At 43.2% G+C, this 71841-nt stretch overlaps 5 protein-coding genes across 11 annotated transcripts in view; 3 read left to right on the forward strand and 2 right to left on the reverse strand.

Annotated features, from left to right (window-relative positions):
* The first annotated feature begins 21148 nt into the window (after positions 1-21148).
* On the forward strand, positions 21149-30057 carry rnaseh2b (ribonuclease H2, subunit B). Of its 2 annotated transcripts, XM_010880585.5 has the most exons (11): positions 21213-21620; positions 21876-21947; positions 22141-22248; positions 22339-22415; positions 22969-23083; positions 23294-23358; positions 24267-24372; positions 24737-24818; positions 25540-25585; positions 25860-25937; positions 29879-30057. In XM_010880585.5, exons 1-11 carry the CDS (start codon positions 21557-21559, stop codon positions 29987-29989), a joined length of 924 nt encoding a protein of 307 aa, XP_010878887.2. In that variant the 5' UTR covers positions 21213-21556; the 3' UTR covers positions 29990-30057. The 2 variants fall into 2 exon arrangements, with proteins under 2 accessions (XP_010878888.2, XP_010878887.2); XM_010880586.5 differs by lacking the exon at positions 25860-25937 and having other exon boundaries at positions 21149-21620.
* On the reverse strand, positions 29788-33575 carry LOC105016630 (uncharacterized protein C13orf42). Its single transcript, XM_010880587.4, has 3 exons — positions 32517-33575; positions 31197-31341; positions 29788-30978 (listed from the first exon to the last, which is right to left on the reverse strand). The coding sequence occupies exons 1-3, from the start codon at positions 32922-32924 to the stop codon at positions 30722-30724; spliced, it is 810 nt and encodes a 269-aa protein (XP_010878889.1). The 5' UTR covers positions 32925-33575; the 3' UTR covers positions 29788-30721.
* A 105-nt stretch (positions 33576-33680) lies between these two features.
* LOC105016637 (protein CXorf21 homolog) lies at positions 33681-37070 on the forward strand. The gene is made up of 3 exons (XM_034286937.1): positions 33681-33723; positions 33850-35039; positions 35199-37070. The coding sequence occupies exon 3, from the start codon at positions 35201-35203 to the stop codon at positions 36407-36409; it is 1209 nt and encodes a 402-aa protein (XP_034142828.1). The 5' UTR covers positions 33681-33723; positions 33850-35039; positions 35199-35200; the 3' UTR covers positions 36410-37070.
* A 22691-nt stretch (positions 37071-59761) lies between these two features.
* On the forward strand, positions 59762-62171 carry nr0b1 (nuclear receptor subfamily 0, group B, member 1). Its single transcript, XM_010880589.4, has 2 exons — positions 59762-60623; positions 61176-62171. The coding sequence occupies exons 1-2, from the start codon at positions 59933-59935 to the stop codon at positions 61415-61417; spliced, it is 933 nt and encodes a 310-aa protein (XP_010878891.1). The 5' UTR covers positions 59762-59932; the 3' UTR covers positions 61418-62171.
* Positions 62172-65060: 2889 nt separating this feature from the next.
* il1rapl1a (interleukin 1 receptor accessory protein-like 1a) overlaps positions 65061-71841 on the reverse strand; it is a 244764-nt gene continuing 237983 nt past the window's right edge. For 4 of the 6 annotated variants that reach the window (XM_013137829.4, XM_013137828.4, XM_020054753.3 and 1 more), the window contains 3 exons: positions 70607-70777; positions 68045-68089; positions 65061-67138 (listed from right to left, as the gene is read on the reverse strand). In XM_013137829.4, the coding sequence (XP_012993283.1) occupies positions 66414-67138; positions 68045-68089; positions 70607-70777 (941 nt within the window). In that variant the 3' untranslated portion in view covers positions 65061-66413. The remainder of the gene's footprint in view (positions 67139-68044; positions 68090-70606; positions 70778-71841) is intronic. The other 2 variants (XM_013137830.4, XM_020054754.3) reach the window with 1 other exon arrangement.

Raw genomic sequence — 71841 nt, forward strand, 5'->3', positions numbered from 1 at the left:
TCCTTCTCCCGCTCGTTTAGAGGGTAGGTGCTGCTTGACACCAGCTGCCAGAATCCCAAACGATTGGCCTCTGCTGTCTACTTAGAATGACTACTTAGGAGGAAGGAAGGAGCGAGAGAAATGAGTAGGGAGTGAAGAGGAAAAGGGGGAGGATTGAGGGGGAGGATGGGAGGAACGAGGGTGAACAGGAGTGAGGGAGTGAGAGATGTGGAAGAGGTAGAGAGAGGTTAGGGGGGTATGACAGAGTGGATGGGTGGAGACAGAAGGAAAGAGAGGTGGTATAGGAGTGATATAGAAGGGAATAAAGGAGTGATAGAGACGGGAATAAAGGAGTGATAAAGAAGGGAATAAAGGAGTGATAGAGACGGGAATAAAAGGAGTGATATAGAAGGGAATAAAGGAGTGATAGAGACGGGAATAAAGGAGTGATATAGAAGGGAATAAAGGAGTGATAGAGAAGGGAATAAAGGAGTGATAGAGAAGGGAATAAAGGAGTGATAGAGAAGGGAATAAAGGGGTGATAGAGAAGGGAATAAAGGAGTGAGAGAAGGGAATAAAGGAGTGATAGAGACGGGAATAAAGGAGTGATAGAGACGGGAATAAAGGAGTAATAGAGAAGGGAATAAAGGGGTGATAGAGAAGGGAATAAAGGAGTGATAGAGAAGGGAATAAAGGGGTGATAGAGAAGGGAATAAAGGAGTGATAGAGAAGGGAATAAAGGAGTGATAGGGTGAGAGGAACAAAGAGGAGTGATAAAGAGGGACAGAACAGAGTGATAGAGAGCAAGGAACAGACTGATGAAAGAGAAGAGGTAAAGCATAATATGAAAGAGAAAAGAGAGACAACGGTGAGTAAAAAGAGGGCGAGAGGAGTGAAATAAAGGAAGAGAGGAGCAGGCTAGATTAATTACATTTCTTTGCTGACACCACTGACTGACTGATTGACTGACTGACTGTCAGACTGACTGACTGATTGACTGGCTGACTGACTGCCTGGCTGACTGGCTGACAGACTGGCTAACTGACTGACTGGCTGACTGACTGCCTGGCTGACTGACTGGCTGACAGACTGCCTGGCTGACAGACTGGCTAACTGACTGTCTGGCTGACTGACTGCCTGGCTGACTGACTGGCTGACTTACTGGCTGACAGACTGGCTGACTGGCTGACTGACATACTGGCTGAATGATTGACTGATTGATTGACTGGCTGCCTTCAGTTGTTGGCTCTAGTTCATGTTTTTTCTACTTCAAATAATCTCATAAAGTCCCTCATACTCATTAGTTAAAGGTAATATACTACCCAGGTATTAATCAGGTATTAATCAACCTAATACCATCACTGTCATGACATTTGAGTTGCAAGTTGGACTAGCTGCTATATGGTGCTTTTTTCTGTTATGTTCAATAGAGACTAATTCTGTATTATTAAAATAATATTATTTTATGTGCCATACCTCATGTGTTCTCCAACCTCTCCTTGGTGAACAGCAGATGTCCCACTATTTTGTTATAGCAATGGAACTAAGAACCCTGATCCACTAATCTGGGGTTCCTTGAGAAGAGGTTTGTGAAAACCTGAGTAATGTGCTAATTGAACCTCAAACCCTGAGAAGGTTGAGCCTCAACACGTTCTTTAGTTCAGTATCTCCATGGTGTAACGCTACTAATAGACCTCTACTCATCTAACAGCCCAAAACCACTTTTGTAATCTGGGAAAAAATTGAATCTTGGCTGCAACCCCCACTGCAAGGATAGTCACTGCAAGGCTAGTCACTGCAAGGCAAGTCCTTGTAAGACTTCTCATGGTCAAAACATGTACTGTGGTGCCAAATGACTTTGCCAGATGCTGTGCAAGCACTTCACTGGATTTCCTTCAGTCCCTCAAGGAAGTGACCTTTACGGAAGTGACCTTTAAGGAAGTGACCTTTAAGGAAGTGACCTTTAAGTACTGTTAATCAGATGCAGACAGCTTTTTGTGTCTTCCACTGCATTTTCTTTTTTCAGCCCTGTTTCTTACATTTTGTACAACACAATAATTCTTTATTTTTTATTGTGCCAAAGAGTATCTGTATATATTCTACAAATAAACCTTACTACATTAGTACTTAATTGCCAGGAAGGAGAAGAATGGACTGAGGGAATGGGCTCTCCCTTCACCAGTCAATGGTGATGGAAGGAAGGAACGGAACGCAGGAGGGAGGTAGAGAGGGAGGGAGGAAATAGGGAAGAGCGATGGAGTGAAGGAGGGAGTGAGAGTTAAGGATACTGGAAGGAAGAGAGGGTGCGAAAGAGAGAGAAGGAAGAAAGGAGAGAAATGTAGTGCTGGGGCAGAATAGGGATGGGTCTTGTGGGTGAGTTGGAGAGAGAAACCCAGAGAGTTGGATCGAAAGGTAAGGGTAGGCAGAGAAAGGACCCTGTCTGTAAATGTCTATGGGGTCCATAATACAGGACCCTGTCTGTAAATGTCTATGGGGTCCATAATACAGGACCCTGTCTGTAAATGTCTATGGGGCCCATAATACAGGACCCTGTCTGTAAATGTCTATGGGGTCCATAATACAGGACCCTGTCTGTGAATGTCTATGGGGTCCATAATACAGGACCCTGTCTGTAAATATCTATGGGGTCCATAATGCAGGACCCTGTCTGTAAATGTCTATGGGGTCCATATTACAGGACCCTGTCTGTGAATGTCTATGGGGTCCATAATGCAGGACCCTGTCTGTAAATGTTTATGGGGTCCCATAATGCAGGACCCTGTCTGTAAATGTCTATGGGGTCCATAATACAGGACCCTGTCTGTAAATGTCTATGGGGTCCCATAATGCAGGACCCGGTCTGTAAATGTCTATGGGGCCCATAATACAGGACCCTGTCTGTAAATGTTTATGGGGTCCATAATGCAGGACCATGTCTGTAAATGTCTATGGGGTCCCATAATGCCGGAACCTGTCTGTAAATGTCTATGGGATCCATAATGCAGGACCCTCTCTGTAAATTTCTATGGGGTCCATAATGCAGGACCATGTCTGTAAATGTCTATGGGGTGCCATAATGCAGGACCCTGTCTGTGAATGTCTATGGGGTCCCATAATGCAGGACCCTGTCTGTTAATGTCTATGGGGTCCATAATGCAGGACCATGTCTGTAAATGTCTATGGGGTCCCATAATGCAGGACCCTGTCTGTAAATGTCTATTGGGTCCATAATGCAGGGCCCGGTCTATAAATGTCTATGGGCCCATCATGCAGAACAATGTCTGTAAGTATCTATGGAGCCCCATAATGCAGGACCCTGTCAATGTCTATGGGGCCCCACCATGCTGGACCCAATGAATAAAATGTAAAAAGTAGTAGGCTCCCATACAAAAGTGGTTAGATATCTGTGTTGTCGTTGTCTTGGTGTGGCGAGTTTGGCATTTACATTTGGCTGTTTGACACATGAAGATGACGCATCTTGTACTATTCACAGTGTTAGGATGGTGCTGGTGGAGCTGGACGGATGAGTGTATTCTGACGGCGACATGAACAGTGTGTGTGTGACACGAAGGGGCGTCACCACAGTGGATCTCATTATGAGTTCTATAATTAGCGTGTGAGGTCAGGGGTTCTGGTCGTGCCGTTCACCCGTCTGTCCCCTGAGTCATGGCCAGATCTCTCGTCACCTCCACCTGCTCCAGCCCCAGGGGTAACGCTCCTGAACTCAGCCCAGAGAGGAGGCTCCGTCTTAGGGTGTAAGGATACAACAAGGGCCTCCAGATTGTTGGAGGAGTGAGTGAGAGTGAGTGAATGACTGTGGGTGTGAGTGAGTGAGTGTGTGAGTGTGGGTGAGTGATTGTGTGAGTGAGTTTGGGTGTGTGTGAGTGTGGGTGAGTGAGTGTGTGAGTGAGTATGTGTGGGTGAGTGAGTGAGTGAGTCAATGTGAGAGTGAGTGAATGAGTGGGCGGCTGAGTGAGTGTGGGTGAGTGTGTGTGAGTGTGTGTGAGTGAGTGTGGTTGTTTGTGTGAGTGTGTGAGTGAGTGTGGTTGTTTGTGTGTGTGTGTGTGGGTGAGTGAGTGTGTGAGTGAGTGTGGTTGTTTGTGTGAGTGTGTGAGTGAGTGTGGTTGTTTGTGTGTGTGTGTGTGTGTGAGTGTGGTTGTTTGTGTGTGTGTGTGAGTGAGTGTGGTTGTTTGTGTGTGTGTGTGTGTGTGAGTGTGGTTGTGTGTGTGAGTGAGTGAGTGAGTGTGGTTGTGTGTGTGAGTGTGGTTGTTTGTGTGAGTGTGTGAGTGAGTGTGGTTGTGTGTGTGAGTGAGTGAGTGAGTGTGGTTGTGTGTGTGAGTGTGGTTGTTTGTGTGAGTGTGTGAGTGAGTGTGGTTGTGTGTGTGAGTGAGTGAGTGAGTGAGTGTGGTTGTGTGTGTGAGTGTGGTTGTTTGTGTGAGTGTGTGAGTGAGTGTGGTTGTTTGTGTGAGTGTGTGAGTGAGTGTGGTTGTTTGTGTGTGTGTGTGGTTGGTTGGGGGATGAGGGAAGGAGAGTGTGTGTTATTGAGTGTATTTGTGGAGGTGGTCAAAGGATGAGAAGGGTGTGTGTTTGTGAGAAGGTAGATGAAGGATGAGGGTGGGTAGAGATTGATGTTTATTACCTGCCAGCTCTGAGGACATCCCTGAAATTAAGGTGCCACATCCACATGTGCACACAAAACCATGCACACACACACACACACACACACACACACACAATCACACACAACCACACACAACCATACACAGACACACACATACACGCATATGCTGCCTGCACCTGTTGTAATGAATTCTCTGTGGAAAAAGAAGCATAAGAACTTCCACCTGTGTGTGTGTGTGTGTGTGTGTGTGTGTGTGTGTGTAAAACTGAGTACTTAATCCAACTCCCAGAAAAAACATCCCTCCTTTTCCTAAAAGAATAAAGCTTTGCCACTTCCTGTACCCCTCTTATGTCCCTCTGTCCCCCCTCCCCCTACCTGTTTTCCACCTTCTCCTTGTCCTCCCCCTGTCCCCTTGTCCCCCCACCCATCCCCCTGTCTATTTGTCCCCCTGACCCCTCTCCCCCGTCTCTCTGTACCCCCTTCTCACTGTTGCCCATCTCTCCCCCCCCCCCCCTTCCACAACACTGACATGTTTTGGGTCAGTGCAGCCGATTGGATCTCCAGGGAGGAATTAGCTAGCATGTGAAAACGAAAAGTCCACAGTTTTAAAAGCTCTATGTTTCCAATTTGCCGCCATATGTTTCAAATTAGCCACATATTTACAAAGGTCAGGGAGTGGGCACTGCTCCCTTAAGGGAGTCCAAGTACAGGGTCTGGTGTGTGTGTGTGTGTGTGTGTGTGTGGAGGGGGGGTTAGTTTTTGTTTCACAGATTGAATTAAGTCCTCACAAAGATAGTAAAACATAAACATGGTTGCCCATCCCCACGAGGACTCAGTCAGCACTCAGTTTAGGGGTTACCTCTAGGCTGAAACTTACAATTGGGGTTACTGTTATGTTTAGGCTTTATCAGTTTAAGGTTAGGCTTAGGCATTATCAGTTTAAGGTTATGTTTAGGCTTTATCAGTTTAAGGTTAGGCTTAGGCTTTATCAGTTTAAGGTTATGTTTAGGCTTTATCAGTTTAAGGTTAGGCTTAGGCATTATCAGTTTAAGGTTATGTTTAGGCTTTATCAGTTTAAGGTTAGGCTTAGGCATTATCAGTTTAAGGTTATGTTTAGGCTTTATCAGTTTAAGGTTAGGCTTAGGCATTATCAGTTTAAGGTTATGTTTAGGCATTATCAGTTTAAGGTTATGTTTAGGCATTATCAGTTTAAGGTTAGGCTTAGGCATTATCAGTTTAAGGTTATGTTTAGGCTTTATCAGTTTAAGGTTAGGCTTAGGCATTATCAGTTTAAGGTTATGTTTAGGCTTTATCAGTTTAAGGTTATGTTTAGGCTTTATCAGTTTAAGGTTATGTTTAGGCTTTATCAGTTTAAGGTTATGTTTAGGCTTTAGCAGTTTAAGGTTATGTTTAGGCTTTATCAGTTTAAGGTTAGGCTTAGGCATTATCAGTTTAAGGTTATGTTTAGGCTTTATCAGTTTAAGGTTATGCTTAGGCTTTAGAGCAGTTTAAGTTTACGCATTGGGGTCAGGGGGTTTAGGTTTGTGTGTGAGTAGATTTGTTGCAAATCGACATTTTAATGTAGTTGTATTGGAATCAACCCTAAAACCCATTACCTAACTAGATGTTAGCCATGGATAGGTGCTAATATACAAAGCAGAGTTGCGTTTTCATAATAATTTTAAAACGTTGGCATAAACAAATTTTTTCAAGTAAACAAAAGAAAAAAATTTACACAGCGTTGTGTTTTCAATCCCTTAAGAACCAAGATTTAGAAAAAAGCCATAGCTAGCTGGCATAACTTAGTTAAGGAGAAAACTAACAATTTGTACCACTATAATATTATAATTGATTATTTAGTATCTTTCCCATTAGCTAAGATGTCCACACTTGACACTTCAATAGTCCTTGTAAGGTTTGAACTACCTATTTGCTTGCTGTGGAATATTCAGTAAAACATGAGATATTACAAAACAGTTCAGGAACTCAAAAGCATGCAGAGAAACGTTAACATTTTGTTGTTATGCCACAAACAATGTAAAGAGTACAACATTCCATCTAGCTCACAATGTCTCACAACAGTAGCTTCCTTCTTTCATGAACACACAGACAAATGAGTGGATCCACACGCAGAGTGCTGTGTTGTTTTAATACCAACCCAATCCAAAATCCCAAATCCAGAAACACAGGGCAAGCCAAAAGTCGGCACACGAGAATGTGTGATCAGGCAGAGGCAAAGGACTAAGGCAGAGTCGTGGTCAAAACACTAATTGGAAGGAAATGGTACACTGGTAAACACTAGAATTGACAAGAAAAAAAGGCTCAGTAGAGTGGCACATAAACAAAATACCTCCCAAAGAAGCTGCGAACAGAACTGATAGAGGGCAGGTGAACAGAAACACTGGTGAAACTCAGGACAATCATAGGGAAGAAGGCTACGTTCAAAACCACAATGAAACAACGTTACAAAAACAAAACCAAAAACATAAGACAAGACAAGATATAGGCAAACCCAGCCCTCAGACCTACTTGCCTGGCAGTCTACCAACTAGGAAGTCATTTAAAGCATTTTTCCTCTGCTGAGCAGAGTGGTTTTACATTAAAATCAGCTAAATCCAATATTTTATGAAAGATGTTTTTTAAAACCACACAATGTGTACACACACTATAACCTGGTGTAAAGAGAAAAGCAGGGTTAGCTAGTGGAAATTATTTTTTTGTTGTATAATGTTACTTTCAACTTATAGCCAACACTATTAACTATTAAATGTGGTGATTAGCTGGCATGCTAGCAATAGAGGGTGGTTGAAAAACCTGATATCTATAATTGAAATATGCATATGATGTGGCATATTTATAATATGAGTATTATCTTGCAAGTTTTATCAACCTATTTGTCTTATTATAATGAATAGCAAGCTGTTCACATTGGTAAACCAACATGGTTGACAAGCTCACTCTTGCACAAGCGCTCATGACACTGGAAAGTTAGGTTAAACCTAAATAATCAGTAGTAGTACACACCATTGGGGGGAGAGGGAGAGAGAGAGAGAGAGAGTCGGTCTGTTTTATTTCTGGTTGGGATTCGTAGCTCTGCAGGCGTTCTGTATACAAGCTCTAGAAAATTAACACAGTGGTGCAAGGATACTATTTCTGTCCATTTTAAAGTAGTCCCAATGTGATTAGGCTCAAAAAAGGGAAAAGGGGAGCTTTTTCCTGGCAGGGCAGAATATGAGAAACTGTGGTCTGGCTCCTGTCAGAAAGTTAAAATGCTAGCAGCTTATTATTAGACCTGTTTTGTTGGAGGCTTGCTTGATTTGTTCTGTAGACATTGCACTGCTATGTTCTGTTGTTTTCTGTTGTGTGTTTTGTTCTGTTGTGTTCTGTAGTGTGTTACATTCTATTGTGTTCTATTGTATTTTATTGTGAGTTGTATTCTGTTGTGTGTTGTGTTCTGTTGTGTGTTGTGTTCTGTTGTGTTCTGTTCACACCACTATTGACACTGTACAGTGGCTCCTGGAAATGTTGAGTGTGTCTGTGTCTGAGTGTTGGTGTGTGTGTTTGTGGGCGTGTGTTATTTGTCTGTGTGTGTATGCACGTGTGTTTACTTACTAATCCTGTCGGCATAAGCGGGAATGGGAGAGGGTCTGGAATTCTAGGATGACATCATTATCCATGATGTCATCGCTGTGGGTGGGGGTGACTTTGGCATGTGGTGGTTGTCTGCGCTGAGATCACACTTTCACTTTTAACTGCAGATAATCGACAACCCGAAATGAGGATCATTCACATGTGGTGTTGAGAGGCTGGTGGATCAGAATCAAGATTCTGAATGCCATCAATTTGATGAATGCACACTGCCCAAAAACAGGAAGTAGGAGGTTGTTCTGGTAAAGGTTTCTTTCACAATTAAATGTTGTCAAAGATAGATGGTAAAAGGTTTTTACCAGGATAATGCAGTTTCACTGCATAGGCCTTTTTTAGGTTCCTCAATACCTCATCATCCCCTGTGCAGCATCTAATTTCAGAAAAATAATGATTGGGGATGGCAGGTAGCATAGCAGTTAGAACTCAGAAAAGCTCTGAAAGGTCGCTAGGTCTAATCCCTGAAAGGTTGCTAGATTAAATCCCGGAACTGGCACTGTGAAACTGTGAAAACGTGTCCCTTATTATTGCAGTTTACCCTAATTTCTTCCAGGTTGTCGTTGCTGTAATTGGGAATTTATTTTCAGTCAACAGACTATACCTGGATATTAGCCATGTTTCCAGGTTCAAACTAACTGCAATGTAATTTTTTTTATATGAAATAGTATCTGAGGTGATTGTTGTCCTGAACATCTAACATTGTGCTGAAACCCAGGTGGCACTTACAGGATGCGGAACAAACTAGAAACGGTCAAAATTAATGTGTGGGATTTTAACGGCAACATGAGAAAGGTCATTCCTAAATTCTGTCAACATGACAAGATGGTTAATTACCTTGTCATGGCCACTATGGAGCCCCTCCCATCCACTGTTCAGTCAATCAGACAACTACTTCATTCTGGTGCTTTTTGCTTCTGGACAGAAAGAAAATGCCAGAAAATACTTATATCCATTGCTTTGGAGGAACTCAGAAAGGTTTACCAGACTAGCGTAGCAGGTTTTAGGATGGGCTGGAAAACATTGATTTAAACATCACAGTGTCTTGATGTATAGCACACACTTCTAACCAAACAGAATTGGTTTTTCCTCCCTACTTTCTAAAATGTTCTGCAGGGTCACATCTGGATAAAACCCAGTCTGAAAACAGAGGCAATCATGAACCAACGTGTGATGGGAAGGTTTGTGAAATGTAACATCTCATAATAATTAGTTCACTGCGACCCATCGATTCAAACCGTTTGGGAACATGTACAGTTCCCCAGACCTTCAAGCGAGGAATAATAACAATGTGATTTTGGAGGAGTGGCTATAAGAAGCTTGTCATCCAATCCCTTCATCACTGCAGGTTGGTTTACACACCACCTTTCCACACATACACCACCTCTCCCCACAACACCACCTCTCCCCACAACACCACCTCTCCCCACACACACCACCTCTCCCCACAACACCACCTCTCCCTACACACATCACCTCTCCCCACAACACCACCTCTCCCCACAACACCACCTCTCCCCACAACACAACCTCTCCCCACACACACCACCTCTCCCCACAACACCACCTCTCCCCACAACACAACCTCTCCCCACAACACCACCTCTCCCCACAACACCACCTCTCCCCACAACACCACCTCTCCCCACACACTTATTTTACTCTACTTGTGAGAACTGTTTAGGATCACTACAGATTTACATTAAAACTAGGTATTTCCAACCCTCCAACCTAACCTTACCCTAAACTTAACTACTAAAACCTGATTACAACCCCAAGCCTAAAAATATATTTATATAACTGAAGACCAGCAAAATGTCCTCACTACTTTACCATGTTACTATACTAGTGATGATTGCTAGATCTAAGAAGTATGGTTATACACACACACACAGACACACACAGACACACAAAAACACACAGACACACACAAACACAGACACACACAAACACAGACACACAGACACACACAGACACACACAGAGACACAGACACAAACACACACACACAGACACACACAAAAACACACAAACACACAGACACACACAAACACAGACACACACAGAGACACAGACACAAACACACACAGACTCACAGACACACACAGACACACAGACACACAGAGACACAGACACACAGACACAAACACACACAGCGTCTCACAGCAGGCAACAGCCCATCCATCGTCATTAGTGTTGTGCGGAGGCCCAGCTACTTGAACACGTGCCAAACCCATAAACCCAAATACTCCCACTTGGCTCCCGCCATTACCTAATCATCATGATGTCACACCACTGTTTCATGATGATGACATCACAGAACCATATTGCCCGTTCCTCCTCTGAAAGCTTATTAGATTTCACCGGTCCTAACCAGCCCTGTACTCAGCAGGAAAAGACGGAAAGCTGAGTCTTGAGTTTGTGAAACTTTGTAAAACTATTTTGGCAATGTTCTGTGACTGGTGACTGACATGTGCATAAGGAATACTGATCTGCACCTGTATAAGGTTTTGCACCATGAGCAAAAGCAGATGTTGGCCCAGTGGCTTTAGGAAGAGTTTCTTGTCCAAGATATAGTTTAGCTAATTGGCATTACTGGAGTTATGAATAGCACACAATGGATAGGAAATGTACTGTACATAAGAGCAGAGGAAGCGACTTAAGGCCTTTATGATAAACCCATAGGGCTGGTTTCACCGCACAGATTTAGCCTATCTTGAAAGGTCCAGGGCGAGGCTGTCTGCAAAACTGGCCCATAGTGTTCATTGCTAACTATGCACATCACCACTTCCTATAGCACTTAATTGATCCAACTGCTCATATTTCAAGTTTCAAGTTTTACTTCTTGTATATGAGGCCAACCGCACAACTAAATTCCTACTTGCAGCTTCATATTACACAATACTAGAAAAGTAAACACAAATTGTTTGAAAATGATAAAGAACATAATAATGACAATAAAAGTATTTGAAATAACAACAGATCACATGGTTATACAGTCGTGTTCGTCTCTGTAGATAGAAAGTGTCTCTGAGCCTCTTAGCATGACACCGCTTCACCACAGACCTTCTGACTGGCGGAAGGCAAATCAAGGAAAGCTGAATCAAGTTTTTGTCTTTCTAGGCACGAAAAATGATGTCACTATTTTTACACAGTCTGTCTCAGGTCTGTCTTTCTGGTAATGTATGCTGACATAAACCATCTCATACACTTCTTAGACCCAAATTTGCTTAAAATGTCAATCTGTTTATCGATCGTGTGTGCTGGGTCAAAGTGTCATTGGACTTTGCTTTGACCATGTCAGACAAGTGGAACTGTGGGTTGGCCAGATGTCTGAGTGCGATCTTGGGTTGAGGAACGCATGGAAAGATGATGAGTGTCATTAGACTTGGGAATAAAAATGACAGTTTCGTTTGGCATAAATGCACAGATCCATCATATAAACAATTTCACTAAGAGACTTACTGGCTGTTTTACACTAACACAGGCTCCATCCATCTTCTGAGGTAAGACCCAAATGAGGACATACTTCTGATCTTGAATCTCAGGGCATACACTCTATTTGATCTATTTAAATTATCTCCCTGCTTCTCTATATCTTCATCTGTTTGTCAGTCTGTGTCCATCCATCAACCAATTATCCACTCATTTACCACCCATCGAATGAGCTCTTATGTTAAACTCTTGAGGAGGAGGATTATGGTTTTAGACCACTCTATGGAAGTAATATACTGTGGACAGATTTATTCCACCATCTCCGGAGTTATGTTTAATGTCTTCCTTTTGACGTGGTCAAGCCAAAGACAAATGTCCATGACTTAATTCAAGGTGATTCTGCAGGAATGTTTACACTTCTTTTGGGGGTGTCGTAAGTCTGTTTGTTTGATCATTAAGTAATGGGTACCCTCTGACCTGTGTGGAGGTCTGACAAGCTTCAATGCCTGTGGGTCCTCCACCTCATTGATTAAGACTAGACATGGAGCTGGTCGCCACTATGAGAAGATGTCATCTTACTTAGAGAGGGGGAGGGAGGACATCGCCTGAACAACACACATTTAGGCCCCCTCTTCATAAAACAGATTTGACAGAAAAAGGGGTGAAAGTCAGAGGAGACAGTGGAGCAGATTCAAACCCGCACTGCAGCAGGGCTTCTGCATCGGAGGCAGTTGCTTACAGTTCTTGATCACCCAGGGGAACCGACTGATGTCAGATGTACACCTCCCTCCTGACACACTTTTTACTTTTCATTTTTAAATGTAAGGAGTGTCATTCCTTTGAATGGGTTCACCCAGTCTTCTCCTCAAAGATGTCAGTGGAGTGTCTAGAATCATTTCATATCTGATCCACCCTGGCACGCCAGTGAAAGATAATCTGTTAATGGTCATGGCTATGGACGGTGTCCTGGAGCTGCCTGTAAAAGATAATCTGTTAATGGTCATGTCTATGGACGGTGTCCTGGAGCTGCCTGTGAAAGATAATCTGTTAATGGTCATGGCTGTGGATGGTGTCCTGGAGCTGCCTGTAAAAGATAATCTGTTAATGGTCATGTCTATGGACGGTGTCCTGGAGCTGCCTGTGAAAGATAATCTGTTAATGGTCATGGCTGTGGATGGTGTCCTGGAGCTGCCTGTAAAAGATAATCTGTTAATGGTCATGTCTATGGACGGTGTCCTGGAGCTGCCTGTGAAAGATAATCTGTTAATGGTCATGGCTGTGGATGGTGTCCTGGAGCTGCCTGTGAAAGATAATCTGTTAATGGTCATGGCTATGGACGGTGTTCTGGAGCTGCCTGTGAAAGATAATCTTTTAATGGTCATGGCTATGGACGGTGTCCTGGAGCTGCCTGTGAAAGATAATCTGTTAATGGTCATGGCTATGGACGTTGTCCTGGAGCTGCCTGTGAAAGATAATCTGTTAATTGTCATGGCTGTGGACGGTGTCCTGGAGCTGCCTATGAAAGATAATCTGTTAATGGTCATGTCTATGGACGGGGTCCTGGAGCTGCCTGTGAAAGATAATCTGTTAATGGTCATGGCTATGGACGGTGTCCTGGAGCTGCCTGTGAAAGATAATCTGTTAATGGTCATGTCTATGGACAGTGTCCTGGAGCTGCCTGTGAAAAATAATCTGTTAATGGTCATGGCTGTGGACGGTGTCCTGGAGCTGCCTGTGAAAGATAATCTGTTAATGGTTATGGCTGTGGATGGTGTCCTGGAGCTGCCTGCGAAAGATAATCTGTTAATGGTCATGCCTATGGACGGTGTCCTGGAGCTGCCTGTGAAAGATAATCTGTTAATGGTCATGGCTATGGACGGTGTCCTGGAGCTGCTTGTGAAAGATAATCTGTTAATTGTGATGGCTGTGGACGGTGTCCTGGAGCTACCAGTGAAAAATAATCTGTTAATGGTCATGGCTGTGGACGGTGTCCTGGAGCTACCAGTGAAAGATAATCTGTTTCATGGTCATGGCTGTGGACGGTGTCCTGGAGCTACCAGTGAAAGATAATCTGTTTCATGGTCATGGCTGTGGACGGTGTCCTGGAGCTACCAGTGAAAGATAATCTGTTAATGGTCATGGCTGTGGACGGTGTCCTGGAGCTGCCAGTGAAAGATAATCTGTTAATGGTCATGGCTGTGGACGGTGTCCTGGAGCTACCAGTGAAAGATAATCTGTTTCATGGTCATGGCTGTGGACGGTGTCCTGGAGCTACTAGTGAAAGATAATCTGTTAATGGTCATGGCTATGGACGGTGTTCTGGAGCTGCCAGTGAAAGATAATCTGTTAATGGTCATGGCTATGGACGGTGTCCTGGAGCTGCCTGTGAAAGATAATCTGTTAATGGTCATGGCTGTGGACGGTGTCCTGGAGCTACCAGTGAAAGATAATCTGTTAATGGTCATGGCTGTGGACGGTGTCCTGGAGCTGCCAGTGAAAGATAATCTGTTAATGGTCATGGCTATGGACGGTGTCCTGGAGCTGCCTGTGAAAGATAATCTGTTAATTGTGATGGCTGTGGACGGTGTCCTGGAGCTACCAGTGAAAGATAATCTGTTAATGGTCATGGCTGTGGACGGTGTCCTGGAGCTACCAGTGAAAGATAATCTGTTTAATGGTCATGGCTGTGGACGGTGTCCTGGAGCTGCCTGTGAAAGATAATATGTTAATGGTCATGGCTGTGGACGGTGTCCTGGAGCTGCCTATATGACACATCAACACCAAGTGGCCCTAATATCTCTCCTATCAGGTTGAGAGATAAATCAAATTATTCTTACTCCTGGAGGGTGAGGGATAAATGAGGGTGAGGGAGAAATGAGGGTAAGGGAGAAATGAGGGTGAGGGAGAAATGAGGGTGAGGGCGAAATGAGGGTGAGGAGGAAAGGAGAGTGGAGGTGAAGGGAGGGTAGAGAAGAAAGTAGAGTGGGGGGAGAAACAAGTGTGCGGGAGAAACTACTTCTACTACTACTACTACTACTACTATTACTAAAACTACAACATTTACTATTACAATTACTATTACTGGTACAATAATTTAAATTGCTATTACTACTATAACTAATACTACAACTACCACTACTACTCATTTTACTAATATTATTACAACAAAAATATTTATACAAATACTAACTAAACACTAACCACTACAATTAATCCTAATTACTACTACGACTAGTACTACAACTACAAATACTACAACTAATACTAAATGAATCTGCATGCATCAATATAACGTGACCTAAAACAACCTTAAAGACCAGAGACACCACTGGGGCTCTTGTGGTCTGGGCTCTTTGTAAAAAATGAAACAAATAAACACACACATCTACAGAAAGCTTTTTCCTTGATGAGTGTTTGTTTTAATTACAGCTCTGCTCGCTTGCTGAATAGTCTCTAATTTCTGCCAGCGGGGAGACTCTGGGAGCCGTCGGCAGCTCGTAGCTGTCTAGCAGTCCACAGATGAATCTGTTACATCAGCTCTGATACACAGTTCCTCAAAACCCAGCCAGATGTGTGCGTGTGTGCGTGTGCGCGTGTGTGTGAACCTCATTCCTGGTAAACAGTAATTAGAGTTACGGATAGTGGTGTCAGGGAGGATTGCTCGACTCTTTGGGGCGGGAACTTCTAGATGGCAGGACAGAGACAGTAGGAAGGGAGAGGAAAGGGGCCAATCAGTGAGGATTTAGCCAAGCAGCAGAGTCCCTTTGTGGACTGGACAACACTATGGGACCCAGAGTGGTGGCTGTTACGGTCAGTGGTTCTGCTACTGTCATCAAACTTCTCATTATAACCTATAGAATATTACTGACCCGTTCCGCCCTCATCCAATTACCACAGGGGGGGAAGGATCGTTAGGAAAGACCAATGCACAGACAGATGGATGGAAGTGATTCCCAGTGAGGCTGGAAATAACTGACCAGTGTCTGGGGGGGTGGGGTCTTACGGGAAGATTTTCCTGGAGTAAAGGGAAGGGGATGTGTGCATGTGTGTGTCACAGATAGCCTTTAGACATTCATGCCGGAGAGGGAATGCCTTTGCTGTGATCTGTGAATTCCAAGCATTCAGATCACCAGGAATTCTTTCCTCCTGGTATACATTTCCAGGCAGTGGGAGGGTGAGGTGGTTTCATCCCTGGCTCACTGTTAGGATGTTCTGACATCACAATAGGGTTTCACTCTGCATCCTGCTTGTCGGTCGTCCTTTGTGTTTCCACCCATATTTGGAAACGAAAGGAAGGGAGTCCCAGTGTCTCCGAGGTTTCTCTTGCCAAGGGGGAATTCTCCACATCTGTGAGTGAGTGTCTGGGTGTGTGTTCGGGTATGTGTGGGGGTGTGAGTTGAAAGGTAAATTCTGTCATATTTAGACACACAGTATTAATGATGGGATTCTTCAACCCACTTCAGAATAGTCTGTAGAGCTTAAGACCTTCAAAAATATCTGTAAATATAAAGGCCCAATCAAAAGCTCAACTGAGATTCTGTGACCGTTTGTCAAACCGGGACCTTATTAATATATGGAAACATTATCAGATCTTACAGGAGACCCCTTCACTTCCTGTATGACAGTAGAACATGTTGTCCCTGGTTGTCCTCCCAGGCCAAACCACCACACAGTTTGGATGCAGACAGACACTGGAGGGGGACGACCTGGGAGGTCTAAACTGTAAGGAGAGCAACAAAGGACTCATCTTGAGTCATGCAGTACAGGGGCCTAAATCAGAAACCACGCCACCACGTCCAGTCCAAAACCACGCCACCACGTCCAGTCCAAAACCACGCCACCACGTCCAGTCCAAAACCACGCCACCACGTCCAGTCCAAAACCACGCCACCACGTCCAGTCCAAAACCACGCCACCACGTCCAGTCCAAGCGATCGACTGAGAAACATCCTCATCAGACATAATCGCCGTTGCCCCCCCCCCCCCCAAACAAACAGAAAGAAATGAGCAAGAAAAAAATATGTTGGCCAGTAGCAAGTCTAAATTTAAAGTCCGAATGACGTTGTAGTTCTTTGTAGCTTTGTGATTGATTGAGGGAGTGAAGAGGTCAAAGGCGGGGGGTAGGAGGGGAGGACACCAGTGGGCGTCTGGGCTCATCAACCCCTCACCAGAACTATCTGTAGAGCCACTTTGTACGCGTCAGGGGGTGGTGGGGGGACAGAGACCTCCGCTGTCCCTTGCCGTCTCGTCGTCTGGTACCATCCTCTGGCAGAAAGGCCCTTATTGTTCCCGCTAAGAGAGAAGCCTCCACAAATCCAACAACTGTCGTTTGGACCTACTGAAAGAACGCTTTCATTAAATGTTCTGCCTGTCTGGCTGCTTATCAGAGCCGGGTTCAGATGTTGTTGGGTTTTGTTTGAAAATTCTTTAGCTGCGCTGCATTGAACACACCTGGCGAAAAGCAACTATGCTTTAGTTTCTAATGGTGCAAACCCAGACTAACATGTATTTTTGTAGGTTCTTAAACATGTAACCCACCCCCTCTGTTTGTCTGTCTGTGTCTCTGTCTGTCTCTCTGTCTCTCTCTCTCTCTGTCTGTCTGTCAGTCAGTCGCTCTGTCTGTCCCAGATCATAAACCATTAACACATCAAATGAATAACAATCAAAGGGCTAATGTGGTTTTATTGCAACAGTAGAAAGTTAGGTCAGTTCATAACAAAGGGGTATTATTACCATATTTAGCATCAATTTAAGTGCTGTACTGTGTCCTGTTCCTTTCATTTCCCACCATCACTTCGGAAACCGGTGGCTGCAAAGACAGAACAAATATAAACAGGGGAAGAAAGAACAGGAATGAGAAAAAAGAGGCAGGAAAGGAGCAAGCACAACAAATAGAAAAAGCAAAGGCATAAACAGAGGAGACAAGAGAAGAATAAAACAATTTAAAAAAAGATTGACCGATCTGGACAGGAACCCTGAGCCGTAGCTACTCGCTGTAGATGTGCTGTAGATATGCATTAGATGTGCTGTAGATCTACTGTAGATGTGCTGTAGATATGCATTAGATGTGCTGTAGATCTACTGTAGATGTGCTGTAGATATGCATTAGATGTGCTGTAGATCTACTGTAGATGTGCTGTAGATATGCATTAGATGTGCTGTAGATCTACTGTAGATGTGCTGTAGATGCACTGTAGATGTGCTGTAGATCTACTGTAGATGTGCTGTAGATGCACTGTAGATGTGCTGTAGATCTACTGTAGATGTGCTGTAGATGCACTGTAGATGTGCTGTAGATCTACTGTAGATGTGCTGTAGATGCACTGTAGATGTGCTGTAGATCTACTGTAGATGTGCTGTAGATGCACTGTAGATGTGCTGTAGATCTACTGTAGATGTGCTGTAGATGCACTGTAGATGTGCTGTAGATCTACTGTAGATGTGCTGTAGATGTGCTTTAGATGTCATAGTTTTCCGGTATTCTGCGTTCCGTAGAGACTCCTCCATGGCAGTGCTTCAAAGCTAGCCGCCACCCCCCCACACCCCTCCCCTCCTTGTTAGCAAACAAGCAAATTAGAGTCTCTGTAAAGCGCTGTGCTTCAGGTGCCTCTAGAAGGAAGAGATCAGCTGGACACAGGAGCGCTATGATCACATGCCACCACAGGCACTTGAGCTCTGCCGGGACCAGCTGGCCAACACAAAATGTGTTAAGTAAGTACTTTATCAAAATACGCACAAATATTGTAGGCACAAAACCCCCCCCCCCCCCACACACACTACGTGTATGGCGATCTCTGTTTAAACTGTCGCTTTTGAAACAAGACTTAAGACAACATTTTCATGACATTATTCATATTTACATTCATATTATTATCGCTGGCCAGTCTGGAACCTTGTCACCATAGGCAACCCTTCATCCACAGGACCAGTCTGGCTGAGGAAGATGAACAGAAGAGAGACCAGCTGCTCTACAGAGAGACAGGCTGCCAACTGGGATAAACAAACTGTGGTGGAAACACACACACACAGGCTTATTTATCAGATCGAATGGTGAAGGAAGAAAAAACAAGTGACTCACAGGAAACCCACTGGGAGATATGATGTCACATCCTACGTGAGACACCATGCATCCTTTCACAGTCTCCCTTCATATTTCTGGAGTTATCGTCTCTTGACGTCTGGGGGCTCCAGATCATTTTGACAGCAGTCGGTTGGCAGATGCTCCTGCCCAGGGTGACGAGCATACATGTTCATACTGGTCCCCTGTGGGAATCAAACCCAAACTGCTGGCATCACAAGCACCAAGTCCTAGTGTTAGAATGGTAAGAAGCAGGATCCCTTTTAAACTAATGGATGACAGTCCTCTTAAAAGACTGTCCAACTTTCAGTCCTTTTCAACAAGATGCACACGTTTGTTAGACTAGTTTTAGTAACCAACCCTGGGCCCTCAGGCCCTCATCATGGTTCTCTGACGCCATCTAGTGACATCAGGATGAAACGGCCTTTGCAATGAGCCCTAGAATAGTCCGAATATATTAAACATTACCTTTTCAAATCAGAATTATTACTCAGTGATTAATTGGTTGACTTGGTTGTCAGATTTAAGCATTAGAGATGCACCCCCACCCACAAACACACACCCTGACCTGAAAGTGAGAAAGCTGCCTTCCAGGAGATCATTCAGAGACAGAGAAGGAACAGGAGAGTAGAGGGGAGAGTGAGGAGAGGGGAGAGAGAGGAGTGAGGAGAGGGGAGAGGGGAGAGAGGAGAGAGAAGAGTGAGGAGAGGGGAGAGAGGAGAGAGAGGAGAGGGGAGAGAGAGGAGAGGGGGGAGAGAGAGGAGTGAGAGGAGAGGGGAGAGAGAGGAGAGAGGAGTGAGGAGAGGGGAGAGAGGAGAGGGGAGAGAGAGAGTGGAGAGAGGAGAGGAGAGAAGGGAGAGAGGAGAGAGGAGAGGGGAGAGAGAGGAGAGAGAGGAGAGAGAGGAGTGAGAGGAGTGAGGAGAGGGGAGAGAGGAGAGGAGAGGGGAGAGGGGAGAGGGGAGAGAGAGAGTGGAGAGAGGAGAGGGGAGAAGGGAGAGAGAGGAGAGAGGAGAGAGGAGATACAGGAGAAGGGAGGGGAGAGGAGAGGAGTGAGAGGAGTGAGGAGAGGGGAGAGAGGAGAGAGGAGTGAGGAGAGGAGAGAGAGGAGAGGGGAGAGAGAGGAGAGGAGAGAGGAGTGAGGAGAGGGGAGAGAGAGAGTGGAGAGAGGAGAGGGGAGAAGGGAGAGAGAGGAGAGAGGAGAGGGGAGAGAGAGGAGAGTGGAGAGAGGAGAGGGGAGAAGGGAGAGAGAGGAGAGAGGAGAGGGGAGAGAGAGGAGAGGGGAGAGAGAGGAGAGTGCATATGGTGGAAAGGAGAGGGGAAGGAGAAGAGAAAGGGATGGGGGAGAAAGGCGACTAGTATGTAGAGAAGAGCCCAAAGGCATATAGATTCCTAGAGCACAACATTGGGAGGGAATGAATTCTAGCATGAACATGGAAGGCATCCATCATTTAAATGTAGTCAACAGGGTGGGACTTCCAATATCATTGACTTATCCCTCCTGAGTACCCTGTTAGTCAAGTTTCAAGGGTTGTTTGTCAAATGCACCGAACAACACAGCATCATCCTGCACAAATACATTCTTATGACATGGCACCCGACAAACTAGGTAGAGTTAAAAAGAAAAAATGTATCTAGACAGAAAATAATAATAAAATAAAGCAACAACATACATGTCACTGGTGGATCCTTTGTTGTTACCTGGTCATGTGATCACAAGTCCAACCAGAGTTTGTCAATTATGAGGCCACCAGCCCAAGAAAACCACAGAAATGAAGTACTTTGACATGTATATGGGCTGTTTATGCAGGGACAGATATTTTTGCATATTTAGTGCCTTTGGTATTCATTCCTTCACCTCTCCACATTTGGTTGTGTTATAGATTCATAAGCGATTTGATGTGCTTTTTGCCATCAATTTACACACAACACCCCATAATGACAAAGCGAAAACACGATTTTAGACATTTGTGCCAATTCACTGAAATTAAGAAAACAAAACATATCACACGTACTTAACTATTCAGACCCGTTGGCTTAACACTATAAATTGAGCTCAGAAGAATCCTGTGTCCTTTGACCATCATTATAAAGTCTCTGGAATTCCACTGATTGAACATTTTAGGGGCACACACTTGTCTATAAAAGGTCCCACAACGTCACAGTGCTTGTCAAAGCAACAACTAAACCAAGAGGTCCAAGGATTTTATCTCCGTAGATCTGAGATAGAATGAGGACAGGCTCCCTAATTCTAATATTTTAACCAATTCATCGCAGATAATCTGATAAAATTGTACATTTTAGCCACAGACCGAATTGACAAACGCGAGTATGTTGGCAACTTTCTACACGCGCATTTTATCCTGATTTCTGTTATTGTAGCGTGTGCCCTTAAGATGACGTCATGGGCAGTTTCACTCCGCACTCCTGGGGACACCGGTCTTGTAAGCTTACTAATGTAACAGTCTGTAAGGCGTGTGCACGCCACAGACACGTGAACTGACCATATCCTAATGCACTATTTACTACAGCATGGTATCACCTTCCTTCATACATGCATTCTAAACTGTTAATAAAGGAAGCATTCATGACCTCCCCCAGCTATACCATTGTGGGGAACTTGTACACGGGTTTACCCGCCTTTTCCAGTGCGCTAGTCATGTGGCAGAGTCTTGCAATTGTTGTCGCTGTGAAGAGGTAGTGGTTAGCACGTAGCCAGCTATCTCCTTGACACAGCAAGACGCATTTAAAAAAAAAAAAAAAAGGCGCTAACTGTTTATATTTAACTAGCTGGCTAAATACAAAATGACCACGAAGAAAAAACGCACACCCCATTCACAGAACGACAGATGGGTCGTTATTGCTGCAGGTATGGAGCTGTCGCTACTGTCACCCGCTGTAGTCCGCTAACGTTACCTAGCTACAGTACAAATACATAGCTAGCGTGTCATACTTTTACTGTATTGGTTTATCCTGGTAGCTAGTTAGCATTCTGTATAGTTAGGGACATGCCTCACGTTGTAACCAAATGTATAAAGACAGTTGCTTATTTGACAACACAGTTGCTTCTTCTGACCTGTCGTCAGTCATTTATGCGTCTCATCTTCTGTATTTCTGTCTACAGATTCCGCCGTGGAACCTGCGAAGAAGGAGGACAGTGACCCCACTTTCGTCAGGCTCAGAAACCCTTCGACAGGTAACTAAACTAGCTTCAGTAAAACATTTGACAAAGGCACAGTGTTAGCTAGCTAACCACTGTTAGGTAGTTAGCAATGATTCGAAGTGAAAATGAAACTTTAATCCACTTCTGCAAAGTAGTAGTTAGCTCTCAATCTGTATTCTACATAGGCGAGATAGTGAAACTAACAATTTATTGTTCCTTTTTCTAGATGCAGCGTCTCTCTACCTTTTGGGCAGTGGTGATGGGCAGCTATACGAGGTCAAAGCGTTCAATGAGGATTTCCACTCCTGGTTCATTGGCCAGACCGTACAGAGAGGTAACTTACAACCCGATGATTGGTCAACTTTATGGGTCTATAGCAAGTTGTGCATTGTGTTATTTATCCAAATGTTTTTTATTTAAACAGATGGGAGGCTTTTGTTTGTTACTCCCATGGACCCCCTTTACCTCCTTTTGCCTTACTTGATTAAAGCCAGTAAAGAGGTGAGCTCAAAGCCTGGTTACTATAAATCATTGTGAAATGTATTTTATTTCTCACCCATCCTCCCCTCAGTGTCAAACAAGTCTTTTTATTTGTGAGGTATTCTCTAAACCTTTCCTTTTCCGTATGGTCTTTGTAATGTCTTTTTAATTCCGTACTCCTTTCTTCATGCTATTGTCTCCGTCCTCTGGGATAGATGAGGTACAGAGGTTATTGGACCCCCCAAGGACAATGGAAATGTCATGGAACTCAGGGGGGAATGCATGTCAATCTCCTCATTGACTTCTGGAAAAATTACACTACATCTAAGATAAAATATTTGTCAGTTTATTACTTTGTTGAGGTGTCAATATAAGTATGATGATTTTATTATTTATTGACACTTGTGCCAATGACACTGCAGTAATGTATTCCTCCATGGGGGCGTGGCCCTGAGCATTCTAATGTGTTCCAATCACTTCTTTACCGCATCTATTCAATTTCCCTCTGGTCTTGTTGGTGTTGTGATGTCATTTTCTGCCCTGTCGTAAGAGATTTGTTGGTGCTCTGCTACAGGGAAAATTCCAGCCTGTGGAACAGGTGGTGATGGACGAGGACTTCCCAGCATGCACCAGGCTGCTGAGCTGCACACGCGCTCTGGCCTCCCTGCACCATGTGGCTGAGGAGAAAGGTCAGAGGTCAATTCGTACATGATGCACAGACTAATAGTGAAAATGTTGGTTCTCCTCACTCACTAGTTTTCCTCCCAGGGTGTCCAGTGTTTTTGAATAGGTGTATTAGACCATTTCAGACGGCAGGGCCCTGGTTTCTGATGGCTATAGGAGGAGCGCATGACCTAAACACACCAGTGTAATATTGGGTGGTGTCACACTTGTTTCAGATGTAGGGAGGCAGAAGTTTCACCGCTACAGCCAGCAGAGGACCTTGGATTGGTTACAAAAAAAGGTACATTTACAGTTCAGTTGTTTAGAAGACTCTCTTATCAAGTGTGATTATTAGGGGCACAATCACAGATTCCTCCTTCCTTGTAGGCTCGGGTTTAGAACAAATAACCTTTCGCTTAACTGGGCCCCCTGTCATGACCGCTAGGCTGACTATTACCTGGTGGTGCTTACTGATCGGCCTCAAAGTGTGTGGGAAATCCCCTGTGATGTTCAAATGAGGTTAATAAAGGAGCCTTTTTACTCAACAGAACTAAAGCAGGAAAGGGTTTCCCTTTCCTACTAGAACAAAAAAGAACATAAAGGAGTAATCACCCCACTCTTGTTGGTACCAGGCTATGATTTGGTTGCACTGATTGTTTTGATGGAGCTGTTAAATGTTAGTTATTATAGGGCTACAGCATTGTCTGATTTTATAATTTTTTTAAACAACATTTTTAAAACGATTTCAACCGTTAATTGGCTATTGATGATCGTCATTATCTGTATGTTGTTGTCATTATTGGAACCCGTACCTGCAAAGACCTTGCAAAATTTCAACGTAATCAAATAAGCCAATTTTTTTTAAATGTTTTTTTTATTATAAGCAAAAATCGAAATTCATCTTCTGAATTATTTGTTTGCAGTAGTTCACTGCCCAAAATCTCCTGACCCCTCACTTTGGAAACCACTAATCTAATCTTAGTTGGGTTTAAAAAACTGTGTGGGTGGGAACCAGTGCATAAGGAAGCCATGTTGTGGATATGAATCTCTGAACTGGTAATATCTGCTTTCTGCCAACACTGCTGGGTGGGTCTAATCAGCTGGTCATCAACCCACTCATTAGTTAAGTCAGTTGTTTGTCTTCCCAGGGGGAAGTGGCTTCTCTGCAGTTAACAGTGTGTCTGTCTTCCTGTGTGCTTCCGGTTCCAGGCTGAGCGGACCGTCAAGGCCCTCAGGAAGCGTGACCTCTCTGTGGGAGAAGGTGTGAAGTCCAGCACGTATGTCCGGGTCAAGCATGAGCCAGAAGCGCAGGCAGGTGAGTCCTGCCGTGTGTCCCAGTGGGCTGATCTAGGGGTCTGTTATGAGCGGTGAAATGGATCCAAGATCAACACCCGAAGACATACAAGCTCTGGCCTTTGGTCTACTGTCAAGTTCTCCCTGGCCTGCAGATCTCAAATAAACCAGAAGATGGCGCTGTAGCCATGGTAGATATTTGAAGCCACAGCAGGCCAAATGAGAGCTGTGCATGTTACATGTCCCATTTAACATGGAATATTTAAAGCTGATTGCCCAGCCAGCCAGTTTCTGGTGGTACGATAGATCTGACGTTATTCTGTGGTATTAACCCTGTGCTGTCCTGTGTTCATTGTACTTCCTGTCCTGTGTTCATTGTAACCCAGAGGACTTCCTGCGCTACGCCCATGGGCTGCTATCGGAGTACATCAGTGAAGACCTGAGCAGAGCGCTCCACAAGCATCTGCAGTAAGGACACACATTCACCCACTCACATGTGATAATCATGTTAGAAGTATGCAGAAGTCACGGTTCGGTACCATTTGGATGAAGTGGGAAAAAACATGCAAAACATATTTAAATTTAAGTTAGAAACTTTGCCCGTTGCCTCTGTATTTAAAGCATGCAGTAGGTTAGATTTGGTTTCAGTAATAAAAACTTTACAGCATTTTGCAGTTACTCACTGTTCAGAAAGCGGTTCCGCACCAATGCCCGAAAGAGAATGATGTTCTGAATAATATGAAAAATAGAATTACCTGTTCCAAAAAGCGCTAACTCAGTTTGACATTATTCTTAGTCTTGCTAACGTTAGCTTTGGGTTCCTTGTTGCTAGCTAATAGTTTTGCATGTTTTGCCTGTTTTTTTCCCACTGTTCCGAAGTCGTTCTGAACGTGACGTAAAAGTTTCGTTACGTCCCGAACCGTACCGTTACACCCCTAGTAAGAAGCACAATCTAGAATGTACTTTTCATTTAACTTACTCGAAGCGTGGGTGGGCTGTTTTAGGGACCGGCTCCAAGGAATAATTTAATGACTTGGTGACACAGGGAAGCCTTTCCACTGGAAATGTAGTGTAATTTAAAAGAGCAGATGGTGCTTTTAAACCTGTGGTTTGTTCTACAGTAGGTTATGTATGAGGCAGTTTTGTCAGTGACAGACTAACGGGGGGTCTGTAATCTTCTTTCTGACAGGTTACCTGAAATCTCAATTCCCAAGGCTGCAGAGCCTCCTTCAAAGGTATTTTCTCCAGCTTCTATTAGTTGTATTTGTTCTAAGTTGTGCATTTTATTGGAGTTAATGTTTTTTTCCGGAACAGTGAGATATTCAAGTAGTGTTGGGGGATGAGGTTGGTGGGTTCTTAGCAGGTCTCACAGGTTGGGGGATGAGGTTGGTGGGTTCTTAAGCAGGTCTCACAGGTTGGGGGATGAGGTTGGTGGGTTTGCGGTAGTCTCTGTCATGCTTGTCCTTTGCGTGGCGTTTTAACCGTGTGCGTGTCGTGTTGGTTCGGCAGAAACGGAAACTGTCAGACCAACCGGTGGAGGCAGGCGATGACTACACCAAATTCAACAGCCATGATTTCGCCCGGAAAGTGAGTGAGATTAGGCCCCGTCTGCATTCATTAATATCATGTATTATCTTTTTATAGGTTTCATCTCTGACTTTTGCATGTTGTTGTTTTAATATTTGTACAGAAGGTGGTATGACATACCGGAACAAATCTCATATCTTTTGAATTCATATGAAATTCATGCCTACATAATTGAGGTTGCCAACCTACTAGTAATATTCAGACTGTATATTCAGTATTTTTTTTTTAGAATCTTCTAGAAGATTCTGCTAATGTGCGGATAGTGACGTGTCATCCTGTTCTGGGTTCATCAGCAGTTCCCTCTGACCACTCTGGTAAATTCTTCTCACTGAAGCAAGCTGGATCAGAGCTGAATAAATGTCGTCACGATCACAATGGTCACAGGAACAATAGAATAGTGTGACTCCACTGCAAGACCAGAACTCCACTAAGTGTTTTCTGGCGAGGTCAAAACTGAACCTAGGCAACATACTCACAGCTATAACATATAACGTCTGCAGATTGCAACCAAACCGTTGAATTTTGAGGGCTTTGTTTGGTGCCATTTCATTTTTTACGGTAATTGGTTTCACCAGTGTGACCTTGTTAAATTCTTTTTTTTTTTTTAATAATAAACTTTTAAATACAAGTTTCATGATTTGATCAAATAATAATTCTTGCAAACAAATCCTGTGAAAGACTCAATGGCACTGGTAGAAATGTTTAGCTGAAGACCTGGGCATGAACCCATCGTTCAGAACAACACTATAATAAAGAAACAGATTAACAAGAATACCCATGTAATCCGTACGTTACCTGCAGAAATATTATAATCGGATTACAAGTACCTCTGATAATCCAACATCTTGTAATGTTTTTACTTTGAGTAAGGCGATGTTTTGAGTAAGGATGTTTTTTGCCAGCGAGCACAGTGATAGTATCTGGTTCAGATAGGCTGTGACGTTTCCATCCCACAACCTTGTCTGAATACCGTTGGGTCTTATGATCCCACTTGCTTTTCTCTCCAGAGAGGTAAACAAAATCCCAAATAGTCTGTCTCTTCGGCACTCAAGGTGATCCGTTCCATGAGTGGCACTTCTTCTTCTGCAGTGTTTTGAAGCAGCAGCCGGATCATTCCTGCGTAATGGGGCTAACATGTCCTTGGTGTTTCAGTTGTATTCAGATAAAAACAGCAAATTCTACATGTTCAAAGGAGAATTTGATCATAATTTCTGTAAATCGGACAATTACTTTTTAAAATATCGATACAGGCCATTTGTGTTACCGTGAGTATTGGTGTAGCAAGAAAGGGGTCATTAACAAATGGGCTCAGTCCATTTATTGTGTGCTCCGTGAACTCTAACCTTGGTTAGTCCTGTAATCGATGCTCTTCAATTGTCAGTATTTATTTTCATCTAATTCTTCCTCCTAGTGCTGTGAAGTAATCCGATAACCTGACCGAGTTGTAGGTAATGCAGACATTGCATATGAATGAGCCTTTTGGACAGATGACTAGTCGATTCCCTTTACAAAGTAATATATCCAAACCCCAGTCATCTGTAGTCTGTGAGTCTGTTCTGTAGAGCTCTGCGTTCATTGTGATCTTGGAGACGTCAAGCTTTGATGTAGTTTCAGCAGACGAGCAACCTTCAGTAGAATGACTTGTTCTCTACGGGTGGAGCAGAGACTGCGTAGAGGGCTGACTCTTGGAAACTGCATGTGCTGGAGTGTCAGAAGGCCCATGGTCCAAAATGAGGACCAAGGGACCCCCTCAGCCATCTGTAATGATCGGTCATTTAAATAACTCTGCCTCTATACAGGCGCCGTTACAGATGCCCCAGAGGTTTGTGGGATATGGCCAATACATGCATCAAACCCCTGGGGTGTTGTATTGTTTACATAAAACTGCTACCGGTTTAATTGGATAAGTTGCATCACTTTTTGTTTTATCAAACCTGTGGTTTACGACTGATCAGCAGTCTGGGCTCCAACCCCTGAATGGTATTTAGAGGCTATATTTTTCCATATGGACCGTGACTCTGCCAAGACAATACCCAGAAAACAGTGTAATTAAAGAATATGACTCTGGGTTTATTGTCATTAACTCAGACAACGGCTGCCAATTTGACAGCAAACACACTGATGTAAGAACAGACAGTTCTTGATGAATTGCTCATAAAACACCCGTTGTATTCACGTAGGCCCTTAAGTGTTACAGCCCTTAAGAATTGTTTTTTCCTACTCATTTCTTATCCTTTATGGGCCGATTTCCCCGGCACAAGTCCAGACCGTGACAATGCTCCGTGGTGAATCTTCATTTTGAGCTTGATATTTTTAATTACAAAAATGTGAAGTTTATTTTGCTTTAAGTCCAGGGCCTGATTGAATCTGTCCACAGCACAGGTGATATTTGTGGTATATACACAGAGGCCCAGAGAAAATGTACTACACCTGTGAAAATGAAATGTACCTAAAAGGCTCACGAGAGCTTACATACCTTTGATTTCAGGGTTCCCGCGGCTCCTTAAAGTCTCAAAAGGTCTTAAAATAAAGTCAGGGAATTAAGGTCACGTTGTCTTAAATTTAACGTACATTTGGTGTAAGTATTACATTTGCAGATGTTATGTTAAAGGCTGATGGGACAATTGTCACACACAGTGGCATGTTAGGTAAAACGTCTAATTAGCGTGTATTTTATTAACTTTGTATTAGTCACTGAGAGAATCTGTTGTAGCCGGCGACGTCGGGCTGCGTGTCATCTTTTTGTTGTGGTTGGTGGACCTAGACGGTGATATTGAGAAGAGAGCTGCAGAGCTGCGCCACCCGTCTTGAGGGGAGTTTGGGGTGGTGATATGAAACAATGGTGAGGGGATAATGAACGGCTTTGTGTTGGAGATACACTACAGCCGTTGAGCGTTCAATGTTGCCGTCAAACCTTTAGGAACGCCCCCTTTGAAATAAACAACGGCGGTTTTACTACTCGTGTTGCGTCATGTCCAGTGACCGCATCCAAGCTTCACGAAACGCTGAGGTTTGATTCATGACGACTGACGCGCCTGTTTGTTGTCTTGGGGATTAAAATAGCAAGAAATAGATTTATTTGCGGATTGGGTGTATTGACTCATTAAAACATCATACGCAATAGTAACGCATTGGCCTATTATGTAGGGAAAATGTACAGATTTGCAGCTTATGTTTGTTTCAGCTCTTTGGGCTTCGGGCATTACTTTGTCAGCGTATTTTCTGGACAGAAATTTTTTTCTAAGATGCCACAGGTCAGCTGACACACCAACCTTACTATGGTAAAAGTTGGATGATGGACAGCGAACGCCTGATCATTTAAGTGGAGAAGTATAGGTTTATATCCCAATTCAACCCTAATAAAGACATTAGCGTAAAGGAGCACCTTAATAATTATGAAAAATGTGAAGATATATTACCTATTATTAAAAAATGACATTCTTTGTCTGCTCTTCTCCCCTTATGAAAAAAGTAGCAGGTAAAACATCAGGTTGACTTGACGCTGATGGCAATGCAATACATAAGGGTTTGATACACTTACAAACACCAATAGGCCGACTGATGTAGGACTCAATAAAATGTCTCTTCTATCAAAGAAATGTGGACATTTTGTGGATCTTAAAATATTCGTTTCCAGTCTTAAAAAGCATTGAAATTGACTTTAGAAAAGGTGCAAGAACCCTGGATAACATTAAACACTTGACTCACTACAGCTGTGGAAGTAGTTTAATGCTCAGTTTTAATGTGTAGCCCTTAGATAAATGTAGTGTTTTATAAAGTTCAACCAGTCTGAGTACAAAGCCGATGCCTTCATATCCAGACCAGGGATCGTCAATTTGTCCTCTGTCTGGGAATGAGTCATGATGTTTGTAATTATGGTTCAGTCGTATTCAGCCGAGGCCGATGAGCTGTGCTATTGACTCTGTTTTATACTCCTCCAGCCACCCAAGAAGATGAGTGCAGCTCAGAAGACCCTGGCAAAGGTAGACAAAACCGGGATGAAGAGCATGTCTGCCTTCTTCAGCCCCAAGGGCAAAGCGGAAAAAAAATGAGTCTTCGGATGATGTCAGGGAAACTGTTTGCATTTTGCGCTTTTGATATAAATAAAAAATAAATTCAACTTCTTTGTTGTTTGTCTTCCTATTGAGATGGTTAAATGCCCTGAAAAATGTGCTGACTCATCTATTGTGAAGTAATTTCAATGCTGATGCCGCATTTGGGAGAGAAACAGATTAATTAAATGTACCATTGTGTTGTCCTGACCGAACTGCTGTGACCGGTTGTCATGTCTGGTGAGTCACTGTGTTGGTAGATGCTGTGTAGCTGCGGTCTCAAGGTAACGACAGGGTTTGTTGGGTGTCACCGTAACCATGTAACTCAGATCAGGCCACGTCAGTCCTGGGAACCAAGCCAGACTGGATAATTCATCAGACCAACAGAGTCTGTCGGAAATGTGAAAAACCCCTTGGGGGACTTTATGCCGGATGGCGCTGGCAAACACTGGCGCCGTTACCTTAGTGCCCCCAACCCCCCACAGAACAGGTGGTGTCGCGGAGAATGCTGCTCGCCTTGCCTAGACCACACCATGCCGTTGCTGGCTGCTACGTTCTATCAGTTCCCTCTTGGCCGTCTTCTCACATTTGTCTTTCACTACCAATGTTTCTCTCTGTGGTTATTTTCTGGTGGTTTCCCTACCACCAATTTCTCACCAGCTGCCTGCAATTGCAGAACCTGGCCAAGAGGACACCTGCACTTGTACGTGATCTTGGTGCCACCATGTCCTACTACTCTTTCTTCTTGGGTTTGGGCTTGAACCGCAGCGTTTGAAAGGCGCTCTGCACCACTTTGGGCAGGTGGATGGGGTTCCTCTGTAGGCGCCGGCGGCTGCTCGTTGTCCCGTTGTCGCTGTTCTTCGTGGTCATTCTGTTGCCGTCGTGTCCGGCCGTGACCGGTTCCTTCCTCTTGGGCTCGTCTGAGGGACCCCGCGGGACTCGCATCACCCAGTTGGAGTGGAGGTCATGCTCGCTGGAGCTGGTGGCCACTGTGAGTGACAGTGAGGAAGATGGGGGTTATGTCTGTTCTGAAATGCCCACCCAAATTCAACAAAGACAAAGACATTTCTGATGTAATTCACCCCAAGGAGCTGGTCAGTGTCCCTCATTCTGCACCACAAACTGTGTAGCTTCACAATCTGGGTGTGATCTGTATAATGGATCATACAGCAATGTTTTTCGTACTTCTAACCATAACACAACGCACCGATGAAGTCAATGTCGGCGTTCCCGTCGTCTACATGGGGCTTGTGCCTGGGTTCAGGGTCACAGCTTGCGATGACAGCGTCGAAGAACTCCAGAGTGTCCTCCTCGTTGGGGGCAGGTGGGGCAGACGGTTTGGTGCTTTTGGTCTGTCGCAGAAATCACCAAACAAAACAAAAGGCATTATTACAATTCTTTGTTGATGTGTTGGGAGTGATGTTGGCAGTTGGTGTTTGTGGGTTGTGGGAAGGGGAGTGCTCTGAACGGTTTTTTATTCATATTAACATAGCGATGTGCACACATTAGTCTACCCAAAATGCAATGTGTTCTCAAAGCATAACCTGTGCACAGTTTCAAATGTTATAGATTAAAAAATATCAGTTTAATCAATCCGTGGTTTGCTAAAATGACTGGTTGTGCCTTTGCTGGACAAGGTAAGAAAAAACTTATTTTTTCATTTGCAACATGCCTGGTGGCATTGAATAAAACAACTATGTTTAAATATTTTGAAAATACTGACTGCCTCCACTAAGATGGAAAGATAGATGAGGAATGAGGTGCTGAACCGACGTGGATGAGGTGCGTGGTACTGAACAGGCCCTGACCTCTCTCTGACCAAGTGATCTGAACGAAACATGCTTTAAGTTTGTCGACAACATCGAGTCTGTACATTTCAGTGTTAATCATCCCACAAAATATTTGTCACACACGGCTGGTTTTTGTATTTTTTTTTAAAGAACTTTTGTACGTTTGGAAGGCTCATCTTTCACTAGTGACGGTTCACTTTATGCTTCGGTACTTCATTTCAACTATGGTGCTGAAGACGCAAACTGTGATTTGAAAGCGTTGGAGGTCAGTCATTGCTCTGGTGTCGTGTTATTCATCGTGACACAATCCCAAGTGTGTTACATATATTTTTATAATTACACTTATGAACTGGACGGTTTGAACCTTGAATGCTGATTGGCTGATATCCATGGTAAATTTAAGCAATAAGGCATGAGGTTGTGTGATTTTACACCTGTGGAAAATGGTCTCATATACCACAGCTATCAGCCAATCAACATTCAGGATTCAAACCACCAAGTTCTTATGAGAGCATATATGGTATGACATCACATTTTACAGCTCTTATTGCCTTGGTAACCGGTTTATAAGAGCAGTTAGGCATCTCTGTGGTTTGTGATATGTTGCCAATATACCACGGCTAAAAGCTGTTCATAGGCACATTATTAGTGGTTTGACCGTTATATTCTGGACCCATTCAAGACCATACTGCTGTTTGTTAGAGAAGTGAGGAAAGGATTTCTCAGAGCGCCTCTACCTGTCGGTCATTTGAAGTGGGTGGCGTCGAGGCTGTCTTCTTAGGGCAGGAAGTGGCTTTCATTTCATTTCTTTTCAAGATGTTGACACTCCTCGTGTACTCTCGTCTCAAAGCCACTAGCTCTTCCAAATATTCCAGGCAATTCTGGTTCTGTGAGTAGAGCCATATCCGGTCCTCCTGCCTCTGGTAATAATATAAGGCTGTGGTGGACTCGATGCTCACTGAACTCTTGCTCCGCTTCAGGGTAGAGGTGATGGATGACTGCGTCCTCTGGCCCACCATGAGCATGGAGGTGCTGCGCACCAGCTTGACCGTGCACGCGCTGTGGTAGTCCTGCTCGGACCGCGGACCGCCGTGGGGAGCACCGCCGCCGTGGGGACGGAATGCGTTGTTGAGCTTCCTGAACATCTGTTCTGCATGGGGAGCCGGCCTCAGGTCTACAGTAGCGGGGTATTTGACAGAAGGTCCCAAGTGACAGTGAGATGTCCATCCGTAACCCTTTCTGGGTGGAAGCCTCCTCACAGAATGTTGCCAGGACAACCGCACCCGGCGTTGAAACAACACTGCCTTCCACGGATGCTGTCTGTGGTGCAGTCTTCTAGTGAAGGGCCCAGGGGACCACTCTGGACCCTGGTAATGTCTTCACAGCTCGCCCAGGCGTCCCTTGGCTGTTATGGAGGGTGGCGCCATGGCAACAAGCCTTGAAATTCAAGCCACTGTCATTACTATTGAAGAGCAGTCCTGTGTCTGATGTCCATACCGTGTTACCGAGCTCCACACGCTGCAGTCCTTTGGTAGTTCACAAGACTAGTACAGTGTACCTTACATGGGATTCAAGTTTAAATGCTTGGCTTTCTAAAAGGGGATGTGTCCAATTGGACCCCACATGTCCAGAGCCCTGCAGCCAGCCACACACACCTGTCAATCAGGAATATTTGGAGATGTCATCACTTTTCCACAGATGATGCTGTTGCCAACATATGTCTGTTTCCCTGGCCAATGCATAATGGATGTGGCAGCCGTGTCGTCTTTCAGGGCCTGTGAGGCACCATTGTTGTTTGGTTCTATGCAGGCCGGCAGCCATTAGGAAAGGGTCTCCTGTGACTCGTTATATGAAGCCCCGGGATAACAGGATATAACACGAGAACATGGAACAACATGAGGCTAGGAGCTCTGGAACTTACTAGAGATCAGGACGTTACAGGATGTCTGTGAGTTACAGCAGGTCTGTGAGTTACGGTCGGTCTGTGAGTTACAGCAGGTCTGTGAGTTACGGTCGTTCTGTGAGTTACGGTCGGTCTGTGAGTTATGGTCGGTCTGTGAGTTACAGTAGGTCTGTGAGTTACAGCAGGTCTGTGAGTTACGGTCGGTCTGTGAGTTACAGCAGGTCTGTGAGTTACGGTCGGTCTGTGAGTTATGGTCGGTCTGTGAGTTATGGTCGGTCTGTGAGTTACAGCAGGTCTGTGAGTTACAGCAGGTCTGTGAGTTACGGTCGGTCTGTGAGTTACAGCAGGTCTGAGTTACAGTAGGTCTGTGAGTTACAGCAGGTCTGTGAGTTATAGTCAGTCTGGAAGCTCCTATAATTCTCAGCAATATAGGTGAATTTTCTTGATTAGTGAATCACCTTAACCCCAAACCACTATACAGATTCCTTTTCTGACATTTCAGGTTGGCTGTTAATCAACCACTTGGGCACAGTATTTCTATCCACACAGGGATAAAGAAATCCCATTACTCCTAACCCTAACATTATGCATAAAATTAACCTTGCCCTAACCCTAACCTTAACTAACATTATGCATAAAATTAACCTTGCCCTAACCCTAACCTTAACTAACATTATGCATAAAATGCCCTAAGTCCTAACTCTAAACCTAACTAGTAATGGCTAAACTTTAGAGTAACCCACATTCTAACTATAGCCTTTATACTGTAGGTTTGACCCCAAACCTAAGATGTATGTCCTTGTGGGGACGGGCAAAATGTCCTTATAAGGGCAGTTGTTTCATGTTCTACAATCCTTGTGAGGCCCTCTGGTTAACGATCTGTTAAACCAAACCCACATACTCTGGTAATGCACAACTCTGCCATTAAATTACACATTTATGCTGAATTGTTTTGGCCTCCCCCTTTATCCACATATTTCATTAACCTAAGAGCCTGGACTCATTAACCCACACACAGACACTCAAGTGAGGTCCATCAATTTAGGGGCATCGTCATTTTCTAAAGAAATAATACTGCTTTCCATTTTCTGTCAGTGTGAATACTTTTCTTCATCTTTCCTTCCTCTTTTCAATAGCTGACTTGATTCTTTTCAGTGGAAAACAAAACCATGTTCTTCCAGGTGTCATAGTTTCACAGATGTCTCACTTCCTCCTGGTTTGATTTAAAGGTTAAAGCAGCTCTCCTGAACACCAACCTAAACCCAGTGAGGAGAGACACATTCAACTCAGAGAAGGAGGCTGTAGACTGCATGACTGTTGGCCTCGTTTGTCCTGCTGCATCATTTGAAATTAGAAGGTAAGCAGCTTCACCACTGAATAAGTACGGTTCAAGAGTAAAAACAAAAAAGCCTTTAGAGGTTGAGTCTTAGAAACCAAGACATAAAATCTCTATACACAAGCTTTGACCAAACTGTTGATAATCTAACAAAGCAGCTGTGTGTGTAATATTTTTCAGCCATGCTGTGTGAAAGTATACTGTGGAGTATGACTTTCTGTCCTGACCAGGAGAGACTGGTCCCTCTCCAACCTGTGATAGAGCCCACTGGGAGCAGTGAGACGTCTGCCACACAAACAACTGCAGCCCCCCCGGTGTCTGCCCTTCAGGCCTCTCCAGGCCACCCGAGCAGTAAGTGCCACTCCATCCTCCCTAGAGTGTCCGAAAACCAGAACCCTTCCTCCTCCCGTGCCCAGATCCAGCCCCAGGCTTCTCCTCCCCTGCCGGCTCTTTGTTCAGGAAGGCCCCGTCCTGGAAGACACATCTCCCCGCAGATGGAGATCCCTGGGCAGGCTTGTTCCGGTGGTGAAGTCCCCTTCCTGGTGCCCTCTTCCTGCCAGAGCATCTGCCAGAACTACAGCGACCTCCACATCGGGGGGGACCAGGTGTTGCCCCTCTTGGGCCATGACGGGGATCTCCTGCCCTGCAGAGACCCCTTCCTGTATTCCTGTGACGTCCCCCCTGCGGAGGACTCCCCGCCAGCTCCGGCCTCCGAGGATGAGCATCTCCATCCCCTCCGGAGGCGCTCCGGGTCCTCCCGCTGCAAGGGTGGGAGCGGCCGCGTTCGGAGCTTCCTCCTTCAGGGACGCCAGGGGCCCCTGTCCAACTCCCTGCTCAACCGCTACCTGGAGCACAAGCTGCTGGACCTGTACCAGCAGTACATGCTGGAGAGCATGACCCGGGACGCAGGCCTTGCTGGGGCCGACCTGGGACTGCCAGGCTCTCTGCTGGCCTCAGAGCTGATTATGACCAGCCTGGATCAGATCACCCAGCAGTTGAGCCGCGAAGGACACGTGGAAGCAGGCCGGGCCAAAGACATGGTGCTCAGCTGCTTTCGGAGGGTGGCCAGTGGTCTAACGTCCAGTGAGATCAGTACTCCCCTGCTCCAGATCTCCACTGATGTGCAGCTCCCCACTCATGGTGCCCCTACTGCTACTAATGCTACCACTGCTGCTTATGCTAATGCTACTACAGCTGGTAATGCTAATGCTATTACTGCTGATGCTACTACCGCTGGTGATGCTAATGCTACTACTGCTGCTGATGCTACCACTGCTGGTGATGCTAATGCTGCTACTGCTGCTTATGCTAATGCAACTGCTGCTGGTAATGATAGTACTGCTGCTAATGCAAATGCGACTGTGCCTAGAATCAGCTCAGGGACTGTTTAGCTCCACCGCTGACACCCCAGTTAAAGACATCCTTTGACCACTGACTGTTGAAACAACAACACTCAGAGGACGTCTTGGTACTAACGTCTAACTAACGCTTGGCTCTCTTCTCTAGCGCTGTAAAGCACCACCTACTACACATATCGTTGCTGAAACTCCGATCTGTTTCTTTTTCTTACTTTTACTTAGATTCTCATCCCCTATGTTCTTTTGTACAGGTTTCTGTTTGGAGGAAGTGAAACTTTCCAATAACTGCACTGATAACTGTTTATTATAGATGTTTGGGTGGAAACGTGCTAGAGAAAGGAAACATCTGTACGGTTGTCACTTTGGTGTCTTTCTGAGGGACCACACACACACACAAGCAGAACATTTAAGTACTTTTTTCTAATTCTACGCAATTTAAAATCAGAGTGAAAGTGATTTAACAACATAAGTTCTGATTGCAGGTTGTTAACGCTAGACTAGATAATTTTTTTACATGGGGATGTCAGGACTGATGTAACTGCAGAACATTTCTAAACTGTACATTGTTTAATGTGTTTGGGGCCGACAATGTTTTTTTGGCCAATAATGACACTAGAATGTGAGAAGCATTAAACTGAATCACAGAATTTCAACATTTTATTGAATTCAATATACAGTGGGTATAGAAAAGAATCACCCCCCTTTAAAATAATCACATTTTGTTGCTTTGCAGCATGAAATGAAAACGGACAAAAAAAATGTTGTTTTATTCAGCTGTATTTACAATTAGAACATCCAAGTGAAAGATATAATACCAGCTTGTCAGAATTTTTTTTTTAATTCAAAAACAATCACTGAGTTGGAAAAATAATCAACCACCTCCTAAAAATTACCCAACCAGGTGTAGTTAATCACCTTCTCAATAGCACACAAAGCCAGTTGACTTTCAACTGTGATCAGCTGTGGTCATTTTGATTAGCTCAGCATGAAACAAGCTTTGCCTGAAGCATGTCAGTCCTTGGTAGTGCAACTGAAGAAAACAATCAACTATGGGTGGCAAGGCATTGTCAAAAGATCTCCGGGATAATGTTTTGGACAGGCACAAGTCAGGAGATGGATACAAAAAGAATTCAAAGGCTTTATCAGTACCTAGAAGCACAATGAAGTATATTATTAAGAAGTGGAAGGTATTTGGTACAACACAGACCCTCCCTGGGTCAGGACGTCGCTCCAAACTGGATGAAAGAGCCAGGAGGAAACTGGTCAGAGAGGCTACCAAGAGGCCTACAGCAACTCTGAAGCAGTCGCAGGAATTCATGACAAAGAGTGGTCATTTTGTGCATGTGACAACAATATCACAAATTCTCCACAAATGTGGCTTCTATGGGAGGGTTGCAAGAAAAAAGCCGCTCCTCAAGAAAGGCCACATGCAGTCACGACTGAGCTTTGCCAAAACACACCTTGAAGATTCTAAGGCCACTTGGAAAAAGGTGTTATGGTCAGATGAAACTAGAATTGAATTATTTGGCCTCAACGCCAAAAGATATGTCTGGCGAAAATCCAATACAGCTCACCATCCAAATAACACCATTCCTACAGTAAAACATGGAGGTGGTAATATCATGTTATGGAGTTGTTTCTCTGCAGCAGGGACTGGAGCACTTGTCAGGATAGAAGGAAAAATGGATGGGTCAAAATACTGTCAAATTCTTGAGGAAAATCTGCTGTTCTCTGCCAGAAAGTTGTCAATGGGAAGAAGATTTACCTTCCAACATGACAATGACCCAAAGCACACAGCAAAACTGACCAAACAGTGGTTGAAGGAGAAAAAGGTGAATGTCCTTACATGGCCTAGTCAGAGCCCGGACTTAAACCCCATTGAAAATCTGTGGAATGACTTGAAGACAGCAGTCCACAAACGGTCACCATCAAATTTAACTGAACTTGAGCAATTCTGCAAAGAAGAGTGGTCAAATATTTCAATGTCTAGATGTGCAAAGTTAGTAGAGACATATCCCAACAGACTAAAGGCTGTAATTAAATAAAAGGTGGTTAAACAAAATACTGACACAAGGGGGTGATCCTTTTTCCAACTCAGTGATTGTTTTTTTATTTATTTTTATTTTTTATGACATTTTGGTGTTATATCTTTCACTTGGATGTTATAAGTTGCACTGAGTAAATACAGCTGAATGAAACAAAAACTGTGTCTGTCTTCATTTCAGGCTGCAAAGCAACAAAATGTGATTATTTTAAAGGGGGACGATTCTTTTCTATACCCACTGTACATTAGGCTAAGGTATAATTTTAAACTAGGCATGTTGACTATTGAACTCATCAGAACATATACTTACATACTATGCTTCCATAATAAGTCAATTAGACAAGTGAATTTAAATCTGCCCACATACAGAGAGGGTGAGTTTGGGATTAAACATGGTAAATATAAAGCCAAACAACCGCCCATATTCACGCAGAACAGAATCGATATTTTAAACAAAGAAAAGTGACAAGTGACAAATTTTCCGGTTAACGTCTGAAAGATGTTAACATTGTGTGTAATCGCGATAACCGTCTTCTGGTTGATGCGGATTAGCTTTTATAAAAAGCAATATAAATGAATGATCTAAAATGTGCCCTGGCCAATCTGTAAGAAATCCATCATGGACATTTCCATCAGTCAATTGGCCGTTTGGTTTGCAAATGCAATCACAGAAGCACTGCCGCAACAGTGCCAGAAACTGCTTTGTGCTGGACACTAAAGCACAATAAAAAACGTGATTTCCATTTCTCCATTACGTTTCCATACTATGACATTGTTGTGGCACTCTGAACTTGTGAAAATGACATTGTGGGGCCTTTAGTCTGACTTATTTTGTCTCATCTCTGAGTTTTACTGTTCATAAACACGTGCTCGTGGCTGCGTGTGGCTTGGTTTAGTTGGCATTGCCGTCTGCATTTCTTCAAACTACCACAAGAGGGGAGCAGAGAATTGTATCTCTTCAGGACAGGCAGATGGCTAGCACAATCTCCTGTCACATTTTCCCATTTCTGTTCCTCACCTCCCTCTCTTTCTCATCCCCTCTCTGTATCGCCCTCCCTCCTTCTGTCTCCCATCCTCCCTCTCTCCTTCTGTCTCCCATCCTCCCTCCTTCTCTTCTTTCTTTTTCTGTCTCCTGTCCTATGCCTCTCCTTGAACCCATCTAGCTAATGGCTTGTTATATTCTCCCTGTTGTCTACTGACAATGATGTCATTACGAGACAGTCTTAAATCTGTACTGTACTGAACCAGACACAGGACACAATAACTGTGAGTGTGTTTATGTTTTGGGTGTGTGTGTGTGTGTGTGTGTGTGTGTACAGTATGTGCAGTGTCTGCATACAACTAGTGCCAAAATGAATGGGACCCTTGATAAAGATATGAAATATTAAAAATATATAATAAAGAACAACTGAGCTGTATTGTATATTGTATGCTAACCTTTTTGAGAAGTATTGATTCTAATACAATTGCTCTGAGGAAGGGATTTTGTTTAATAAATACAAATGTTTTGAAAAAAATAATAGTTTTCAAGGCCTTTTAATACCAGACATTGCAAGGATAACAGCACATTTAGTCAGATATATTATGAGTTGTGGAAACACATCAGTTCTCAGATGGAGATGGCAAAAGTGGATTTTCTTTGGTCAGTTAAATGTTTCTTTGTGGATTTTTTAATGTGTGCTTCGCTGTGGTTTCCTTACATTGTCATGGGCCCGTGTACGAGAAGTGTTATTGGGCACAAAGGCCAGAAATTGTACGTTAATTTGTGTTTACTTACATATAGAGTCCATATAGCATCCCCCATGGTCAGGGACCCAGTGCACTCACACTGCTTGCACATCATGCCCCTATGCCTGGTGTGCTTAGCCTCTAATGTTCAGATTCTAGTGCTTAGACTGTAGTTCTCATCCTCTAGTATTTAGCCTCTAGTTTCTATCCCTTATTTAACATTTTAGTCATTTAGCAGCTGCTCTTCTCCAGAGTCACTTACAATAAGTGTATTCCCTATTCTCTAGTTTTTATCCTCTAGTGCTTATCCTCTAGTGTTTAGACTGTAGTTCTTATCCTCTAGTGCTTAGCCTCTTGTGTTTAGACTCTAGTTTTTATCCTCTAGTGCTTATCCTCTAGTGCTTAGCCTCTTGTGTTTAGACTCTAGTTTTTATCCTCTAGTGCTTATCCTCTAGTGCTTAGCCTCTTGTGTTTAGACTCTAGTTTTTATCCTCTAGTTATTATCCTCTAGTTCTTATTCTCTAGTGTTTAGGCTCTAGTTCTTATCCTCTAGTGTTTAGACTCTAGATCATATCCTCTAGTTCTTATCCTCTAGTGTTTATACTCTAGTTTCTGTCCTCCAGTTTTTATCCTTTGTGCCAATTTACTGAAATCTGTGCCAATTTATTGAAATTTTTTAAACTGAAATATCTTGTGTCAATGACAAATTGAGCTCAGATGCTTCCTGCATTCTTTCATCATCATTGAGTCTCTAGAACTTGATTGGAGTCCACCTCTGGCAAATTCAGTTGATTGGACATGATTTACAATGTAAGGTCCCCCGCTTCACAATGCATGACAGAGCATAAACCAGCCATGAAGTCCAAGGAAATCTCAGACCTATGAAATAGAAATGTTGAGACATCGATCTGGTGAAGGTTATACTTTTTTCATATGGTATTGACATGTCCCAGGAGAGTCCATCAACATGAAATTAAGTAAGTTTGGAATGACCAAGACTTCCTTGAGCTGGCCATCTTATTGATCTAAATAACTGACAAGAAGGGCCTCAGTCAGGTGACTCCAACAAAGCATCTGAGTTTCTCTGCAGAGATGGAAGAAACTTCCAGAAGGACAAGCATCTCTGCAACACTCCATTAACTAGGTCTTTACATGTGAGTGGCTAGACAGAAGCCACTCCTGAGTAAAAGGCTTATGGCATGCTTCTGAAGGACTCTGTGAACATGAGAAAAAAAGATGCAAAGCAGGTAGAGTTTAAAGGGTCTTCCAGAAAGAACAAAATTAAGGATCTGAATAAACACATACATTTATTTTTAATAAATTGGCACATTTCTAAAAACATATTTTTGCCTTAACATTATTAGATATTGTTGCCTACACTGGCTTGGCAAAAATAAATGTAATCAGTTATTACTGTAAGAATTTCTAGTCCCCATTTAAACATTCTTGCTGGTCCCTGTATCAGTTTGCATTGACTTGTAATGTCCTTATACTTACTTTATACACTCTCAGTACTATACAAATCAGTACTATCCTTCCAACTCTAAACCTCCCTAGACTAGCTCGTACTTTACCCGTGTTGTTCGGTAAGGGAAGACAAGGAGGAGAAAGGTGATTGTTTAGAGGTAGGATTCTACACAATGACCCTTCAATGCTTTAACACAGAATTATATTTTAGGCCAGGCTGCTTCCATGTGAAACCACTGACAAATGAAACCACCTTTTCTTGAACTACATTGAATTACAACTCCAGAACCAGCTCTGCATGAACGTCAGTGGGTCCCAGCCCAAAACCAGCTCTGCATGAACGTCAGTGGGTCCCAGCCCAGAACCAGCTCTGCATGAACGTCAGTGGGTCCCAGCCCCAGAACCAGCTCTGCATGAACGTCAGTGGGTCCCAGCCCAGAACCAGCTCTGCATGAACGTCAGTGGGTCCCAGCCCAGAACCAGCTCTGCATGAACGTCAGTGGGTCCCAGCCCAGAACCAGCTCTGCATGAACGTCAGTGGGTCCCAGCCCCAGAACCAGCTCTGCATGAACGTCGGTGGGTCCCAGCTCCAGAACCAGCTCTGCATGAACGTCAGTGGGTCCCAGCTCCAGAACCAGCTCTGCATGAATGTCGGTGGGTCCCAGCTCCAGAACCAGCTCTGCATGAATGTCGGTGGGTCCCAGGTCCAGAACCAGCTCTGCATGAACATCAGTGGGTCCCAGCTCCAGCATTCCATGTTTATTTTTCACATTTCCTTCAATTTGAAGGAAGCACCGCACCATTCCGTCTCGGAGCAGCAGTGGCCTTCTGAGTCAGTGTTTGATCAGCCTCCTTGTTTCCTGTCTAAACACACAGCCACTGGAGGAAACTGTGTTTACAGAGCAGAGCACTGTGTGAAGTCTCAAGGTCGTGGAGACACATGTTTAGTATTTCTGCTTTTGTCTGGCTCCGTCAACCCAGGTAGGAGTAAAAAGAACCCAGTCCTGTCTGACCTAAACAAAAACATACTCGTAAATATGATTTACACACGCAAACCACCCACGAATGCCAGCACAGACACACACACACAAACGCACGCACGCACACACGCACACGCACGCGCACGCGCACGCACACAAAACAAACACACACACACACTCAATACTACCAGCACCCAAAGGGTGAGCATATTCAAACAAACTGATTTCTAGAGACCTTGAAAGAGAAAATTAAAAACAGGCCTGTTTTTTTCAGCTTAGGGAAAGTGATGGCTAAAGACAAGGCTTTACCTCTGGACAGTTCCACTGTAACACTGTGATGTAGAGACAATGTTTCACGTTAGAACGTATGCCAAACAAAAAAAGATCACTGAGTAAAACAAACCACACAACTCTATGCACAATAACTTTAAACCAGGGATTCCCATCCTAGGGGGTGGGACCCGACATTGGGACAGCTGAGTTTCTGGCATGGGATTTACTTCATTGATATGAGCATGACTGCTGATATGAAGCAGCAATAATAATAATAATAATAATAATAATAATAATAATAATAATACATGGGATTTACTTCATTGATATGAGCATGACTGCTGATATGAAGCAATAATAATAATAATAATAATAATAATAATAATAATAATAATACATGGGATTTACTTCATTGATATGAGCATGACTGCTGATATGAAGCAGCAATAATAATAATAATAATAATAATAATAATAATAATAATAATAATACATGGGATTTACTTCATTGATATGAGCATGACTGCTGATATGAAGCAATAATAATAATAATAATAATAATAATAATAATAATAATAATAATACATGGGATTTACTTCATTGATATGAGCATGACTGCTGATATGAAGCAATAATAATAATAATAATAATAATACATGGGATTTACTTCATTGATATGAGCATGACTGCTGATATGAAGCAATAATAATAATAATAATAATAATAATAATACATGGGATTTACTTCATTGATATGAGCATGACTGCTGATATGAAGCAATAATAATAATAATAATAATAATAATACATGGGATTTACTTCATTGATATGAGCATGACTGCTGATATGAAGCAATAATAATAATAATAATAATAATAATAATACATGGGATTTACTTCATTGATATGAGCATGACTGCTGATATGAAGCAATAATAATAATAATAATAATAATAATAATAATAATAATAATACATGGGATTTACTTCATTGATATGAGCATGACTGCTGATATGAAGCAATAATAATAATAATAATAATAATAATAATACATGGGATTTACTTCATTGATATGAGCATGACTGCTGATATGAAGCAATAATAATAATAATAATAATAATAATAATAATAATACATGGGATTTACTTCATTGATATGAGCATGACTGCTGATATGAAGCAATATGATCATTCATCTTGTTTCACGGCTAGGGAATAATGGCCTTATTTACTTAATCAGTTGCTTGTTTTTCTAACATCTATCAACCTGCAGGCAATAAAAGATAGGTTAGTTAAATAAGGTAACTCAAACTTGATTAGCTAAAATGACTTCTTTTTATTTGAGATAGTTGAAGGTACATTCTATGTATATCTATGTATATTAGAATGAGTGTAGTTGAAGGTATATTCACTACATATATCAGAATGAGTGTTTGCATAGTCATCTTGTGAAAACAACATATGTTACTTAGCCTTTCCAATCCCCTCTTGAGTGTCTTCCTCTATCCAGTCCTAAAGCACATTGATCTGTGTTTGCCCCCACTCTGACAAATGGTTTACATCAGCATCAACACCTCATGTTCTTCCTCTCAGGTACCAGAGCATAGAACTCTCATACTTTGCCATCTATTAATCAGTACTATAGTTTAGACACACTTTTATCCAAATAACTATATTTTACCTAATACATTTATTAACAACAAACACAGAAACAGAAACTTCCATAACTGTTAATAATAACATAAGCATTCCACCAAGTGAAATCAAGTTACGGAATCATCCAAAAAAAGCTAAAGCGTTATCTTTCCATATGTCCTGTATGTCCTTTGAGGCCTGTGGAGCAAAGTAACTAAAATCTGTTTCACCCAGCTCTGAGGAGACTCATGACCTTGATGACATACCAATTCTGTGACCATGTCTGATGCTTACTACATTTCAAAGTAATACAAGATGTAATCCAATATGGTAGTTCAGAGAGAATGGCTCTAAATATGTCCTATAGAAATGGCAGTATTTAGAGCTCAGCAGACACGGATCCATCCCATTCCTTAAAACAGAAACAGATGAAACGCATTATATTATAAAATATATATATATATATATATATATATATATATATATATATATATATATATATATAAAACCTAAAACTATTGTTGCAGGAAAAGCTGTCTCAACTTGTTAATAACTGGTCGAGACTTCTGCTGCAACAACAGTTTTAAGAATTTGGGGGTAAGTGGAGCACATAACCAGCCACACATAGTGTCAGAGATACTCTGGCCCTTAGTAGGCAGATTTGGTCCAGGTTGTTTATATTGGTTGGATGATGCTTGAGGACCAGATTTTTCAAATAGTGCCACAGATTCTGGACTTTGACAAAAGTATGTCCCCCTTTTTGTTCTTGAACTACTCCAATGTTACTTTGGCCTTGTGTCTTGGGATCCATATCCTGGAGATTTTCCTCCCAAACTTTTTTTTTTGCAGAACCAAAGTTTTCCCCTGTATTTCGCTGTCTGTTCTTGATTATATATAAACTAGATGCCCAGTCCCTGATGCCCAACAAAGCATGGATCTGCTCAGGAGTTTCAAAATATATCCTGTCCAAACATGGTGGTCATAAATAAAACAGATTTACTGATTAAAAAGAGGTTGAAATCTATTCAATTAACTGGGTGCTTTTCAAACATATTTTCTTTGCTAGAAGAAAACACTGTCAGACAACAACAAACTATATTTTGTATTTACTGGCCTACTGTGTAATGCATCCATACAAATATTTTTGTATTTGTTTTATGAACTTAAACGAAGCCAATGTCCTAATGCTAACTTTGACTCATAAACTCAAAAAAAAATATCTTTCCAGTAGCTTATCATTGTTTGTTACTGTGTGTTTAGTTTACAGAAAGCAAACAGTCTGACGTCCCAGTGAATAATGAGAAACTACAGAAGGAGAGCAGTGGGTGAAAAAAAGTGAAGGACAAGGTGAGGACAATTAAAAAATAAAAGCAACTTCTGCCATTACAGTTTAGCAGTGCAGCTATCAGCTGGAGCTGAATAGAAACTCTAGAGTGTCTTTCAGGGGTTCATAAAGTAATTTCCGGGACACAAAGAGCTTTTAACACAGAGGTTGAAAGAGGCAAGGACGCAGGATTTCATATCACACCCAAGGTTGCTTTGACTGGCGCAGGCTTTGTGCCTTTCTCTACTGTTGCTTTTTTACTCCTGAACGAAACCTTCTCGGTTTGCCATGTCAAAGAAGTCCTACAGCATGGATCCCAATGGCTCAAACCAGCCTTTCCACTGGTATCTGCTGCTTTAGGTTTTGCTTGAGCATAATGGAAGAATGGCCTGACTAGCCAAAACCTGTAGTAGATCTAACAGGGAGAATAGCAAGGATCAAGTATTTTCACTCCCTGTGTTGCAGGGGAGATATGCTGTGGGTGAAAATTGTACAGCACTGTCCTTAAATTCCCTTTCATGTCACACCAAACGCAGCCCCGGGCTGAATGGTTTGTAGTGTGTTTATGATTTGAGGCAATTCTTCAAGTGTCAGCTTGGTATCAGATGATTGATGCATTCAACAGAGAGAATGTTCAATGGGTATTCCTGGGAGATTAAATAGGATCTGGATTCAGGTATGCCAAGTTGCTGCTACCAAAGTGCTTTTTTGGGTGACAGTCCTTTCTATCTCATTAGGGACGGATTCAGAGCTGAGACACAATGTGTGAGCAATTAACTGTCAGGTAAAAGCAAAAAAGAGAAGGGTTTTGTCCCTCCAGGAGCCTCAGTAAGTGATAGAACATTCATGAGAGAATGCTGGACATAGGAACCCACCTCTCTCTCCAGCAGTGTCTTCGCTTTTGGAAAGTGCTGGTTATATATTGGCCCTCTCTATTCAAACAAAATTTCTGGCCCAGAGAAATCAGATTAGGCAATATTGAGGTGACTGATCACAAAATCTAATTCCTAAAAGCTATCGTTGACTTTAGGAGGGTGTATTTAAAATAGAGTATTTAAGGAGCAAGAAACGTGTACAATTATGCATGAATGAGCCCGCAATGTCTTTAGATAAACCAATCTCTGCTGAAATGTCTTTGGATGAGCAGACCTCTGCTGAAATGTCTTTAGATGAGCAGACCTCTGCTGAAATGTATACACAGACACACACACACACTCGCACAGGTGCTCACACACACACCCACACACACACACCCTCCTACCCCCACACACACACCCACACACAGAGCTCTATGTTATCAACATAACAAAAGGACGTGTTTTGGTGACAGGACTTAGGTTAATGTGTTTACTTCAAGAGTAGCACTTTCAATCAGATATTAATTTACATATCTTCAGTAGCTGCAATTCCTCATCCTCATTGCTGGAATGGCCTTGAGGGGGGTGCATGGCGGTTGTTTATGATTACATAATTGGGGCGACCTAGCGTCGCAGCACTAGCTAACAAACCGGAACTCCTGGCTCTTTACTGTATTCAGCTGATTGACATGTTGCCTCACAAATGCAGGCACAAACAGACACACACACACACACACGGTTGGGAGAACGGGAGAACACACATTTCCCTGTCAATTAAGCAGCTCAAGGTCTGTATGCTGCCTGTCTTTGTCAGGCCCAGTGAGCTTGGCTAAGCCAGAATCCAAGAGAGAAACCTTGAGAGACAGCAGGCCAACAGGATGGGGCTGAGAGAGAGCAGAGAGCAGAGGGATATGGAAAGAAACCTTGAGAGAGTGCAGGCCAACAGGATGGGGCTGAGAGAAGAAAAGAAAACTTGGATGCTCTCACTCAAAGTTGAGTTTAGATGGTGTTTATTGACATTGTGGGACGTGACCTTGAGAACTGTCAAATTTTGCCTGGGAATTGCCACAACCTTTCTGATATATCACACAGTTAGGTAACACTTTTCATAAAGCCAACATATATGATACAAGAATGGATGTGTCCACCATTCTTCACCAACAGAACGACAGAGGCAGGACTGCAAAGAACAAAAAAAATAGTTCACCTCAAAAACAAGATGGCCTAAATAGTCCCAAAAGAGCCTGCAGAATTCTGGAAAAGTTAGAGTGGACAGATGAGAGAAAGAGGAGCTGTACCAGAGTGATGGCATGAGAAGTGTGGAAAAATAAGAAACTGACATACCACCTCATCTGAGTGATGTGATGGAGGCGGTGTTATGTATTGGGCTTGTTTTGGCTGCCACTGGAAATTGCTCACTTCTCTTCATTGATGATGTAACTGTTGATGGTCGCCACCGAATGAATTCTGCAATGTACTGAAAAATACAATCTGCTCATATACAGTGCTTCATTGAATCATCTTACAATCATCTTAAACTAATCTTATGCTACAATCATCCTAAAGTTATCATCTTACAATCACCTTAAAGTAATCTTATCTTACAATCATCCTAAAGTTATCATCATACAATCATTAATAATCTTACATTTATCTTACAATCATCTTATAATCTCTCCCGTTCCCCTGCTGCCTGCTTCTTATGGTCCTTTCATGGCAACATTGGTGTGAATGTATGTCCTTATGCAAACATGACCCCATCCTCTTGGAATCCACAGGCTAAACATTCATACTGTAGAGACCAATGGGGAACGAGACCAAAATTACCCTAAAAAGCCTTTAAACATTTCATTAAGCACCTTAACAAACAAACACTAAAGCAAACACATATATGCTCACAGGTACTTGCAGATACACACACACTCCCCGATTCATGTACAACCATTCAAAGCATACATCCTCTTCCTTGAGTGGACTTACAATACATTATGTACATTTGTTTCTGAGAAGACTGTACATAAGAGGTTATGAGCTCAATTCCATCAAATAAACCACAGCAATGTTTACTGTACTTAGTCTTTATTTACAATATTCACCGGGTGCTCCCACACTTCTAACTCTGAACAGACTACGGACAATCAGTACGCAGCCTACTAAACTACCACATTACAGACTATCAGTACGCAGCCTACTAGACTATCACACTACAATCAGTACGCAGCCTACTAGACTCTCACACTACGGACTATTAGTACGCAGCCTACTAGACCATCACACTACAATCAGTATGCCACCTACTAAACTATCACATTACGGACTATCAGTACGCCACCTATTAGACTCTCACACTACGGACTATCAGTACGCAGCCTACTAGACTCTCACGCTACGGACTATTAGTACGCAGCCTACTAGACTCTCACACTACGGACTATTAGTACGCAGCCTACTAGACTATCACACTACAATCAGTACGCAGCCTACTAAACTATCACATTACAGACTATCAGTACGCCACCTACTAGACTCTCACACTACGGACTATCAGTACGCAGCCTACTAGACTCTCACACTACGGACTATTAGTACGCAGCCTACTAGACTCTCACACTACGGACTATTAGTACGCAGCCTACTAGACTATCACACTACAATCAGTACGCAGCCTACTAAACTATCACATTACAGACTATCAGTACGCCACCTACTAGACTCTCACACTACGGACTATCAGTACGCAGCCTACTAGACTCTCACACTACGGACTATTAGTACGCAGCCTACTAGAGTATCACACTACAATCAGTACGCAGCCTACTAAACTCTCACATTACAGACTATCAGTACGCCACCTACTAGACTCTCACACTACGGACTATCAGTACGCAGCCTACTAGACTATCACACTACAATCAGTACGCAGCCTACTAAACTATCACACTACAGACTATTAGTACGCAGCCTACTAGACTATTACACTATGGACTATCAGACTACATATTACTACACCATCAGAATGCATAATATTCCACCATCAGACTACAGATTATTTGACTACATCTTTAATGACCATTAAAAAACATCTCATGTGTACTGCAGATACTGCAATGCAGGCTTGACTGAATTCAGCATCAGGCAAAAATCGTCTAAAGTGACTCTGAGAAAGAAAAGGTAAAAATATTAAAGGGTGAGTGTTGAGAGGTGTTGAGATCAGGGTAGCTCCAGAAGGATGTTTTTGTAAAAGAAGCATCTCCATCCCCCTTGTAGGAAGACATTTGAGGAGAGGGCTTGCTAATCCAACAGGGTAATGTAGTAGTAGATAAATGCAGTAGTGTTTATACGTTAGCTTTAACAGTAGGGTAATGTAGTATTAGAGAAATGCAGTAGTGTAAATACGTTAGCTTTAACAGTAGGGTAATGTAGTATTAGAGAAATGCAGTTGTGTTAATACGTTAGCTTTAACAGTAGGGTAATGTAGTATTAGAGAAATGCAGTAGTGTTAATACGTTAGCTTTAACAGTAGGGTAATGTAGTATTAGAGAAATGCAGTAGTGTTTATATGTTAGCTTTAACAGTAGGGTAATGTAGTATTAGAGAAATGCAGTAGTGTTTATATGTTAGCTTTAACAGTAGGGTAATGTAGTATTAGAGAAATGCAGTAGTGTTTATACGTTAGCTTTAACAGTAGGGTAATGTAGTAGTACAGTAATGCAGTAGACTTTACACAGTAGGTTTGTTCCAAGCACAGTAGAAGTCTCCCTATGTAGCCAAGGCTGCTTGGCATCTGCTGCTTTGTTTGTTGTGAGCAGGTCGACCTTGGATTTGTGTACCGACCTTGTACACTGTTACAGCAGTGAGAGAGGGGGAGAGAGAGCGAGAGAGGGGGAGGGAGGGTTAGAGAGAGAGAGGGAGGGACAGGGAAGGAAAGAGGGAAACAGCAAGATAGGGAGAGATAGAGAAAGAAAGGGGGGGAGGGAAAGAGGGAGACAGAGAGAGAGAAAGAGAGGGTGAAATGGAGAGAAAGTGGAGAGGAAAAGAGTGGTGTTGGTGTGTTGCTGTGTTGGTGTGTTGCTGTGTTGCTGTGTTGGTGTGTTGGTGTGTTGGTGTGTTGGTGTGTTGGTGTGTTGGTGTGTTGCTGTGTTGGTGTGTTGCTGTGTTGCTGTGTTGCTGTGTTGCTGTGTTGGTGTGTTGGTGTGTTGCTGTGTTGCTGTGTTGCTGTGTTGGTGTGTTGGTGTGTTGGTGTGTTGCTGTGTTGCTGTGTTGGTGTGTTGGTGTGTTGCTGTGTTGGTGTGTTGCTGTGTTGGTGTGTTGGTGTGTGCTTATGTGTGTTTAAAGGGGATAAATACTAGACAGAGCTGTATCTGTTTAGTGTAAGGTTTTGGAAGTGAAAAGTAATTAAGTACATTTATTAGCTGGCTAGTTACCATTCAGACATTCAAATGGAGAGTGATAGATGGAGAGAGACGAAAGAGAAAGAGAGAACATTTGAAAAATATAGGCCATTCATTGTGAGAGCACAGAGTACTTCACTGTAAATAACAAGCAAGATACAACCGTCAACAATGGACCCCAAAAAACATCCAAAAGACCAAAAATGTATTGTATGAATTGTCTGTCAAACTACACACACATATGCACATGCACTTACACACACACACACACACACATACAGACACACACAGACACACACGCATACAGACGCATACACACACACACACACACACACACACACACAACACACAGACGACTGTAAGTTAGAGACTGGAGTCCTTGAAAAGTGCAGCATTCAATTTGTAACTCTTCAGAAGACAAGGCCACAGTCCTTTATGAGCTCAACCACAGAGAGCAGAAAATGGAGGCAGTTGCCATGGCAACCATTTGGGGGCATGCACAACACATCAACAAAGAGACGCAACACAAGGCTTTTTCCAGCAAGACCATTTAACACAAAAACCTTGACACCCACAAAAGTTTTCCACAAAGGTTATCCTCTGTAAAGTTTTTCTGTGAATGTATGTGTTTGTTTGAGTCTACAATATCCAAGTGTTTATTAAAACCTTGTCTTTCTGTCCAGACCAGTTTTCCAAGGCTACAGAGGCAGATTTGTGCCAAAGCACTGTCTTCTGTGTCAGGACAACCCAAGAGCCTGTTCAGGCTTCTGAGTTGTGTGAATCAGCTACCAGAAAATGCTTACCACTGCCAAACCCCCACGCACACATGAACACACTCAATTATTTAAAACAACTAACTACAAACATGCAGTTACTGAAACCCAGTTTAGGTGTTTTCAAAAACATTACAGCTCTCCAGTTCCCTGTTTAAAGTTTATACTTAGATTAGCCAGTAGCTGTTTGTTTTAATAAAAGCAGAGGGAACATTGTAAACAAATCATCAATAGAGCAGGGCTGTCATTCAACAAACACACAGATACATAAACATCACACAATCGTTGTCCCTAATTTGCTTGGAAAATGGCACTGCGGAAACCTGCAGTACCCAGGAAAGTTGTATCAGGGTTGATTCCAGGAAACTCCAGGCCAAATCTTCTCAACCCTCATCATGACACTGTCAATACACTGTTTCTACTCCCCCACCACACACACACACACACACACAGACACATACACACACAGACACACACACACACACACACAGACACATACACACACCGACACACACACACAGACACACAGACACACAGACACACACACACACAGACACATACACACACAGACACACACACACACACATTTTCTCCTCTGTTCTTTCTCCCTCTCTTTTACCTCTTGTCTCTAACAATGAAGCTGTTGTAATGTGTTCATTGTAATGTGTATGTTGTAATGTGTGTGTTGTAATGTGTTTGTTGTAATGTGTTTGTTGTAATGTGTTTGTTGTAATATGTGTGTTGTAATGTGTTTGTTGTAATATGTGTGTTGTAATGTGTTTGTTGTAATATGTGTGTTGTAATGTGTTTGTTGTAATGCGTGTTTTGTGATGTGTGTTGTAATGTGTTTGTTTTAATGTGTGTTGTAATGTGTTTGTTGTAATGCGTGTTTTGTGATGTGTGTTGTAATGTGTTTGTTTTAATGTGTGTTGACAGGGTGTGTGTGTGTGTTCGCGTGCATGTAAATGTCTGTGTATGTTTGGCATCAGACTGTATGTTTTGACAGACTAACAGACTTTTTGTTTGTGCTTCAGTAACAAACACAACCCAAGTCAGACAACAAGAAACCCGACACAACAAACCAGCCAATGATTAAAATGGGAAGAATGGAGCTCTGCTAAACTACAATGAGGACATGAAGGTTGTGGGATAAATTTAGCCACTGTGACCGAAGGTGAGTCAATGTCCTTCTTGCTATTTTAGCAGGTGGTGTAGCGGACAGACACACACACACACACACACACACACACACACTTTTAAACACACATATACACACACACACGTACATAGAGTGGTTGTGTTGTGGTACATGGGTAGTACTGTGGTAACAGAGTGGCCCACTGGGTAGAGGACCAGTAGAATCTGAGCCCAGACTGGATCCCATCCAGAGGGAGGAGAGGGAGGAAGAATGAGGGAGGGAGAAAGGGGGAAGAGTACATATTGGACCTGAGTGGGTGTGCTCATCACCTCTCCTCTCCTTTCATCTCCTCTCATACCCTGTCTCCTCTCCTCTCATCCCTTCTCCTCCCCTCTCATACCCTGTCTCCTCTCCTCTCATCCCCCGTCTCCTCTCCCCTCATCCCCTGTCTCCTCTCCTCTCATCCCCCATCTTTTCTCATCCCCCATCTCCTCTCATCCCGTCTCCTCTCTTCTCATCCCGTCTCCTCTCTTCTCATCCCGTCTCCTCTCCTCTCATCCCCATCTCCTCTCATCCCCCGTCTCCTCTCATCCCCCATCTCCTCTCATCCCCTGTCTCCTCTCTTCTCATCCCCTGTCTCATCTCCTCTCATCCCCATCTCCTCTCCTCTCATCCCCCATCTCCTCCCCTCTCCTCCCCTGTCTCCTCTCCTCTCATCCCCTGTCTCATCTCCTCTCATCCCCATCTCCTCTCCTCTCATCCCCTATCTCCTCCCCTCTCATACCCTGTCTCCTTTCCTCCCCTCTCATCCCCTGTCTCATCTCCTCCCCTCTCATCCCCTGTCTCCTCTCCTCTCATCCCCCGTCTCCTCCCCCTCATCCCGTCTCCTCTCCTCTCATCCCCCATCTCCCCTCCTCTCATCCCCATCTCCTCTCATCCCCCACCCCGTCTCCTCTCCTCTCATCCCCCGTCTCCTCTCCTCTCATCCCCCGTCTCCTCCCCTCTCATCCCATCTCCTCTCCTCTCATACCCTGTCTCCTCTCATCTCATCCCCTGTCTCCTCTCATCTCATCCCCATCTCCTCTCCTCTAATCCCCCATCTCCTCCCCTCTCATCCCCTGTCTCCTCTCATCTCATCCCCTGTCTCCTCTCATCTCATCCCCATCTCCTCTCCTCTCATCCCCCATCTCCTCCCCTCTCATCCCCTGTCTCCTCCCCTCTCATCTCCTATCTCCTCTCATCCCCTTTATCTCCTCCTCAACACACCCATGCCCTCTCTACTCTCCTCTCTTGTCCTCTTCTTTCCTGTCCTCTACTGTCTTGTACTCTCCTCCCCTCTCCTCCCCTCTCTGATCCCACTAAGCCCAGCCATAGCCAAAGGTATGAGATCATGATGCTAAATTGAAGGTTATAAATCTGCTGTCAATGGCACAGCCTCTTTAACTCTTCACTGACATTAACAGCTTCCAGCCAAGCACTTTTCTGTTGTACAATCTTATAAAACAGCACAATGTATAAACAGCACAATGTTGACATGTATTTAATTTCCTTATTAAAGGAAGTTAAACAACACCCAATGCCCTCATTAGAAAAATGTATTGCCCCAGAGACTCAAAAACTGGTAATGCCACCTTTAACTGCAAAAACTGGTTACACCACCTTTAACAGCAATGACTGGTTACACCACCTTTAACAGCAATAACTGCAATCAAACACTACTCAATGCAGAACAGGTATTTGTGGGTTTTCGAGCATGAACTGCTCGTTTCAAGTCATCAGACAACACCTCAGTGGGATTTGGTTTTGGAATTTGAGTCCAATACATTTATTTTTCAATGATTCTGAAATAGATTTGCTTTGTGTTTTGGATCTCCGTCTTGCTGCATGACCCAACTGTACTTCAGCTCATGGACAGATGGACATTCTCCTATAGAATATTGTGTTTCAAAGGAGAATACATGGTTCCTTAAATGATGGGAAGTTGTCCAGATCCTGGTGCAGCAAAGCATCCCCAAACCATGAGACTGCCGCCACCATGCTTGACCATTGGTGAGAGGTCCTTAATGTGGAATGCAGTCTTTGGTTTTCTCCAGACATAACAGGGCCCATGTTGCCCAAAATTTTCCACTTTTCACTCAGAATGTTTTTCCAGAACTTATGATTACATATGTGGGACGACCCAGGAGCTTTTTGGTAAACTCGAGTTGAGCATTACACTGAGTAGTGGTTTTCTTCTTGCTACTCTGCCATGAATCCTATATAAGCCCGGAGTCTTTCTGTATGGTGGAGTCATGAATTGACCTTAGCTGAGCCAAGAGGGTTTTTTGACTTCCTGGATGATTTCACCCTTGTCCTTGTATATTGACTAATGTCCCAAACTTTCACCATTTGAACAATATGGCTCTCACCATGGTTCGGTGTAGCCCCAGAGCTTACAAATGACTTTGTAACCCTTTCCTGTCTGATGGGCAGACAGGAAACAACTACAGTTAGGTCCGGAAATAATTGGACACTGACACAAGTTTTGTTATTTTGGCTGTTTACCAAAATATAGTTACAGTTAAATAATTAATATTGGCTTAAAGTGTTTGAGGGTATTCATCCAATTTGGAGGAAGGGTTTAGGAATTACAGCTCTTTAATATGTAGCCCCCTCTTTTTCAAGGGACCAAAAGTAATTGGACAACTGACTCAAAAGCTGTTTCATGTACAGGTGTGGGCTAATCCTTCATTATTTATTCATCAGTTAAGCAGGTAAAAGGTCTGGAGTTGATTCCAGGTGTGGTATTCGCATTTGGATGCTGTTGCTGTGAACCCACAACATGCGGTCAAAGGAGTTCTCAATGCAAGTGAAACAGGCCATCCTTATGCTGCAAAAAAAAATCCATCAGAGAGATAGCAGGAACATTAGGAGTGGCCAAATCAACAGTTTGGTACATTCTGAGAAAAAAAGAACGTACTGGTGACCTCTGCAACACAAAAAGGCCTGGACATCCATGTAAGACAACAGTGGTGGATGATCGTAAGATCTTTTCCAGGGTAAAGAAAACCCCTTCACAACATCCAGCCAAGTGAAGAACACTCTCCAGGAGGCAGGCATATCATTATCCAAGTCTACCATAAAGAGAAGACTTCACAAGAGCAAATACAGAGGGTTCACCACAAGGTGCAAACCATTCATAAGCCTCAAGAATAGAAAGGCCAGATTAGATGTAATCAAAAAAACATCTGAAAAAGCCAGCCCAGTTCTGGAACAGCATTATATGACCAGATTAAACTAGTTTCAAACTGTACCAGAATGATGGGAAGAAAAGGTATGGAGAAAGCTTGGAATGGCTGATGATCCGAAGCATACCACATCATCTGTAAAACACGGTGGAGGCAGTGTGATGGCATGGACATGCATTGTTTCCAATTGCACTGGGTCACTAGAGTTTATTGATGATGTGACAGAAGACAGAAACAGCCGGATGAATTCTGAAGTGTATAGGGATATATTGTCTGCTCAGATTCAGACAAATTCAGGGAAGTTGATTGTATGGCACTTCACTTTACAGATGGACAATGAGCCAAAACATACTGCGAAAGCAACCCAGGGGTTTTTTAAGGCAAAGAAGTGGAATATTCCACAATGGCAGAGTCAATCACCTGTCCTCAACCCTAACCCTAACCCTGGCTGTTTACTGAGGTATCAACACCTGACCCTAATTAAGTTTAATTTAGAAAATAATAAGACCGTTTTCTTTTCATTGCACTGTATTTCTGGTGTTACTTTCTGTTAGTCTACAATTGTTGTATGCAGATGGTGACATAACATTTTTAATTTTTTAGTCAAACATTATTTTATGGTTGATGTACAAACCCATTTCCAAAAAATTGGGACACTGTACAAATTGTGAGTAAAAAAGGAATGGAATAATTCACAAATCTCATAAACTTATATTTAATTCACAATAGAATATAGATAACATATTGCATGTTGAAAGTGAGACATTTTGTAATATCATGCCAAATATTGGCTCATTTTGGATTTCATGAGAGCTACACATTCCAAAAAAGTTGGGACAGGTAGCAATAAGAGGCCGGAAAAGTTAAATGTACAGATAAGGAACAGCTGGAGGACCAATTTGCAACGTATTATGTCAACTGGCAACATGATTGGGTATAAAAAGAGCCACTCAGAGTGGCAGTGTCTCTCGGAAGTCAAGATGGGCAGAGGATCACCAATTCCCCCAATGCTGCGGCGAAAAATAGTGGAGCAATATCAGAAAGGGGTTTCTCAGAGAAAAATTGCAGAGTTTGAAGTTATCATAATCTACAGTGCATAATATCATCCAAAGATTCAGAGAATCTGGAGCAATCTCTGTGCGTAAGGGTCAAGGCCGGAAAACCATACTGGATGTCCGTAAACTTCGGGCCCTCAGACGGCACTGCATCACATACAGGAATGATACTGTAATGGAAATCACAACATGGGCTCAGGAATAAAAAAACTCTATAGGTCAAAAAAGAAGCCGTATCTAAACAGGATCCAGAAGCGCAGGCATTTTCTCTGGGCAAAGGATCATTTAAAATGGACTGTGGCAAAGTGGAAAAGTGTTCTGTGGTCAGACGAATTAAAATGTGAAGTTCCTTTTGGAAAACTGGGACGCCATGTCATCCGGACTAAAGAGGACAAGGACAACCCAAGTTTTTATCAGCGCTCAGTTCAGAAGCCTGCATCTCTGATGGTATGGGGTTGCATGAGTGCGTGTGGCATGGGCAGCCTACACATCTGGAAAGGCACCATCAATGCTGACAGTTATATCCAAGTTCTAGAACAACATATGCTCCCATCCAGACGTCGTCTCTTTCAGGGAAGAACTTACATTTTCCAACATGACAATGCCAGACCACATACTGCATCAATTACAATGTCATGGCTGCATAGAAGAAGGATCCGGGTACTGAAATGGCCAGCCTGCAGTCCAGATCTTTGGCGCATCATAAAGAGGAAGGTGCGACAAAGAAGACCTAAGACAGTTGAGCAACTAGAAGCCTGTATTAGACAAGAATGGGAAAACATTCCTATTCATAAACTTGAGCAACTTGTCTCCTCAGTCCCCAGACGTTTGCAGTCTGTTATAAAAAGAAGAGGGGATGCCACACAGTGGTAAACATGGCCTTGTCCCAACTTTTTTGAGATGTGTTGATGCCATGAAATTTTAAATCAATGTATTTTTCCCTTAAAGTGATACATTTTGTCATCTATGTTATATTCTGAATAAAATATAGAAATTTGAAACTTCCACATCATTGCATTCTGTTTTTATTCACAATTGTACAGTGCCCCAACTTTTTTGGAATCGGGTTTGTAAATGGGATGATTATTATTATGAGATGGAAAGGAGAAGACACCCGAGGAGAAAAAAGGAGAACAGAAGAGGAGAGTGGAGAGGAGATGGGCCTCGCTTCGGCTATTTATCCCACTTTGACCTTGGGTATAAACATGTGAAAAGTCTCTCTTCTCTTGCTGTTGTAAATCAATAGAAAGCCATTCTCTCGCTGAACATTGTTCTGACAGTGACATGAAACTTTCTCATCCTGTCTTGTGTCCATGCTACTGCCCTTGGAGGTCCATCTCCCCTGTTGTGACTATGAATATGGCGAGGTCCTCAATGCCAGCCATTTTTACAAGCCAATGCCAGCCTTTTCCCCACAACAATGCCAGACTTTTCTCAACCCTACCGAGGCAGCGTGGAGGTCTTTGTTCAGGGTAACACTAACTAAAGACCTACATTCACACACCACAGGGGCACCTACAGAAGTTGTCTAGCAATAGACACATTTGAATGAAGCCTGACTACCCATCCACCTTGCCCTAACTGCCCTCTTCACAGTTTTCAACTGTCTCTCTTCCTATACCTGCAGTATCACTCTTCCTCCCAGTCTTCAGTATTCAGTCTTGCCAGTGAAACAATCTAAAGGAAAAATATGAATTTTCCCTCAATCTTGCCTCCCCTCCTCTCCTCCCCACGTGCCCCTTCCCCCAGGTTAGTCACTCCACCGACTCTCCGTCCCAAACCCCCCCCCCCCAGCGTGGTGATAGATGCGCTGGGAGCGTTGAGTCATGACATCATAATTCAAACGTTCCCGTTTTCACAGTTAAATCAATAACAGTATGTCCGAGTCAAGGTTGGCGGCTGGCCTTCATAGTGCTGCTCTCTCTGCTCCTTTCTCATAGAAAATCATATAAATTCTCCTTAAAATAATTAAGCCTTCAGCTCCGTCTCTGGCCTATTTTTTACTGGCTAGCAGCTGATAAACGGTGCAGCGCGCGAGTCAAGGTAAACCAAAAAAACACATCCTCTCTCTGAAACACACACAAACACAGACACACAGAAACACACACGTACACAAAACATGCACACAAATATAACAGGCATGGATATTTTTGTATCTTTTGGGATAGAGATAAATTAACAAGCCTGTAAGAACTGTCAGTCTGTGTGTGTGTGTGTGTGTGTATGTCTGTCTCACTTTCTCTGCCCCCATATCACTTCGTGTAACACAATATGCTTGAATGTGTGGACAAACTGCATAGCACTAGGTTTGTCATTAACCAACATACTGGTCTGCGGTCCATACTCAAATTACCTCACTATTCATCTCGCCGTAACTGAGCGCGTGTTCCAGGGAGCTGAGCGCGCGCAGAGAGGGAGAGACAGAGAGAGAGACAGAGAGAGAGGGAGAGAGAGAGGGAGAGGGGGGGTGGGAGGAGTCTCAATGCGGGAATATGTAAAAAGTCTAACCAAGTTCTCAAAACCGCGAGGACAGACGGAAGCTAATATAAATGTGCTGCCGTTCGTGAGGGGGTAACTAGGGCCAGGAAAACATCTCTCCTGCTCTCTCTCTGACCTCCATCGCTTCAAAGCCACCGACGGACACCCGATGTAGCGTGCGCCACGGGCCATGGCCACTCTCGAGAGCTGCCACTGTTCCGGCGCCGGTGGTCAAAACAATAATAACAGCATCCTGTACAACATACTGAAGAACGATAGTCTCGCCACCACTGAAGAAGAACAACAACCAACACCACAACAAAACCGACAGCACCGTGCGATAAGGGTCTCCTCGTGTGCCTCCCTCTCCTCCTCCTCCTCCTGTTCCTCTTCTTCCTCTTCGTTGCGGCTCGATGTCAGGCAGCAACAGGCTTGCTCGTGCAGCTCCTCGCGGCGACGGGGTTGTCTCCGGTCCCCGCAGGTGACCTGCAAAGCTGCGTCGGCGGTCCTCGTGAAGACTCTGCGTTTCGTGAAGAACGTGCCATGTTTCCGCGAGCTGCCAGAGGAAGACCAGCTGCTGCTCGTTCGGAACGGCTGGGCGCCGCTGCTCGTTCTGGGCCTAGCACAGGACAGGGTTGACTTCGAGACCACGGAGACCGCAGAGCCCAGCATGTTGCAGCGGATCCTGACCGGTGGATGTGGCGGCCAGAGCAGCTTAACGGACAGACAGGGCGAGCCGCGGTCCGAGCAGAGTGCGGGAATCGAAGGGGTCTCTCTCTCGGATATCCAGGGCATCAAAGCATTCCTGAAAAAGTGTTGGGTTTTGGACATTAGTACCAAGGAGTACGCCTACCTCAAAGGAGCTGTGCTGTTCAACTCAGGTGGGCAGGCTGCGGGCCTCGATTTCAAGTAATTGTGTAGTATCCGTGTTAGAGTGCATGAAAAAAAAACATGCAATATGCATTTTCATAAATGTGAAATGTTAAATTAAAAAATTGCAAGACTGTCTCAAATTGGCACAGTTTGCAAATCAGTTTAACCATATAATTTATTCCGAAAACAGTGATTAATTTACTTAAGTAATTTCGAGCGTAATGGAGAGTTGCTTAATTAGGGAATTAAGCCTACTATGGTGAGTAGACTTATAGCAATGCAAAACCTATCATCAGCATTATTAACATACTAACCCAATTCCTTATATTTACTTTGATGAATGTTAGTAATTTATTATTTTATGGAATGCGTGTTTTCGAGTTTAGGATATAGTGTTCTTTTCCTGAGAGTTATGCCCTTGGGTGATATTTGAAGATGCTTTGGAAGTTTTCAATTACCATATAACCATGGTGACACTGGCTCCGCCCAATCACAACCCATAATGCATTTTCCAAAATGACTATATGATAATTTAATAATACCCACTCCCCCCGTCGTAGATCTCCAAGGTCTGCGTTACCTCCACTACATTCAGTCGCTGCGGCGCGAGGCTCACCAGGCCCTCAACGAGCACGTGAAGCTGATCTACCGGGAGGACTCCACGCGGTTCGCCAAACTGCTCATAGCCCTGTCCATGCTGAGGGCTATTAGCCCGCCTGTGGTCGCACAGCTCTTCTTCAAGCCTGTTATCGGAGCAGTCAACATGGAGGACGTTCTACTGGAGATGTTCTATGGAAAGTAGAGACTTTCTCTTGTCCCGTTCAGAAACAACCCTTAGATAAGCCCCCTAAGTCCTAGTCACCTTTCATAGCCTCTGTTCCCCAGGTTATTCCACATAGCTACTGCTCCCTGGCCCTTACTACTAGTCACTTGTTGTAGTTTTAAAGGGATCTGGGAATAATAAGCAATATGATTGGTCCCCTGTTCCCTCTCATAGGCTAGGACAGTTTTGCAGTGTCACATCTCAGTCCTCTCAGATCAACACAGCTGGGGTTGGTTTGGGACTAGAACCTTCTGTCTTTAGGACGGACAAAAAGTAGATCTGAATGGACAATTGAACGCAAGGGCAGAAGAACGAAAATGTTAGTGTGTTTTGTCAAAATGTCTTGGACACAGTGGTGGGTGAGGAAACAGTCTGTGTGTGTGTGTGTGTGTGTGTGTGTGTGTTTTTATCTGTGTGTTTGTGTGTGTGTGTGTGTGTTTTTATCTGTGTGTGTGTGTGTGTGTGGTGACGGTGTCTTACTGACCAAGAAGAGCTGCTGATCGGAGTCCATAAGTTATTTCTTTTTACATAAAAGTATTTTTATATAATAAAATTATTCTCCTTAAAAGCGTTGCTGTGCTTGTGTCAGGTGAGCGGTGCGCTGACTCACCATGGGGACTAGAAACGTGTTAGAGAAAGTTGTCTCTGGAAACTGATCCACAGTCAGCGTTGACTGGGACCCCTAAAGGTTAAGGTTAGGGGTAAACTAATTTTAAATCTGGGCAGAAGGGCAAAGTCTACCCCAAATAGATAAAAAAGTAGATGTTCTGCTTGGTAACTATTGAAGAAAGAATTGTGTTCTGATATGTTGATTTTCTTTTCACATTTTAATCAAATCTATTTTACCTTTATCTTACCTGGCAGGTGATTTAAGAACTACTTGACAGAAAATTAGGGAATGTGCTATTTAATACAATATTGGTCTGAATTAAACATCACTTAAAGGGGGCACCCTAGCGTGAGCAGACATTATATTTTATTCTACAGTTCTATCTATTTTACACTTTCATCAGAATCATCTGACCGCTAGGAAGCTAGTTTGTACTCTGTAGTAAAGAATGGCCTTCTCTCTAATATTGATTGGTAGGAATAACAGTACATCTTAGGGCCTGGTTATATAAGTCCCTAAGCAGAGACTATTGTCATGCATAAAGATGGATTCACACTTCTTCACACCATACAGATGGCTTTTCTTCCAATCCCAGACTGAACCGGCTTCTAGTGTGTCTCTCTGAGATAATACATGACTGTTGCTGTGCTGCTGAGATACAGTGAGTCCATTTGTCGTTCTCTCACTTAGATCTGAATGTGTCTATTATAGTATTTTCACACTAATGGAACGTGGCACAGCAATTGGTGTCTTAAGGCCACTAGAGGGCAATATTCAACCACATAATAATATGATTTCCCTAACATACAGTACACACTCATCAGTCATAACATTATGACCACCTGCCTCATATTGTGTAGGTCCCCCCTAATGCCGCCAAACAGCCCTGACCCATCGAGGCATGGACTTCTGAAGGTGCGCTGTGGTATCTGGCACCAGGACGTAAGCAGCAGATCATTTAAGTCCTGTAAGTTCTTAAACCTGTGTGGTGGGGCCTCCATGGATCGGACCTGTTTGTCCAGCAGATCCCACAGATGCTCGATTGGATCGAGATCTGGGGAATTTGGAGGCCAAGTCAACAGCGTGAACCTGTTGTTGTGTTCCTCAAACCATTCCTGAACCATTCCTGAACCATTCCTGAACCATTCCTGCTCTGTGGCAGGCCACCTTATCCTGCTGAAAGAGGTCAATTCCATCAGGGAATACCATTGCCATGAAAGGGTGCACATGGTCTGCAACAATGCTCAGGTAGGTGGTACGTGTCTCGGAAGAAGGTGGCCTGATCTGATGAACCACGTTTTCTTTAACATCACGGGTGTGTTTACAGCATTCCATCTCCCTCCATTTCTTTTTTAACAATTATTTTATAGCTTCGCTTGTGTTTTTGGAATGAATGGTCCATTGCTGGATCCATGTTCGGTCCAGCCTTTTCACAGATCTTCATTAACGACAGCACATGTAGTTTTCTCTGTGAGTTTGGTGTTGGCGCGGGGTTTTATGAATATGTCCAGCTGCCACAAAGTGGTGATTGAAGGCATCAACATGAACGTGTTCATCAGTAATTGAGCGTGCATGGTTAGGTATGAGGTCGTCAAGGTAATCACGGCCTACCAGGGCCAGCAGAGTACAATAATGTACCGTCTCCGAGAAAAAAAGTTAAATTAAACTTCCCCAGCACGTTGATCGCCTCTTTGGTACTGGCAGTGGGTACCATAAATCCCTTGATGATGAGGGATTTTGGAAGCCAAGATGATTGTTGTTCTTTCATAACAGACCACCCCCCTCAAAATGTGGATGTACGTATCTCTCTGTTCTTCTTATTCCTGCTGTGGCCTATTTTCCTTCCAATTAAGCCGCTAAATGCGGTCAGTGAGGAGGCTGCCAGTCTGAGCGCACACACACATGCGCACACACACACACGAGCACACACACACGAGCACACACACACGAGCACACACACACAAGCACACGCACGCACATGCACACACGTTCCATAATGGAATGTTTTGAGTGTTTGATAGAGACAGTGAGAGTGCCAGGGAGGATAAAAAGAAAAATATGGGGGGGTGGAGAGTCAGGGATGGGGGAGTCAGGGATGGGGGAGTCAGGGATGGAGAGTCAGGGATGGGGGAGTCAGGGATGGGGGAGTCAGGGATGGGGGAGTCAGGGATGGGGGATGGAGAGTCAGGGATGGGGGAGTCAGGGATGGGGGAGTCAGGGATGGGGGAGTCAGGGATGGGGGATGGAGAGTCAGGGATGGGGGAGTCAGGGATGGGGGAGTCAGGGATGGGGGATGTAGAGTCAGGGATGTAGAGTCAGGGATGGGGGATGTAGAGTCAGGGATGTAGAGTCAGGGATGGGGGATGTAGAGTCAGGGATGGGGGATGTAGAGTCAGGGATGGGGGGATGTAGAGTCAGGGATGGGGGATGGAGAGTCAGGGATGTAGAGTCAGGGATGGGGGATGTAGAGTCAGGGATGGGGGATGTAGAGTCAGGGATGGGGGGATGTAGAGTCAGGGATGGGGGATGGAGAGTCAGGGATGATAAATATTTATAGAGAGAGATATCGGGGTATAGAGAGTGAAAATGTGTTTATTAATTCCCATTTGCCTAATCACTGATCATGTCACTTATCCTCAACACCACTTACTGTATTTGTTGGTCTTTTCACCATTGCTTCATTCACCAGCAGGTGGCAGTATTTGACTGTGTTTAATTATGAACTGGTCATATGACCCTTGACTATAGAGTGAATTTTCTTCCATTGTGGTAGTAGAGGACAGAGTCATTTCAGATTGTTTTGCAGTGTAAAATGAACACAACAGAAATAAACCAAGAGGAGATCAATGTTTTTAATGTGCAGTGAGAAAGTAAGGGGAACTGATAAGAATGAATGTGTTTCTATAAAGATAGACATTTCTTTCCAAGTGAAAATTGTGTTTTTATATATATATATATTTATATAAATATCTATATCATATATAGAATACATTTCTAGTTTCTATGCATACTCAGAAATTACACCTTCAAATATAATTAAAAAAAGTATTTCAAAGCACAGACTCTTCTTTTATATGGATAAAAAACTGTGTTCTCAGGGTGGGAAGAATATTTTAAGAAGCCAACCAAAACATTGAAAATGCATTTACTATTTGAATCTAAAATGTTTTCATGAGGGACTCAAAATTCATATTGTTGTCTTTACAAACAGGACCAACCTAGTAGTGTACAAAACCACCATGACAAGCCCCCTTTCACATCAGATGAAAAAGAAAGAAGTATGACTTCCCAAGCAAACTTTTTTGTTATAAAAATATACTTCTTTTCAAAATAATCTACAGATTTCTTTTTAAGGTGAGGCAATTTACTATCACGCTAAAACAGCAAGGCTGTTTGTTTTTATAGAAAATATGAAACTTTAGAGAGAGAGCTCGGACTGACTGGAGAGAACTAGCACTAACTCCTCCCCTTCCTCTGGCCCACAGGAAGTTACATCAATGCAATTGACAGTTTCTCCTTCTTTTTGCATATTCTATGATTTTTTTAGAGTGTTTTTAAAACTAGATATACACCTTATACAGGTCAACATAAAGAAGATGCTGCTTCTTAGAGTACAATGTTGCAATGTCCAGGCAATTCCAAAAAAAAGTTTTAAAAAGTTTTCTTAAACTACACAAAGTCAAGATAAAAAAAAAACACAACAGCGCAGTTACATGATATACTGGCTTTCTTTATAAGCATATTAAAATAAAAATAAATGAAAGCAAAAAAACATAAACAGAAAAAATAGAAATATATAAATCTTTGACAAGTTAAAGCAAAGTCTTAAAGTAGAGAAGGCAACAAACATGATTGAATAAAAAACAAAAAAACAGGAAGACAATGATGCTACAAAAATTTTTGAAATATATACAAGACCCTGTTTTCCTTTATGTGTGTGTGTGTGTGTGTGTGTGTGTGTGTGTGTGTGTGTGTGCGTTCACAAGTGCTAAAGTGTGTGGGTTCTTTTTTATTTTTATTCATGAGTTCCTGTTGATCAAACTCTCTTGTTTCTTGATCAAACACTTCGTTAACGTCAGTATGAATCTTGAATCCTTGGGTGAAGAACTTTACTCTGCGGACACGAGGGCCGCGTTCCAAACCAGCCCTGCCCTATCTTGCCTGTTCACAGGGGTCCATTCCAAACCATTCTAATCATCAAAGTCAATCTAATCTCCTGGCTATAGCTACGGTAGCCAATCAGAGAGCTGGTTTACAGAAGTGTGACAGTGCCACAAAACCGCTACCGAAGCGATCCAAGCCAAGTCAATCCAGACCAGACCCAACCGCGCCGTTTCTCTGCCAGGGTTGTGTAGTTAATCCCGGTCACCATATGACACTGGAGATGCTGGTCTCCCGGGGCAACAGGGGCAGAAGGGCGTGGTTAGTATGCTCCTCCCCCACACTGTGTTCGTGACTCTTCCCCGCCGGAGGCCTCTGTCCGTTCAGCAGCGTCAGAGGGATGTTGCAGTACGTGTGCTGGTTGCCCAGAGATGACAGTGGCGGCAGCGTTGCCCCCGACGGCAGGTCGAACTCATAGCTGCGGTAGTAGTGTTTCTGCCGCATGCTGGTGTGGTACGAGTTGTGGAAGGACGAACGAAGCTCCGGGTGTGCCGTGGCCATGGCTGTGGAGGTGGCGGCCGCCATGGAGATGGCGGAGACGGTCTGGAGCTCGCTGAATGGGCCCTGCTCGCTGACGTCCAGCGCCGGCTCGTGGCTCAGCATGGGCTCAGAGCGGCGGAACGGCATCTCGTACTGAAGCTGCTTCCAGAACTTGGAGCTGAGCTTGTTGCTCTTGGGGCCGCGCCACTTGATGACCGTGAGGGTCTTGATGGTGTGTTTGAGCGCCTCCACCTCCTGGTAGTTCATAACGCCGCGCAGCTCGGCACACTCGATCAGGATCACCTTGATCTCCCCGGTGGCCAGCATGTTCCGGAGGCGGGTCTCCAGCTCGAAGATGCTCCACCCCCGCCGCACCACGTAGTTGGGCGTCATGACGATGATGAGGCGCTTGGATTGGTCCACGCAGCGCGCCACGTCCTCGATGTAGGCTGCACGGAGAGGGAAAGGAAGGAGTAGGATGGGAGACGGAAACCAAAGTACTAAGAACGCAGTTTCAATACAATGACGGATTTAGTGTGTTTTCAATGTGCGACATAGTTGTTGTATCATGACAAAACATTTATATAATACACCACTCACAACACACTGACAATGGAATGTCAACTACAAGACATACAACAGTAGACAGAGACGTCTGTCAGGTAACAGTTTAGTGGTAAAAGGGATAGTTTGGCATTAGGACATTTAAGGCCTTTCTTTACTAAATTCTAAATTCTGTACAACTGTAATCATTGTGCTGACATGAGTTAACAACAACCTCTTACTCCATGCTGGAGTCAGAAACCGGCAAATTGTATTAACATGCTCTTCTTACTCTAGGGCAGGGGTATTCAACTCTGGACCTTGATGACAGTTCCACTCCATTTTTTGGTTGTAACTCTCGAATCAGGGACTTAGAGCTTTGAAACCAGGTGGATGGAATGAATGATGAGATAGAACAGAAAAGCAGCAGGCTCCAGACTTCGTAGGATAAGAGTTGAATATCCCTTTTCTAGGTGTTTTGCCCTGTGTGGAGAAATCTCAAACTATCCCTTGAAACACAAAGCTATATGTTCTCACTCATGTCTATCAACTCTACGCTACTGCTTCCCCTAACTGAGGTTTTTACATCTGTGTGTGTGTGTGTGTGTGTCTGTTTTTCAGTGTTGTGTGTGAGTTCTTTGTACGTGTGTGTACAGAATGTGTTTGTGTTCCAGATTGTGTTCTCTCACTTAAAAGCTGCTCTCTTTTGCTGTGTAAACTCCAAAAACATGGCCACCCTAAGCTTCTCTTCCTGTCCAGGCAGGAAGGCATCACAGTTGCTGACACAAGAGGAAGAGACTGAGGAAGAGTACCTCTGAGAAGTCTTGTGTCATCCTGGTAAAGCTCATTGGCCAGACCTAAACATAAACATGTCAACATAGATACTCAGATCACACAAGACACAGAGCACACAAACAGCAAAGAGGACTTCTGCACCAACGTAGAAATATGATGGATAGAACAGGTGTCTGTGTGTAACACTGCATCGACTATTCTTTTTATTCTTCACTCTATCAATCTTTTTTCTCCCGATCCTTCCAAACATACAGATGAAGGCCAGATTCTCCTTCGGCTGTCCAGCAATGTGACATGTAACATTAGAAATGTCTGTAGACGGAACCCTGTCAGGTCCCACCCTGACTGGAGCTGCCTTCCAGGTTGCTGGAGGCAGAGCTGCCTCCCTGGATGTGCTCACTACTCCACATGAAAGCCATGCCGAGGTGGAAGCTGAACATCCTGTGCAGAAACGGACCAGTAAACCCATGTGCAGATGCACAGGGATACGCTCAAACAGGATATCTACATGAATGAATGGCTCATACTAACGTAGAGAGAATGCTTCTGGAGAGAATATGTAGCCTGTGATGTCCTATAGCTTGTATATTCTTGGTATTTTGTTTATTTTAAGTGGCATTGTTTTAGAATCTGGTATATGTTTCGAGTTAAGTATATTTTTGTATATATTATATTTGTTGTATTTAGTATATTTATGTTACTAGGTTCCTCCACACTGCTAATGAAATACTAAATATTATTACTTTTTTCTTTATTTATTATTATCATTGGCACTTACAAGGGTATTGTAAATTGTTTTGTATAAAGTTGAACATGTGGTCTTTATAACAGCACATTAGAATGATATTAAAGGAAATTGACTCTTGACACAAATTACACTACCTAAAATATATTGTATTTGTGAATGACCCTGATAAAACTAAATGTAATAAAAAAACATTTTAAAACAGATGTTGCTTAAAATACTGAAACTTTGTCGTCCCAACTTTGTTGTCCCAACTACTACAGCCACATACACATGACAATAACAAGTGACAACAATGATAAGCAGCTATAGTGAGAATAATAAAAAACATGCACAACAGCAGCATATACAACAAATGACAGTACTGTACACTGATGACATACATTGATATCACACTGATATCACAATAATGACATACTGATGACATACTCTCACAGATATCATAATAATGACATACTGATGACATACTCTCACTGATGTTATAATAATGACACTGATTACATACTCACATTGATATCACATTGATATCATAATGACAAACTGATGACATACTCTCACAGATATCATAATAATGACATTCTGATGACATACTCTCACTGATATTATAATAATGACACACTGATGACATACTCACATTGATATCACACTGATATCATATAACATACTGATGACATAGCCTCACAGATATCATAATAATGACATACTGATGACATACTCTCACTGATATTATAATAATGACACACTGATTACATACTCACATTGATATCACACTGATACCATAATAACCTACTGATGACATACTCTCACTGATATAATTATGACATACTGTTGACACACTCACATTGATGTGAACTCTATTATCATAATAATGACATACTAATGACATACTCTTGCTGATATATCACTGATATTATAATAATGACATACTGATTACATACTTTAATTGATATCACTCTGATAAAATAATAATGACATACTGCTGACATACTCATGCTTATACCATTATAATGACATACTGATGACATTCTGATATCCCTCTGGTATCATATAAAAAATATAATAATAATGACATACTGATGACATACGCTGATATTTAATGATGACATAATGATGACATACTCATGCTAATATCATAATAATTACATATTGATGACACACTGATATCACTTTGATATCATAATAAGGAAATACTGATAACATACTCACACTGATATGATAATAATGACATACTGATGATATACTCATGCTGATATCATAATAACAACATACTGATCAAATGCTGATGAAATACTCATGCTGATAGCATAATAATGACATACTGATGGCATACTGATGACATAGTCACGTTGATCTCATAATAATGACATACCCATGACAAACTCCTGACACAGTCACGCTGATATCATAATAATGGCATACTGATGACATACTCATGCTGATCTCATTATAATGTCATATTGATAAAACATTGATTTCACTCTGATATCTTAATAATGACTGGCATACAGCTGGCATACTCTCACTGATATCATACTTATATCATAATAATGATAAACTCACATTGATATCAAAATAATTACATACTGATGATATACTGATGACATGCTGTTGATATACTGATAACAAACTGACTGAGTAAAGACCAAAAATGATCCCAATAAACAAATGACCAGTACAAGCAACAAGAGACAATTAGTGAACATCGCATTAAGCACACAGACACTCACACACACACAGAAATCACACACTCACACACTCACACACACAGACACTCACACACACACACACACACACTCACACACACACACACACAGCAATCACTTGCACCACTTACTTCCACTGGGAATGAGGTCTCGGTCAGGGATGAACAACTTGTATCCGTAGTGTTTCTCCAAGACATCAGGCAGGATCTCCAGGGCAAAGCGTTCCTCTTCCTTGGTCTCCTGACCCCACTGGTCTGGGTCCACTTTTGTGTAGGACAGATATGCGTCATAGTCCTTATTATCTGCCAGAACAACAGACACAAAAGTGTGGTGAAGCATGTGGACACTCAAGGAAAGAATACAGCCTGAGCATACTGACGAAATGTCAGGAACAGGTATAATTGCAGACATATGGAGGACAGGAATCTACAGAGGAATGTTACCAACACAAGAAAAACAAATAAGACCACTTCCAATAGAAAACTACGGGCTAGCAGGACATCCTCTAACAGGACGCTATGGGCTAGCAGGACATCCTCTAACAGGACACTACGGGCTAGCAGGACATCCTCTAACAGGACACTACGGGCTAGCAGGACATCCTCTAACAGGACGCTATGGGCTAGCAGGACATCCTCTAATAGGACGATACGGGCTAGCAGGACATCCTCTAACAGGACGCTATGGGCTAGCAGGACATCCTCTAACAGGACACTACACACATCTACATACACACACACACACACACAATATACATGCAAACCTACACACACAGATCCGGCAAGTCAACATGCATTCCTTTTAGCTGCTCAAAGCCCTGCCTAACTCCATGCAGGTGGGAGACAGAGAAGGAAAAGAATGTGAGACTGTAGGGGGCCTGTTAAAACCTCTTCAGTGACACAAAACAGGCAGAGAGAGAGACAGATAGAGTGGGAGCGTATTAGAGAGACATAGAGAGTGGGAGCGTATTAGAGAGACAGATAGAGTGGGAGCGTATTAGAGAGACAGATAGAGTGGGAGCGTATTAGAGAGACAGATAGAGTGGGAGCGTATTAGAGAGACAGATAGAGTGGGAGCGTATTAGAGAGACAGATAGAGTGGGAGCGTATTAGAGAGACAGATAGAGTGGGAGCGTATTAGAGAGACATAGAGAGTGGGAGCGTATTAGAGAGACAGATAGAGAGGGAGCGTATTAGAGAGACAGATAGAGTGGGAGCGTATTAGAGAGACAGATAGAGTGGGAGCGTATTAGAGAGACAGATAGAGTGGGAGCGTATTAGAGAGACAGATAGAGTGGGAGCGTATTAGAGAGACAGATAGAGTGGGAGCGTATTAGAGAGACAGATAGAGTGGGAGCGTATTAGAC

This window comes from Esox lucius, chromosome 16 (genome assembly GCF_011004845.1).
Source record: "Esox lucius isolate fEsoLuc1 chromosome 16, fEsoLuc1.pri, whole genome shotgun sequence".
NCBI classification, from domain to species: Eukaryota; Metazoa; Chordata; class Actinopteri; order Esociformes; family Esocidae; genus Esox; species Esox lucius.

Excerpts from the sequence above, each read along its gene's own strand:
- rnaseh2b (XM_010880585.5), top strand. The coding sequence starts at position 21,557 with ATGACCACGAAGAAAAAACGCACACCCCATTCACAGAACGACAGATGG. Across the intron at positions 23,359-24,266 it reads TGGATTGGTTACAAAAAAAG|GCTGAGCGGACCGTCAAGGC; the intron begins GTACATTTACAG and ends TTCCGGTTCCAG. Across the intron at positions 24,373-24,736 it reads TGAGCCAGAAGCGCAGGCAG|AGGACTTCCTGCGCTACGCC; the intron begins GTGAGTCCTGCC and ends ATTGTAACCCAG.
- LOC105016630 (XM_010880587.4), bottom strand. The coding sequence starts at position 32,924 with ATGTTCAGGAAGCTCAACAACGCATTCCGTCCCCACGGCGGCGGTGCT. Across the intron at positions 31,342-32,516 it reads CCACTTCAAATGACCGACAG|ACCAAAAGCACCAAACCGTC; the intron begins GTAGAGGCGCTC and ends TTTCTGCGACAG. Across the intron at positions 30,979-31,196 it reads CGCCGACATTGACTTCATCG|TGGCCACCAGCTCCAGCGAG; the intron begins GTGCGTTGTGTT and ends TGTCACTCACAG.
- LOC105016637 (XM_034286937.1), top strand. The coding sequence starts at position 35,201 with ATGCTGTGTGAAAGTATACTGTGGAGTATGACTTTCTGTCCTGACCAG.
- nr0b1 (XM_010880589.4), top strand. The coding sequence starts at position 59,933 with ATGGCCACTCTCGAGAGCTGCCACTGTTCCGGCGCCGGTGGTCAAAAC. Across the intron at positions 60,624-61,175 it reads AGCTGTGCTGTTCAACTCAG|ATCTCCAAGGTCTGCGTTAC; the intron begins GTGGGCAGGCTG and ends CCCCCGTCGTAG.